We start from the raw sequence: 67,791 nt of genomic DNA, 5'->3' as shown, positions 1-67,791 counted from the left end.
GGAAATCTTTTTGTATCCAAATCCGGCTTTAAACTTCTTCACAACAGTATCTCGGACTTGCCTGGTGTGTTCCTTGTTCTTCATGATGCTCTCTGCGCTTTTAACGGACCTCTGAGACTATCACAGTGCAGGTGCATTTATACGGAGACTTGATTACACACAGGTGAATTGTATTTATCATCAATAGTCATTTAGGTCAACATTGGATCATTCAGAGATCCTCACTGAACTTCTGGAGAGAGTTTGCTGCACTGAAAGTAAAGGGGCTGAATAATTTTGCACGCCCAATTTTTCAGTTTTTGATTTGTTAAAAAAAGTTTGAAATATCCAATAAATGTCGTTCCACTTCATGATTTTTTAATATTGTTTTACTTTTTTCCTCTCTCTGCTTTGTTGGGAAGGGCCCGTAAGTAAGTTTTTTACAAAGCATGTGACAAATAAGATTTGATTTGATAATCAAAGGAAATTGGATGCACCGGAGCTAAATTTGGAGTGTCATAGCATGGGGGTGTGAACACTTGTGTGAATTATATTTAAGTTTTTCATTTTCAATACATTTTCAACAATGTCTAAACATGTTTCGACTTCATCATTATGGGGTATTGTGTGTTGATGGTTGTGCAATTTATTTTATTTCATCCATTTTTAATTCAGGCATGTAACACAACAAAATGTGGAATAAGTCAAGGGGTATGAGTTAGAGGTTGACCGATTATGATTTTTCAACGCCGATACCGATTATTGGAGGCCCAAAAATTTGCTGATACCGATTTAATAATGACATTTACAACAATACTGAATGAATTATATATATATAATATAATACATCAATACATCAATACATCAATAAAATAAATAATGAAATGTGTTCAATTTGGTTTAAATAATGCAAAAACAGTGTTGGAGAAGAAAATAAAAGTGCAATATGTGCCATGTAAGAAAGCTAACGTTTTAAGTTCCTTGCTCAGAACATGAGAACATATGAAAGCTGGTGGTCCCTTTTAACATGAGTCTTCAATATTCCCAGGTAAGAAGTTTTAGGTTGTAGTTATTATATGAATTATAGGACTATTTCTCTCTATACCATTTGTATTTCATAGACCTTTGACTATTGGCTGTTCTTATAGGCACTATCGTATTGCCAGTGTAACAGTATAGCTTCCCGCCCTATCCTCGTTCCTACCTGGGCTCGAACCAGGAACACAACGACAACAGCCACCTTCGAAGCAGCGTTACCCATCGCTCCACAAAAGCTGCGGCCCTTGCAGAGCAAGGGGAACAACCACTCTAGTCTCAGAGCGCGTGACGTTTGAAACGCTATTAGCACGCACCCCGCTAACTAGCTAGCCATTTCACATCTGTTACACGAGCCTAATCTTGGGAGTTGATAGGCTCGAAGTCATAAACATTGCAATGCTTGACGCACAACGAAGAGCTGCTGGCAAAACGCATATGAAGATGATGTTTGAATGAATGCTTACGAGCCTGCTGCTGTCTACCATCGCTCAGTCAGACTGCTCTATCAAATCATAGACTTCGTTATAACATAGTAACACACAGAAGTACGAGCCTTGGGTCATTAATATGGTCGAATCCGGAAACTATCATCTCGAAAACAAGACGTTTATCCTTTCAGTGAAATACGGAACCATAAGTCTAAATATTCCTGTTACATTGCACAACCGTCAATGTTATATCATAATTACGTAAAATTCTGGCAAATTAGGTGGCCCAAACTGTTGCATATACACTGACTCTGCGTGCAATGAACGCAAGAGAAGTGACACAATTTCACCTGGTTAATACTGCCTGCTAACCTGGATTTATTTGAGCAAAATATGCAGGTTTAAAAAGATATACTTCTGTGTATTGATTTTAAGAAAGACATTGATGTTTATGGTTTAGGTACACATTGGAGCAACGAAATGCACCGCATCGATTATATACAACGCAGGACACGCTAGATAAACTAGTAATATCATCAACCATGTGTAGTTAACTAGTGATAATGATTGGTTGTTTTTTATAAGGTAAGTTTAATTCTAGCTAGCAACTTACCTTGGCTTACTGCATTCGCGTAACAGTCAGTCTCCTTGTGGAGTGCAATGAGAGGCAGGTGGTTAGGGCGTTGGACTAGTTAACTGTAAGGTTGCAAGATTGAGTCCCCCGAGCTGACAAGGTGAAAATCTGTCGTTCTGCCCCTGAACGATGCAGTTAACCCACCATTCCTAGGCCGTCATTGAAAATAAGAATGTGTTCCTAACTGACTTGCCCAGTTAAATAAAGATACAATAAAGGTGTAAAAACAAAAAATCTGCCAAACTGGTGTCCAAAAATACCGATTTCCAATTGTTATGAAAACTTGAAATCGGCCCTAATTAATCGGCCATTCCGCTTAATCGGTCAACCTTTAGTATGAATTCTTTCTGAAGGCACTGTAATTCTCTGAGACATGATGACGAGACAAATGCATGAATGGATATTGTACCGTTTAGTATACGTAAGTCTGTAAATGTATACGCCACACACGCAGCAGTCTAGACAGTACTGGGTGCTACAATGGCAAGGTAGATGTGACACAGGTGGTGGTGGAGACAGTGACAAAAGGAGGCCAGTTCCACCAGACACAGCCCCTTTGTTTGACCTTTCCTGGCGCGGCGAGGTGACCTTTCTCGCAGAATGCTCTCTGCCAGCCTGTTGGGATGGGAGCGCCACACAATGGTGTCTGGATTCCTCTTCCCTCTATCTCTTACCCTCTCTCTTTCCCTCTTTCATTCTCCTCTCTCTCGTTCTCCCCCCTCTCTCTCTCGTTCTCCCCCTCTCTCTCTCGTTCTCCCCCTCTCTCTCTCGTTCTCCCCCTCTCTCTCGTTCTCCCCCCTCTCTCTCTCGTTCTCCCCCTCTCTCTCTCGTTCTCCCCCTCTCTCTCTCGTTCTCCCCCTCTCTCTCTCGTTCTCCCCCTCTCTCTCTCGTTCTCCCCCTCTCTCTCTCGTTCTCCCCCTCTCTCTTGTTCTCGCCCCTCTCTCTCGTTTCTCTCCCCCTCTCTCTCGTCCTCTCTCTCATTCTCCCCCCTCTCTTTCTTTCCTTGTTTGTCTGTGAGACACACATGGCTTTTGCCACCTCTCAAACACATCTTTCAATAAGAGGAGAGAAAATCTACGGCCCACAAAACATCATATAATATGCCTAATTGATCAAGGCCGATGAAGAGCTCTCGTTTCTTTTTAACGATGGATGCTATTCACTTTGAGCACTGCCTTTACACCAATGTTCATCAGATAATGCTGTAGAAGTAACAAATCATTACTCTTAATAATACATGGGATTTAAATCGCCTTTTCGGGAAACCTAAGACACTGTACAGCAATGGGGGCCAAAGCATTTCCTCTTAGACGTACATCTGCAACAGTTTAAGGTTCAAAGGAAATGCTAGTATCTCTGATATGCTACACATCCAGGTACGAGGGACTAGGTAGAGAGTGCAGGCGATGGCTAGATGGATTGTTAACTGGACGATGTCTTCCTCTGCTAGCAGCTCAATGTGTTGTGGGTTTCCTAGGCGTCTGTCCCTATCAGTCAGTCATAACTCCATTCGGTACAGATGCTGGGGAGGGATGCTCTGTCTAGTGTCTACAGTGCCGTGTTGCAGCCAAGGTCATTTTATTATTACTCAAATTGGGGGAAAGGAGGAGGGGTGAGACCCCTGCGGATTATTTTTAAATGAAAGGCATTGACTCCCATTACTACACAGAGGGGAAGGCAGTCTCCCCAGACCGGTGGATGTGGGAAGTAAATAACCCCAGAGAGTCAAGCCTGGGCTGGGTAGAGTTTCATCTGCCACTGGGGTTAGTTATTGAGAGAGTGGAGGCTTAACCTGTCTAGGACTGGGGTTCCGCTAGCACCAACAGCCAATGAAATTGCAGGGCGCCAAATACAAATCAACAGAAATCACTTAAATCAAATTTCTCAAACATAGAAGTATTAGGCACCATTTTAAAGATAAAATTCTCATTAATCCAGCCACAGTGTCTGATTTCAAAAATGCTTTACAGCGAAAGCTCCACAAACTATTATGTTAGGTCACCACCAACTCACAGAAAAACTCAACCATTTTCCAGCCAAAGAGAGGAGTCACAAAAAGCACAAATAGAGATAAAATTAATCACTAACCTTTGATGATCTTCATCAGATGACACTCATAGGACTTCATGTTACACACTACATGTATCTTTTGTTCGGTAAAGTTCATATTTATATCCAAAAATCTTATTTTACATTGGCGTGTTATGTTCAGAAGTTCCAAAACATGCAGTGATATTGCAGAGAGCCACATGAATTCACAGAAATACTAATTATAAATGTTGATGAAAATTCAAGCGCTATGCACGGAACTTTAGATACACTTCTCCTTAATGCAACCGCTGTGTCAGATTTAAAAAAACAATCTGAGAACGGCACTCAGAGCCCAAACCAGCCAAAATATCCGCCACGTTGCGCAGTCAACATTAGTCATAAATAGCATTATAAATATTCACTTACCTTTGATGATCTTCATCAGAATGCACTCCCAGGAATCGCAGTTCCACAATGTTTGTTTTGTTCGATACTGTCCATTTATGTCTATTTATGTCCAAATAGCTTCTTTTGTTTACCTAACGCCCTAACAAATCCAAAAGCGGGTTCAGCTCCAGTCGGACGAAAAGTTCAAAAAGTTATATTACAGGTCGAACAAACTTGTCAAACTAAGTATAGAATCAATCTTTAGGATGTTTTTATCATAAATGTTCAATAATGTTCCAACCGGAGATTTCCATTGTCTGTAGAAAAGCAATGGAACAAGAGATACCTCTCACCTCGCGTGACTGAGAACGAAGCTGCTGGCAGACCCCTTAGTCAAACACCTCCCATCCGACCCCCCTTCACAGGAGCAGCCTGAAACAACGTTCTAAAGACGGTTGACATCTAGTGGAAGCCTTAGGAAGTGCAAAATAACCCATATCCCACTGAATTCGATAGGGGCTGAGTTTTAAAAAACTACAAACCTCAGACTTCCCACTTTCTGTTTGGATTTTTTCTCAGGTTTTTGCCTGCCATATTTATTTATTTTATTTTTATTTTACCTTTATTTAACTAGGCAAGTCAGTTAAGAACAAATTCTTATTTTCAATGACGGCCTAGGAACAGTGGGTTAACTGCCTGTTCAGGGGCAGAACGACATATTTGTACCTTGTGAGCTCGGGGGTTTGAACTTGCAACCTTCCAGTTACTAGTCCAACGCTCTAACCACTAGGCTACCCTGCCGCCCCGAGTTCTGTTATACTCACAGGCATCATTCAAACAGTTTTAGAAACTTCATAGTGTTTTCTATCCAATACTAATAATAATATGCATATATTAGCATCTGGGACTGAATAGGAGGCAGTTCACTCTGGGCACGCTTTTCATCCAAAAGTGAAAATGCTGCCCCCTATCCCAAAGACGTTTTAAGGGAACGGCATCAACGAACAAAAGCCTTTGTTTAAAATGAGGATAACAGCAGAGCCTGTTTTATAATGAGGATGGGAGCAGAGCCTGTTTGATAATGAGGATGAGAGAGGAGCCTGTTTTTATAATAATGAGGAGGGGAGCAGAGCCTGTTTTTATAATGAGGATGAGAGAGGAGCCTGTTTTTATAATAATGAGAGAGGAGCCTGTTTTTATAGTGAGGATGAGAGCAGAGCCTGTTTTTATAATGAGGATGAGAGCAGAGCCTGTTTTTATAATGAGGATGAGAGCAGAGCCTGTTTTTATAATGAGGATGAGAGCAGAGCCTGTTTTATAATGAGGATGAGAGCAGAGCCTGTTTTATAATGAGGATGAGAGCAGAGCCTGTTTTATAATGAGGATGAGAGTAGAGTGGCTTACTCACTGACTGTGCATGTGTGCTCATGATTTGCATGGAGGGAATACACACACACACACACACACACACACACACACACACACACACACACACACACACACACACACACACACACACACACACACACACACACACACACACACACACACACACACACACACATTGCGTTGGGAGGGAGGTGATAGTCTTTCTTGCATACTACCTAAAGCCATGAGTGAAAGTGTTATTTCTAAGGGACTGCCAAGACATGTTGCCTTGCCTTGTTGTCTTGGGCTTCAGATGGAGAAAGTGATGTCACTGTGATTCCTGCAGTTTTACCAGGCATGGTGGTTCTTCCAGACAGTAGGATGTATCATATGAGAAAGATGGGGGGGATTGTCACGGTAATTTGTGTGTGTGTGTGTGTGTGTGTGTGTGTGTGTGTGTGTGGGGGGTTTGGTGTTGCTCCTGCTGTTCAGACACTGACCTTGGCATCCGTGGTGTACAGCGATGCCAACGTCGCCTGAGTGAATTCCCATCCCTCGGCAGAAAACAGAGTCCCGTTGTTCTGGTCGGAGCGGAGAGAGGAGGGCGTGTGGTCTGTCTGAGTCTCTGAGCACAGGGACGAACAAGGACACAAACACAGATTCCAACAGACTCCACAGGCTATCGTTGAGTTTTCCCTCCTAACCTGGGTTTAAATAGTATTCAAAATTATTTTGAAATGGCTTTGCTGTGCTTGGTTGAGCTTACCTGTTGCATTGGAACCAATAGAAAAGTCCCAAAAGTGCCCAGCCCACCTACCAGTCACTCCAGGCAGGCTAAAGCAAGCACTCAAAAGTATTTTAAAGATTTCAGAGTAAGTGAACCCAGGTCTACCTCCCTCCACACTGTCATTGGTCCACTGGAGCCAAGAACCCAGAACATTCCACTTGAGTTTATGGAGGAAATAAGAGCAGGTTGAGCAATACCTACCACCTGTGGTGCAGACTGGCACAAATTTTGGAGAAAAGTGGCATATCGTATTTGTTTCTTATCAACTGTAATATCGAATGAAAATTCCACCAAAGAATGAGAGCAAGCTGTAATATTTATCATTAAAAACAAGCTTTTCAACTCTTGGATGGATTTCACTCAGTTCCTTAATGTATGCCATTCCCTTTGAGCCTTTTCATGTGAATTTACTTGTTTTCAAAGTCCTCTATATTAGTCGACTGTGAATCCAGCTGCCACTTAGTCACCAACACTCTTAAACACACTCAATCAAACACAACTTTTCCATATTAAAAACATTCTAGATGTCTTTGTTGATCATTATAAAAACACTGCTTTTGTTTGTATCCTTTCACACAACCGTTCACAAGGAAGTGGTTCTCCAAGTGACACTGTTTACTTTCTGTTTAGCCTTTTGTGGTGCTACTTTTCTCCGGTCAGTTCAGCTGTGGCCATTGAACACATCTATCTGCAATACTCATTTAATATACCATAGTTCATTATTTAAATAAACTTCTCATTTATGTGTCATCCCTTCCCTACACATGTTCATGGTATTGCACGTTGTAAACAGCACAGATTTGCTGTGTTCAATGGGCTCTATGGTATTGAATTACAGCTGTATCATCATCTAAAGCGCACGTGTCTGACTGTTTGCAGAGGCAGTACAGTATACAGGCATTCAAACCAACAACAGCGTTTTGCAGAACTATCCTATCCATTAGGTTAAATGCACACCTACATATTGTAAACAGTCACTGGCACCGGAGGTTGGAACCGGTTCAGGGAACAGAACCGGTAACTGGGAAATAAATACATTTGTCCAGGAACAGAATCAGAACTGGGAATGAAAGTATTCTATACAGTTCCTGAACAGAACCGTTATTTTTAAAGCATGGGAACCGGTTAATAACGTTCTTTTACATTCCAGACATTTTTTTCCAGTCATAAAATGCAGTCATGTTATGCCAATTCTCTGAAGTTCAAAGACATTCAAAGTTCCTTCATAGAAGACGCTCCTCCATAGGTATAATTCTGTGGCCTAATTCAGATAATGCGTGTGATGATAAGCCCTTCAAGCAAAGCCTCCTCCTCCAACCTCTAACGTTTTCTCCCTACACGCAAAGTTTCTGACACATCTCACCCTACACGTCTGTCCACTGCATGTAAACAGCTGGATCTTGCCCGCTGCATAGCAAGCTGCTCTGTCTGCACTGATAGGTGAAGTCATTTCATGTCAAGCTAAATGTAAAAAAATGTATTTCAACAGAAAGGAACGATATAAACCGTTACTTTTTGGGAGGTTCAAACCGGTTCAGAACTTTATTTTCACCAATAGGTATTTTTCACCAATTAGATTTCCAGGGCTGTATGTCTGATTGAGAAGTGTGTGTGTGTGTGTGTGTGTGTGTGTGTGTGTGTGTGTGTGTGTGTGTGTGTGTGTGTGTGTGTGTGTGTGTGTGTGTGTGTGTGTGTGTGTGTGTGTGTGTGTGTGTGTGTGTGTGTGTGTGTGTGTGTGTAATGCACCTTGACATAGATTCTATAAGTGTCTGGAACTCTATTGTAAGGATGCGACACCATTCTTCCACAAGAAATTCCATCATTTGGTGTTTTGTTGATTTGGTTGTGAAAAACACTGTCTCGGGTGCTGCTCCAGAATCTCCCATAAGCATGTTATTGTACAGCCACTGCGTTCCAATTTAGGCACTTATCAGTTAAGCAATTAACATCCCATTAGGGTCATGTATAAAAATGCTGGGCAGGCCATTGTTTTGGCTACCATGGCTATGCCCCCCATAGGATGACAATGCCCCCATCCGCGGGACATGAATGGTCACTGAATGGCTTGATGAGCATGAAAACAATATAAATAATATGCCATGACAAGCCAAACATCTGTTTGTTCAAATGTACACTTCACATTTCCATATCATAAAACATGGCATCATACCTTGGGTTGTTCTGAATAGACTGAGCCTACGTTTGTCTATTGAAGAAAATTCACTGCAGAACATGCACCTGAATGCATTCATGACTCCATTCTATGCACATCACAATGACCATCTGTTTCTCTGAGTTGGCTTGTGAAAGCCTAACACTGTAATATCATATATATTTTAATTTTAGCGAGTCATGTTGGTAATAGAACAAGCTTTCTAATTATGCCCACCTGACCTAGATTGCAATTTATATTGGGCCGTTTTTTGGATTGCGTAAACAGCAGTAGTTGTGTGATGGCGGGGATGCAGGGTTGTGTTCAAACATCTACAAGTGTGCTTGCTCTAGTTGCTTATAGTTGAAGACTGTCGTTTGAGTCATAAATGTGCATTTACATTTCTTCAGAACTGTGAACACTTTGGAGAGGTGTGTGACCACTTGGAGAAACCAGTTAGTCCTCTCACTCAAACTCTCGCACTTCATTTTATGTTGCACCTACACCATATTTTCCAGGAATATTCTTATCATGTTACTGAATGTATCCAGAGTATTTTCAGATTTCGTTGTCAACAAATGCAGAGGAAAGTACAGTAAATGTAAAATGCACATAAAATCAACAGTGTCATGGTTTGGATTCATTCTGGTGAACTTTTCAACTTTGGTCTAATAATTTCCCCATAATCTCCTAAATGTTCCTTTTCAATTGCTACCATATTTACTGTCCCTCATTTACTCAACTGTTTCCATGTATATCGATTGAGGTCGGCAATATCTCCTGCGCTCCATCAGACCGCTCTGACGTGTTCGAGTGGAGCCTCAACCTCCTCTGCTCCAACATGTGTCTCTGAAAATGGCACCCTATTTCCTATGTAGTGTACTACTATGACCAGGGCCCATATGGCTCTGGTCAAAAGTAGTACACTATATAGGGATTAGGGTGCCGTTTGGGACAAATCTCTAGACTGTGGCCCCCGACCGATGGAGCCTTCTGCCTCACCCCAATGTGTTTCCAATGTTCTGGCTCTGAAGACACTGGGGGTCTAGCCAGCCAGACTCAGTGCGCTATGCAGTGTGTGAATAATGGACTACCTAACTCCGCTTCAGACCCAGCCATCCACTTCACTCCAGGTGTCATAACAACTCGCACACCAAGCTATACATACTGGAAGTGGCATCAGTAGTCATGGCGTGAGGAGAGATTCATAATACAGATGAATGATGGCACCTGATGGTTCCTTTTCATGTATAAAGGGCAGCGTTATATCAAGGCGGCGGTACATAATACATCTGTACTCAGCACTCCTCCGTGAAAGCTGTTGTGCAAACTGTTGATGTATGTCATTCGATGTATGTATTATGGTGTATAAGTACGGCAATGGACGAGTTGGACATACAGGACAAGTTCGCGCAATGTACAAAAGCCTTGTATTAGTGTTCTTAGCGTCTCTTCTGTTTTGAAATGTGAATCAGGTCTTGGCTCAGCGTTGGTTACTGAACTAGCTCATGAAGAATGCTTTACCACAGAGGAATCCCCACCGCTCGGCCCTCGACTACTCCAAAGTGAAATATTATTCCCTCCACTGCAGTGGGGAAATAGCAGGGATGATCCCAAGGATGTTAAAGGTCTTACAGGAGGTTTGCTTTGGAACGGTCCCGATATTCACATTTAACATTTAAAAAAAATAGAGCTATTACCAAAAATCTGACTTCAGTCTGAAATATGAGCTGTACATCACACCTACGGGATGGAATCTCATTTTTCAGGTGAATTGGTAGATTTCAGAGTATCTTGGTGCTATTATTTTGGGTCACCTGTCAGTCAGAGAATGCTTTACTACAGAGGAATCCCCACCGCTTGGCCCTCGTCGACTCCAAAATGAAATATTATTCCCTCTTCTGCAGTTGTTTTATTTGTCTTTTGTGGATTTATCAAATTGCTGTCTGAACAGCAATTCAGGCTACCCTGGGGCGGCAGGGTCCCAATCCAGCCCAGCTCCGCAGTCCATCTCCCCAGCCTAGCTCGCTAATCCAGTCCAGCTCCACAGTCCAGCTCCCCAACCCAGCACCCCAGTCCAGTCCAGCTCCCCAGCCGAACGCCCAGTCCATTTCCCCAGTCCAGCTCCCCAGCCCAGTCCATTTCCCCAGCTCCACAGTCCAGCTCCTCAGCCCAGCTCCCCAGCCCAGCTCACTAGTCCAGTCCAGCTCCACAGTCCAGCTCCCCAGCCTAGTTCAGCCCAGCACCCCAGTCCAGTCCAGTCCAGCTCCACAGTCTCAGTCCCCAGTCCAGCTCCAGCCTCCGAGCAGGTCAGATGTTTGCTGTCAGCCCGTTCAGGTGGCTCGTAGTCGTAGCCCCCTGTAAAATGTAGTTACTGTAAACCTACATGGAGGGAGGCTCACAGGTGTTTTGCTGCCGCCTCGACATCCCCCCCCAAGGTGTGTTGGGAAACAGGTCTCCTGTGTGGAGGGAAGGAGGCCCATGTGGCTACGCAGCGCAGGGGGTTATACAGGAGTCACTCAGCACCCTATGGTAACAACACATGGGCTCTGTACCAACACATACAGTAGTCTCTGTACCAACACATGGGCTCTGTACCAACATATGGGCTCTGTACCAACACATGGGCTCTGTACCAACACATGGGCTCTGTACCAACACATGGGCTCTGTACCAACACATGGGCTCTGTACCAACATATGGGCTCTGTACCAACATATGGGCTCTGTACCAACACATGGGCTCTGTATCAACACATGGGCTCTGTACCAACACATGGGCTCTGTACCAACACATGGGCTCTGTATCAACACATGGGCTCTGTATCAACACATGGGCTCTGTATCAACACATGGGCTCTGTACCAACACATGGGCTCTGTATCAACACATACAGTAGGCTCTGTATCAACACATGGGCTCTGTACCAACACATGGGCTCTGTACCAACATATGGGCTCTGTACCAACACATACAGTAAGCTCTGTACCAACACATGGGCTCTGTACCAACACATACAGTAGGCTCTGTACCAATACATGGGCCCTGTACCAACACATACAGTAGGCTCTGTACCAACACATGGGCTCTGTACCAACACATGGGCTCTGTACCAACACATGGGCTCTGTACCAACACATGGGCTCTGTACCAACACATGGGCTCTGTACCAACACATGGGCTCTGTACCAACACATGCAGTAGGCTCTGTACCAACACATGCAGTAGGCTCTGTACCAACACATGCAGTAGGCTCTGTACCAACACATGCAGTAGGCTCTGTACCAACACATGCAGTAGGCTCTGTACCAACACATGGGCTCTGTACCAACACATGGGCTCTGTACCAACACATGGGCTCTGTACTAACACATACAGTAGGCTCTGTACCAACACATGGGCTCTGTACCAACACATGGGCTCTGTACTAACACATACAGTAGGCTCTGTACCAACACATGGGCTCTGTACCAACACATGGGCTCTGTACCAACACATGGGCTCTGTACCAACATATGGGCTCTGTACCAACACATGGGCTCTGTACCAACACATGGGCTCTGTACCAACACATGGGCTCTGTACCAACACATGGGCTCTGTACCAACACATGGGCTCTGTACTAACACATACAGTAGGCTCTGTACCAACACATGGGCTCTGTACCAACACATGGGCTCTGTACCAACACATGGGCTCTGTACCAACATATGGGCTCTGTACCAACACATGGGCTCTGTACCAACACATGGGCTCTGTACCAACACATGGGCTCTGTACCAACACATGGGCTCTGTACTAACACATACAGTAGGCTCTGTACCAACACATGGGCTCTGTACCAACACATGGGCTCTGTACCAACACATGGGCTCTGTACCAACACATGGGCTCTGTACCAACACATGGGCTCTGTACCAACACATGGGCTCTGTACCAACACATGGGCTCTGTACCAACACATGGGCTCTGTACTAACACATACAGTAGGCTCTGTACCAACACATGGGCTCTGTACCAACACATGGGCTCTGTATCAACACATGGGCTCTGTATCAACACATGGGCTCTGTACCAACACATGGGCTCTGTATCAACACATACAGTAGGCTCTGTATCAACACATGGGCTCTGTACCAACACATGGGCTCTGTACCAACATATGGGCTCTGTACCAACACATACAGTGGGATCTGTACCAACACATGGGCTCTGTACCAACACATGGGCTCTGTACCAACATATGGGCTCTGTACCAACACATGGGCTCTGTACCAACATATGGGCTCTGTACTAACACATGGGCTCTGTACCAACACATGGGCTCTGTACTAACATATGGGCTCTGTACCAACACATGGGCTCTGTACTAACATATGGGCTCTGTATCAACACATGGGCTCTGTACTAACATATGGGCTCTGTACCAACACATGGGCTCTGTACTAACATATGGGCTCTGTATCAACACATGGGCTCTGTACCAACACATGGGCTCTGTACTAACATATGGGCTCTGTACCAACACATGGGCTCTGTACTAACATATGGGCTCTGTACCAACACATGGGCTCTGTACCAACACATGGGCTCTGTACTAACATATGGGCTCTGTACCAACACATACAGTAGGCTCTGTACCAACACATGGGCTCTGTACCAACATATGGGCTCTGTACCAACACATACAGTAGGCTCTGTACCAACACATGCAGTAGGCTCTGTACCAACACATGGGCTCTGTACTAACACATGGGCTCTGTACCAACACATGGGCTCTGTACCAACACATGGGCTCTGTACTAACATATGGGCTCTGTACCAACACATGGGCTCTGTACCAACACATGGGCTCTGTACCAACACATGGGCTCTGTACCAACACATGGGCTCTGTACCAACACATGGGCTCTGTACCAACACATGGGCTCTGTACCAACACATGGGCTCTGTACTAACATATGGGCTCTGTACCAACACATACAGTAGGCTCTGTACCAACACATGGGCTCTGTACCAACATATGGGCTCTGTACCAACACATACAGTAGGCTCTGTACCAACACATACAGTAGGCTCTGTACCAACACATGCAGTAGGCTCTGTACCAACACATGGGCTCTGTACTAACATATGGGCTCTGTACCAACACATGGGCTCTGTACTAACACATGGGCTCTGTACCAACATATGGGCTCTGTACCAACACATACAGTAGGCTCTGTACCAACACATACAGTAGGCTCTGTACCAACACATGCAGTAGGCTCTGTACCAACACATGGGCTCTGTACTAACATATGGGCTCTGTACCAACACATGGGCTCTGTACTAACATATGGGCTCTGTACCAACACATGGGCTCTGTACTAACACATGGGCTCTGTACTAACATATGGGCTCTGTACCAACACATGGGCTCTGTACTAACATATGGGCTCTGTACCAACACATGGGCTCTGTACCAACACATGGGCTCTGTACTAACATATGGGCTCTGTACCAACACATGGGCTCTGTACTAACATATGGGCTCTGTACCAACACATGGGCTCTGTACCAACACATGGGCTCTGTACTAACATATGGACTCTGTACCAACACATGGGCTCTGTACCAACACATGGGCTCTGTACTAACATATGGGCTCTGTACTAACATATGGGCTCTGTACCAACACATGGGCTCTGTACCAACACATGGGCTCTGTACTAACATATGGGCTCTGTACCAACACATGGGCTCTGTACTAACATATGGGCTCTGTACCAACACATGGGCTCTGTACCAACACATGGGCTCTGTACTAACATATGGGCTCTGTACCAACACATGGGCTCTGTACCAACACATGGGCTCTGTACTAACATATGGGCTCTGTACCAACACATGGGCTCTGTACTAACATATGGGCTCTGTACCAACACATGGGCTCTGTACTATCATATGGGCTCTGTATCAACACATGGGCTCTGTACCAACACATGGGCTCTGTACTAACATATGGGCTCTGTACCAACACATGGGCTCTGTACTAACATATGGGCTCTGTACCAACACATGGGCTCTGTACTAACATATGGGCTCTGTACTAACATATGGGCTCTGTATCAACACATGGGCTCTGTACCAACACATGGGCTCTGTACTAACATATGGGCTCTGTACTAACACATACAGTAGGCTCTGTACCAACATATGGGCTCTGTACCAACACATACAGTAGGCTCTGTACCAACATATGGGCTCTGTACTAACACATACAGTAGGCTCTGTACCAACATATGGGCTCTGTACCAACACATGGGCTCTGTACCAACACATGGGCTCTGTACCAACACATGGGCTCTGTACTAACACATACAGTAGGCTCTGTACCAACACATGGGCTCTGTACCAACACATACAGTAGGCTCTGTACCAACACATGGGCTCTGTACCAACACATACAGTAGGCTCTGTACCAACACATGGGCTCTGTACCAACACATACAGTAGGCTCTGTACCAACACATGCAGTAGGCTCTGTACCAACATATGGGCTCTGTACCAACACATGGGCTCTGTACCAACACATGGGCTCTGTACCAACACATAAAGGGCTCTGTACCAACACAAAAGTAGGCTCTGTACCAACACATACAGTAGGCTCTGTACCAACACGTAGGCTCTGTCTGAAAGTGTAAAAGCTGTCCAATCCTTGAGTCCTCCTGTCCTTGATACCTTCCGTCCTTGATCCCTCATTTCCTCACCTCCCTCCCAAGGATGCATTAGAGGAGAGCTCAGCTTGAATTTCTTATGAAACAGGAACTGGCTCAGGTGATAACTTCCTGTTTCAAAACGTTTTCTCTACTGGACATGACCCGGGTGTCTTCCAGATTCCGGTTTGGATTGGAGAAGTTGTGATCGTTCATCATCATGGGAGGACCAGTCGTGTTTCGGACGAGTTGAGTTTCTCCTTCCTCAAGTGAGCTCTGACCCTTTCATCATTATGTTTAAAGTGGTGAGTCGGGCAGATGAGCACCCTGCAACGGTCTTTGGCACACATGGCCCTGCCTCAGGTTAACACCGTCTTACTCTGTAGGTTTCCTCTCCCGGCCTCCCGGCGTTTTTAATCAGCCTTTAAAGGTCAGGAGAGATCCCCTCAATCAGACTTGATCTCCTCAGCCCTGAAACTCATCCTATTGATCCCAGCTTTGAGCAGATTGATCTTGTGCTGTACAACATAAAGGTCCCACCACCGCGGTCTATAGAGCCAGAGCTTCAACCCTTTATCTGCTGCACACACTGAATGACCCTCGCACATCTTTAGCGTATTGGCCTCGTGACCCAGAACTGTCTTGTGTTAGCGAGCTCAGCCTGCATGTTAGTCGGGCTAAACGAGGGTACCAGCAACTTGCCCCTCCTGACCCTATTGAGATGTCCAGCAGAGATGAACGAGCAATGGACATTTTTCTGCTGTGTCAGTCTGTTTTACCAGACAATGGATTGCTGTAGTGTATTAGCCAGGCTATACACAGTTTTCTGAGCAAAAGGTGGACATAAAAGACTGTAAAACACCAGCAAATCAGCTGCAAGTGATTTTAATTTTGGAAATCTGTTCCAAAGTATTACCACGCATAATAGAAAGATCAACCTCTCTCATCATCACCCAGTGCCTGGGTCACAAGGCTAACAAGACAGAGATATAGGGAGGCAGGTAGCCTAACGGTTAAGAGCATTGGGCCAGTAACTGATAAGGTCGCTGGTTCGAATCCCCGAGCTGACCAGGTGAAAAATCGGTCATTTGCCCTTGAGCAAGGCACTTAACCGTAATTGCTCCTGTAAATCGTGTCTGCTAAATAATTTTGGATTTAGATTTTTTTTAAATCAGAGATTGACTGACCAGGTGAAATCTATGATCCCTTATTGAGATCACTTGTTAAATCCACTTCAATCAGTGTAGATGAAGGGGAGGACACTGGTTAAATAAGTATTATTTCAGCATTGATGTAATTGAGACATGTGTGTGTGTGTGTGTGTGTGTGTGTGTGTGTGTGTGTGTGTGTGTGTGTGTGTGTGTGTGTGTGTGTGTGTGTGTGTGTGTGTGTGTGTGTGTGTGTGTGTGTGTGTGTGTGTGTGTGTGCGTGTGTGTGTGTGTGTGCGCCCATTGAGGGTGAATGGTCAAGACAATATAATTAAGGGGGGGGGGGTAGTAAAAACAGTTCCAACCAATGTTGGTGCTCCTGTATGTTTGGTATTTGTATAAAATTTAATCAAGATTTGAAATGTTTGTTTTAGTGAAATATTATATCTGTTTTAGGCATCTTGCGGTCAATTTGCAGTTTACAAATTGTTTGTAATTATTTTCCGGACCCCTGACCACCCCAAAAATTTGCCAACGGCTAAATCTAGTTGATGATCCCTGATCTAACCTCTCCTTCTAAATCTAGTTGATGATCCCTGATCTAACCTCTCCTTCTAAATCTAGTTGATGATCCCTGATCTAACCTCTCCTTCTAAATCTAGTTGATGATCCCTGATCTAACCTCTCCTTCTAAATCTAGTTGATGATCCCTGATCTAACCTCTCCTTCTAAATCTAGTTGATGATCCCTGATCTAACCTCTCCTTCTAAATCTAGTTGATGATCCCTGATCTAACCTCTCTCAATCTCTCCTACTTCATAGACTTGTTGCTTTCTCTTTATGTTGAATTAATCATCATTCTTCCCCGTCACACACACACACACACACACACACACACACACACACACACACACACACACACACACACACACACACACACACACACACACACACACACACACACACACACACACACACACACACACACACACACACACATAATAACAATAGACAAATGCTACAGCACCTTCCAAGCCTGTTCCTGCTGTCTTTCTCTCTCTCTCTCTTTCTTTCTTTCTCTTTCTCTCTCTTTTGGAGGAGGGAGGATTGTGTAAGCGAGCGATGAAGTCCCAGACAGGGAAATCTTAATCAGCATTCTTGGCATGCTACGGGAGCTTTGGCTCAAAGGATGTTTTGTTTCATTATTGATTTATTCTCCTTTCTGCTCTGAAACAAAAGGACAAGAGCAGCAGAGATTTTTGCAGCCTGTTAGTGCAGTTTCTAATCTCTCCTGTTCCTGTGGGTTTGGCCATCAGTACGGTATGGTGTCCTATGGTATCTTCTGTATTCTCTGAATGGGTTTGAACATGATCTCTCCCCCTTCCTCAGTTGTCCCCACTTACTGACACTGACAGACACACAGATGCACACAGCCAAACTTTAAACACAGATGGACAGAATCTGTTGGAAATGTTCACTTTTAAGTCTCTGTTTACTCAAATTGTTTAGTTTGATTTATTTGATTGATTTATTTTCCTATTCTTCAAGTGATGGGTCATGTTCATTATGACACACCATAGCAAAAGATTTAGCAATGGAAAATGACAACTAGCATTTCATAACTCTTTTGACTCAGTCTGAGCATTTTCTTCCGTTTCATGCCTACTTAACCCTGCTATAGTATCCATAATCCCAACCAGTAGTATTTTGAATGTGAAAATGACTCCTCTGGCTTTGCTGCCCCTTTGCCAGGTATTTATTCTCTGTGTACTGACCTGACTCTCAGGGGCTTTGCCAGGTATTTATTCTCTGTGTACTGACCTGACTCTCAGGGGCTTTGCCAGGTATTTATTCTCTGTGTACTGACCTGACTCTCGGGGCTTTGCCAGGTATTTATTCTCTGTGTACTGACCTGACTCTCAGGGGCTTTGCCAGGTATTTATTCTCTGTGTACTGACCTGACTCTCAGGGGCTTTGCCAGGTATTTATTCTCTGTGTACTGACCTGACTCTCAGGGGCTTTGCCAGGTATTTATTCTCTGTGTACTGACCTGACTCTCGGGGCTTTGCCAGGTATTTATTCTCTGTGTACTGACCTGACTCTCAGGGGCTTTGCCAGGTATTTATTCTCTGTGTACTGACCTGACTCTCAGGGTGTACTTTGCCTTTGCCAGGTATTTATTCTCTGTGTACTGACCTGACTCTCAGGGGCTTTGCCAGGTATTTATTCTCTGTGTACTGACCTGACTCTCGGGGGCTTTGCCAGGTATTTATTCTCTGTGTACTGACCTGACTCTCAGGGGCTCTCCAGACACCGCTCTGCTCTCTCAGATCATTATGATCGAGAGAGGGCAACAAGTAATATTCTGTCACCACGCTATCTGATGGCCTGGAAACCAGCATGGCCTTACATCACCCTGGTGGTAAACCTTCAATGAGACTGTCTGATGGTCTATAGACCAGCATGGCCTTACATCACCCTGGTAGTAAATCTTCAATGAGACTGTCTGATGGTCTATAAACCAGCATGGCCTTACATCACCCTGGTAGTAAATCTTCAATGAGACTGTCTGATGGCCAGGAGACCAGCATGGCCTTACATCACCCTGGTAGTAAATCTTCAATGAGACTGTCTGATGGTCTATAGACCATTAATCACAGTACTCCATTCTGCTTGTTTGTTTTATCTGTCGGCCCCGTTGCCTAGTCAACGCCATTTTACCTGCTGTTTGTTGTGCTAGCTGATTAGCCTCGCCTACTGTTTTAGCTATCTTTCCCAATTCAACACCTGTGATTACTGTATGCCTCGCTGTATGTCTCTCTCAAATGTCAATATGCCTTGTATACTGTTGTTCAGGTTAGTTATCATTGTTTTAGTTCACAATGGAGCCCCTAGTTCCACTCTTCATACCCCTGTTACCTCCTTTGTCCCACCTCCCACACATGCGGTGACCTCACCCATTACAACCAGCACGTCCAGAGATACAACCTCTCTCATCATCACCCAGTGCCTGGGCTTACCTCCGCTGTACCCGCACCCCACCATACCCCTGTCTGCGCATTATGCCCTGAATATATTCTACCATGCCCAGAAACCTGCTCCTCTTATTCTCTGCCCCCAACGCTCTAGGCGACCAGTTTTGATAGCCTTTAGCCGCACCCTCATACTACTCCTTCTCTGCTCCGCGGGTGATGTGGAGGTAAACCCAGGCCCTGCATGTCCCCAGGCACCCTCATTTGTTGACTTCTGTGATCGAAAAAGCCTTGGTTTCATGCATGTCAACATCAGAAGCCTCCTCCCTAAGTTTGTTTTACTCACTGCTTTAGCACACTCTGCTAACCCTGATGTCCTTGCTGTGACTGAATCCTGGCTCAGGAAGGCCACCAAAAATTCAGAGATTCCATACCCAACTATAACATCTTCCGTCAAGATAGAACTGCCAAAGGGGGAGGAGTTGCAGTCTACTGCAGAGATAGCCTGCAAAGTAATGTCATACTGTCCAGGTCCATACCCAAACAGTTCGAACTACTAATTTTGAAAATTACTCTCTCCAGAAATGTCTCTCACTGTTGCCGCCTGCTACCGACCCCCCTCAGCTCCCAGCTGTGCCCTGGACACCATTTGTGAATTGATCGCCCCCCATCTAGCTTCAGAGTTTGTTTTGTTAGGTGACCTAAACTGGGATATGCTTAACACCCCGGCAGTCCTACAATCTAAGCTAGATGCCCTCAATCTCACTCAAATCATCAAGGAACCCACCAGGTACAACCCTAACTCTGTAAACAAGGGCACCCTCATAGACGTGATCCTGACCAACTGGCCCTCCAAATACACCTCCGCTGTCTTCAACCAGGATCTCAGCGATCACTGCCTCATTGCCTGTATCCGCCACGGAGCCGCAGTCAAATGACCACCCCTCATCACTGTCAAACGCTCCCTAAAACACTTCTGTGAGCAGGCCTTTCTAATCGACCTGGCCCGGGTATCCTGGAAGGACATTGACCTCATCCCGTCAGTTGAGGATGCCTGGTCATTCTTTAAAAGTAACTTCCTCACCATTTTAGATAAGCATGCTCCGTTCAAAAAAATGCAGAACCAAGAACAGATACAGCCCTTGGTTCACTCCAGACCTGACTGCCCTCGACCAGCACAAAAACATCCTGTGGCGGACTGCAATAGCATCGAATAGTCCCCGCGATATGCAACTGTTCAGGGAAGTCGGGAACCAATACACACAGTCAGTCAGGAAAGCTAAGGCCAGCTTCTTCAGGCAGAAGTTTGCATCCTGTAGCTCCAACTCCAAAAAGTTCTGGGACACTGTGAAGTCCATGGAGAACAAGAGCACCTCCTCCCAGCTGCCCACTGCACTGAGGCTAGGTAACACTGTCTCCACCGATAAATCCATGATTATCGAAAACTTCAATAAGCATTTCTCAACGGCTGGCCATGCCTTCCGCCTGGCTACTCCAACCTCGGCCAACAGCTCTGCCCCCCCCCGCAGCTCCTCGCCCAAGCCTCTCGAGGTTCTCCTTTACCCAAATCCAGATAGCAGATGTTCTGAAAGAGCTGCAAAACCTGGACCCGTAAAAATCAGCTGGGCTTGACAATCTGGACCCTCTATTTCTGAAACTATCCGCCGCCATTGTCGCAACCCCTATTACCAGCCTGTTCAACCTCTCTTTCATATCGTCTGAGATCCCCAAGGATTGGAAAGCTGCCGCAGTCATCCCCCTCTTCAAAGGGGGAGACACCCTGGACCCAAACTGTTACAGACCTATATCCATCCTGCCCTGCCTATCTAAGGTCTTCGAAAGCCAAGTCAACAAACAGGTCACTGACCATCTCGAATCCCACCGTACCTTCTCCGCTGTGCAATCTGGTTTCTGAGCCGGTCACGGGTGCACCTCAGCCACACTCAAGGTACTAAACGATATCATAACCGCCATCGATAAAAGACAGTACTGTGCAGCCGTCTTCATCGACCTTGCCAAGGCTTTCGACTCTGTCAATCACCATATTCTTATTGGCAGACTCAGTAGCCTCGGTTTTTCGGATGACTGCCTTGCCTGGTTCACCAATTACTTTGCAGACAGAGTTCAGTGTGTCAAATCGGAGGGCATGCTGTCCGGTCCTCTGGCAGTCTCTATGGGGGTGCCACAGGGTTCAATTCTCGGGCCGACTCTTTTCTCTGTATATATCAATGATGTTGCTCTTGCTGCGGGCGATTCCCTGATCCACCTCTACGCAGACGACACCATTCTATATACTTTCGGCCCGTCATTGGACACTGTGCTATTTAACCTCCAAACGAGCTTCAATGCCATACAGCACTCCTTCCGTGGCCTCCAACTGCTCTTAAACGCTAGTAAAACCAAATGCATGCTTTTCAACCGATCGCTGCCTGCACCCGCATGCCCGACTAGCATCAGCACCCTGGATGGTTCCGACCTTGAATATGTGGACATCTATAAGTACCTAGATGTCTGGCTGGACTGCAAACTCTCCTTCCAGACTCATATCAAACATCTCCAATCGAAAATCAAATCAAGAGTCTGCTTTCTATTCAGCAACAAAGCCTCCTTCACTCACGCCGCCAAGCTTACCCTAGTAAAACTGACTATCCTACCGATCCTCGACTTCGGCGATGTCATTTACAAAATGGCTTCCAACACTCTACTCAGCAAACTGGATGCAGTCTATCACAGTGCCATCCGTTTTGTCACTAAAGCACCTTATACCACCCACCACTGCGACTTGTATGCTCTAGTCGGCTGGCCCTCGCTACATATACTGGCTCCAGGTCATCTACAAGTCCATGCTAGGTAAAGCTCTGCCTTATCTCAGTTCACTGGTCATGATGGCAACACCCATCCGTAGCACGCGCTCCAGCAGGTGTATCTCACTGATCATCCCTAAAGCAAACACCTCATTTGGCCGCCTTTCATTCTAGTACTCTGCTGCCTGTGACTGGAACGAACTGCAAAAATCGCTGAAGTTGGAGACTTTTATCTCCCTCACCAACTTCAAACATCAGCTATCTGAGCAGCTAACCGATCGCTGCAGCTGTACATAGTCTATTGGTAAATAGCCCACCCATTTTCACCTACCTCATTCCCATACTGTTTTTATACTGTTTTTATTTATTTACTTTTCTGCTCTTTTGCACACCTGTACATGACCATCTGATCATTTATCACTCCAGTGTTAATCTGCAAAATTGTAATTATTCGCCTACCTCCTCATGCCTTTTGCACACATTGTATATAGACTGCCCCTTTTTTTTCTATTGTGTTATTGACTTTTTAATTGTTTACTCAATGTGTAACTCTGTTGTCTGTTCACACTGCTATGCTTTATCTTGGCCAGGTCACAGTTGCAAATGAGAACTTGTTCTCAACTAGCCTACCTGGTTAAATAAAGGTGAAATAAAAAATTAAAAAATAAATAAATAAAAAGACCAGCATGGCCTTACATCACCCTGGAGGTAAACCTTCAATGAGACTGTCTGATGGTCTATAGACCAGCATGGCCTTGCATCACCCTGGAGGTAAACCTTCAATGAGACTGTCTGATGGTCTATAGACCAGCATGGCCTTACATCACCCTGGAGGTAAACCTTCAATGAGACTGTCTGATGGTCTATAGACCAGCATGGCCTTACATCACCCTGGAGGTAAACCTTCAATGAGACTGTCTGATGGTCTATAGACCAGCATGGCCTTACATCACCCTGGAGGTAAACCTTCAATGAGACTGTCTGATGGTCTATAGACCAGCATGCCCTTACATCACCCTGGTAGTAAATCTTCAATGAGACTGTTTGATGTCTTACAGACCCCTTATGGCCATAGAAATATAATCACTAGAACAGAAAAGCACCTCATTCTATTTCCATGGTTATGGCCTGGCTGGCCATGCCTTATCCCCCCCAGTAGTAAACCACCCCAAAGACGGACCGTTATGGCTTTAGGTCTACCAGCCCATATATGAGTGGTCCTATGTGGCTCCCATATATCACTGGACTGGTCTCAGGCATCCCCCTACAAAGTAGTAAAACTATACACAAACGGTCTGCAATGCTGGCTTGACCATCACCTATCAATCCGTGTCAGTGTTGGCAGAACTGAGAGATTGTGGCAGTGTTTTTGTCTTTTTCAGATTTTTGACATATCTGGACACTGTGCTTGTTTTCAGAAGTGTGTACTGTGTGCTTAAGCTCAACTGGGAGTTGAAATCACGAGGGTAATCTTTCTCCCATTTGATTCAGAATTGATTGCAATATTTTGGACTTGTTTTTGTTTTGTTTTCCTGCAGACTTTCAACATGGGACCTGCATAGTTCTTAAGACAATCTTTGTACTTTGGTCTAGTTTGTGGTCTCCACTTGGCTCTTGTTATATGTAATGCAAGCATTGGCAGATATTGGTGTAATTACAGAGGAATGAACAGTATTTAGACAAAAACAGTTATGGTATACTATGCTGTACACCCACACATCAAGAACAAATGAGTTAACGTTACAGTTATTTACTCACTGTGACATAATGGCACCGAAGGAGATGGCTGCCGTTGTACGATCCGGTAACCAATTGTGTATGTTTTTTTGCGTTATTTGTCACTTATTATTGAAACATTTTTACTTATCTATTTTTTAGTTAACACTTATTTAATTTTTTCTTAATTTCTTAAAGCATTGTTTGTTAAGGGCTTGTAAGTAAGCATTTCCCTGTAAGGTCTGCACCTGTTGTATTCGGTGCATATGGCAAATAAAATTTGATTTGATTTATGTTTTCAATAAGTGTCCAATCCTCTGAGCTCTCTCTGTTTCTCTCTCTTTCTCTGTTAGATAAAGAAGTATTTTGAGCTGGAGCCTCTGGCCCGAGGGAAGAGCTGGATTCTAGAAGGCAGCTCAGTGGACAACATGGATGCCGTGAAACAGAGCTTCACTCAGCTCATCGAGCTGCTGGAGGACAAGGACCAAGACACAGGCAGGATATGAGCTGGGACCTAAACTATTGGGAACTACAAATCCCACAGGACCTGCTGAGCCACAAGAACTACAGACCACACAGGTCCCACAGGACCTGCTGAGCCACAGGGAACTACAAATCCCACTTGGGTCGACAGTTAGACCCCACAGGAGCCACATCCGAGCTACAAAGCCCATGGGAGGGCATACTACACAGGCAGTCCATACCACACAGGCAGTCCATACCACACAGACAGTCCATACCACACAGGCAGTCCATACCACACAGGCAGTCCATACCACACAGGCAGTCCATACCACACAGGCAGTCCATACCACACAGGCAGTCCATACCACACAGGCAGTCCATACCACACAGGCAGTCCATACCACACAGGCAGTCCATACCACACAGGCAGTCCATACCACACAGGCAGTCCATACCACACAGGCAGTCCATACCACACAGGCAGTCCATACCACACAGGCAGTCCATACCACACAGGCAGGCCATACCACACAGGCAGGCCATACCACACAGGCAGGCCATACCACACAGGCAGGCCATACCACACAGGCAGGCCATACCACACAGGCAGGCCATACCACACAGGCAGGCCATACCACACAGGCAGTTCATACCACACAGGCAGGCCATACCACACAGGCAGGCCATACCACACAGGCAGTTCATACCACACAGGCAGGCCATACCACACAGGCAGGCCATACCACACAGGCAGGCCATACCACACAGGCAGGCCATACCACACAGGCAGTTCATACCACACAGGCAGGCCATACCACACAGGCAGGCCATACCACACAGGCAGGCCATACCACACAGGCAGGCCATACCACACAGGCAGGCCATACCACAATGGAGCAACCTGATCACAGAGGAACCATAGAACATGGAGTCATTCCCCTCCGCAGAGAATCTATGGGCCGCCAGGGTTGTAATGGTTAGGGAAGTAAAAGACTACCAGCTCTCAAACTGTAGAGACCTGGTGGATTGACTCCCTGAAAGGTAGTGCTGAGTGATTAACTGAAATGTCGGTTTATTTTTGTTTTTTAAAATAACGAATCGGTCAACGTCAGTTCAATTATTTAAATACCTTTTACTTCGTTTTTTTCTGTGCGCTCAATGTGCCATTTCTCTAGAGAGATTTCTCTCTGGGTTAGGTTGTTCAACTCATCATTACGTACATAAAACGTGTTAATTAATACAATGACCAGAATCCATTGTGCCTACAGCTGCCTGTTCTCATTGGTTCTTGCTGGACAAGCTCTGTGGGTGGAGATGAGATGATGACTTGGTATAAAATAATACGTCACCAAATATATATTGTTTTATATACAGTTATACAGTTGAAGTCAGAAGTTTACATACACTTTAGCCAAATACATTTAAACTCAGTTTTTCACAATTCCTGACATTTAATCCTAGTAAAAATTCCCTGTCTTAGGTCAGTTAGGATCACCACTTTATTTTAAGAAGGTGAAATGTCAGAATAATAGGAGAGAATGATTTATTTAAGCTTTTATTTCGTTCATCACATTCCTAGTGGGCCAGAAGTTTACATACATACACTCAATTAGTATTTGGTACCATTGCCTATAGATTGTTTGTTTAACTTGGGTCAAATGTTTCAGGTAGCCTTCCACAAGCTTCCCACAGTCAGTTGGGGGAATTTTGGCCCATTCTTCCTGGCAGAGCTGGTGTAACTGAGTCAGGTTTGTAGGCCTCCTTGCTCGCACATGCTTTTTCAGTTCTGCCCACAAATTTCCATTAGAATTGAGGTCAGGGCTTTGTGATGGCCACTCCAATACCTTGACTTTGTTGTCCTTAAGCCATTTTGCCACAACTTTGGAAGTATGCTTGGGGTCATTGTCCATTTGGAAGACCCATTTGCGACCAAGCTTTAACTTTCTGACTGATGTCTTGAGATGTTGCTTCAATATATCCTCATCATTTTCTCTCCTTCATGATGCCATCTATTTTGTGAAGTGCACCAGACCCTCCTGCAGCAAAGCACCCCACAACATGATGCTTCCACCCCCGTGCTTCACAGTTGGGATGGTGTTCTTCGGCTATCAAGCCTCCCCCTTATTATTCTCCCCCCTTATTTTCTCCAAAAATAACGATGGTCATTATGGCCAAACAGTTCTATTTTGTTTCATCAGACCAGAGGACATTTCTCCAAAAAGCACGATATTTGTCCTCATGTGCAGTTGCAAACCATAATCTGGCTTTTTTATGGCTGTTTTGGAGCAGTGGCTTCTTCCTTGCTGAGCGGCCTTTCAGGTTATGTCAATATAGGACTCGTTTTACTATGGATATTGATACTTTATACCTGTTTCCTCCAGCACCTTCACAAGGTCCTTTGCTGTTGTTCTGGGATTGATTTGCACTTTTCGCACCAAAGTACGTTAATCTCTAGGAGACAGAACGCGTCTCCTTCCTGGTGCTATGACGGCTGCGTAGTCCCATGGTGTTTATACTTGCGTACTATTATTTAAAGAGATGAACTTGGTACCTTCAGGGGTTTGGAAATTGCTCCCAAGGATGAACCAGACTTGTGGAGGTCTTAAATTATTTATTTTGATTTTCCCATGATGTCAAGCAAAGGGGCACTGAGTTTGAAAGTAGGCTTTGAAATACATCCACAGGTACACCTCCAATTGACTCAAATGATGACACTTAGCCTATCAGAAGCTTCTAAAGCCATGACATCCTTTTCTGGAATTTTCCAAGCTGTTTAATGGCACAGTAAACATCGTGTATGTAAACTTCTGACCCACTGGAATTGTGATACAGGGAATTATAAGTTAATTAATCTGTCTGTAAACAATCGTTGGAAGAATTACTTGTGTCATGCACAAAGTAGATGTCCTAACTGACTTGCCAAAACTTTAGTTTGTTAACAAGATATTTGTGGAGTGGTTGAAAAATGAGTTTACATGACTCCAACCTAAGTGTATGTAAACTTACAACTTCAACTATATTATATATATATATATATATATATATATATATATATCTACAGATGGACGCCAGATAGTGTTACATGGTTTATTAATAAGTAATGGGCAGTCACTACCATCATTAGGGTTTTAATAATTAAATAATATATATACACAACCAAAATATAAAACTTGAACCATAACTGTAATGGCAGTCACTACCATCAATTGTTTAATTCTGTGTTGTTACAGCCTTGAACACACAATATTTTTTTATTTAAAAAATTAATTTAAAAAATGTAACTGAAATTGAAGACCGTGATTATTTTTTTTTTTAAACGAACCGAAACTGAACAGACCTCAAAAGGCACTAATCTCTCAGCACTACTGAAAAGGCTCTTATCATGTTGGAAATGTAATGCCTTGCCTTCACTCAAAATAAATATCTGTATTTAAGACATACAGAGCATCAGTTTGCCACTAATGCTTTATTATCAATCTCATGATTCACTTCTGATTGTTCTTGTCCTTTTGATGAGTGATAGTTGTACATTGCTACTAGACTGTATGTAGTTTAGAATAACTGGAATATGTATTGGGTCATGCTCAATGGTTTAGTCCCACAACACTTACTTGTCTGTGACAAATGTTTTAACTTCAAGGCCTTGAGATGTGTTTTAAAGCCAAACCTTTAAAAGTGTCTTCACAAACATCTTAAACCAAGTTGCAGTATTTTTTTGAAATATATATTTTTTGCTTAGCTCCACACCATTGATTCACAGCTGGACTCTCTCAATACACAGTAAGAAGAGATTGAGACTAAATGTTAATAGTTGAATTGAAAGCTTTCTCTCTGTTGATTCACTGAAATGCATATTGTGGAGAATAAACTTTAGATGTTAATTGAGTATTTTAGTAATTTGATAGTATTACCTTTTTACTGGGGCCAAAACTCCTGTCCCTCTGTGTGTAAGAAACAGTATAGTGTGAAATTGAATGCAGTTTGCACGATACTGAAGTCAATGAAGTCTGTCAGGAGGATTTACACATGATAGTACAGGGCCTTCACAGTGGACTGTGTGTACAGTATGTGTCTGTTTCATGTACAGTGATGACGTGTTCCTTTTTTAATGTTGTTATTGTCACCTTTGAATGTAAGAACACACACACTCACACAGGTCAAAGGTTACAGGTTGGTTATACAGACTCGCTACTCAGAGAGATGATAGAAACATTTCAAAGCTGTTCATGTACATTTCTTTGCTTCTTACCAATGTAACTTTTATTGGCTGCATCTACTGGTGGGGAATGAGTTCAGTTGTCAGTCAGAACACCTCGTGTTGTCTAGAAGTGCCTCAAAATGCTGTCAATCATTATTTTTATTATTATTATCAGTGTTGTAAATCATCTGCGACTGTTGTCCTCTTCTGATGACATGAAGTAATTTCTTACACCCCCTAAGGGTTAAACTTACCCTTTGGGGTGCCCCACCTAGTTGTCGTGGTTACCAGACTGTCCATGTGGCCACAGGTATATCTCAAGAGTTTTCTGAGCTCTAGATCTTTAGGATATCTTGGATACATTTAGTCTTTTTAGAGAGAAGTATACCAATACCAGAACATATTGTTGTATTTATATTAATGTATCTACCACATTTGTGTGTGTGTGTGTGTATATATATATATCCTCATAGCCAAACTCTTCAAGCTGCCTTTTTTTTCTAATTCATTTATACCTATATCAAGATCAATTTGTACATTTGTTACAGATGGTCTTGTTATAATCTGGAAGGGCAGGAACGTGTCTGTGTTTATACTGGAAGAAGAAATCGACATTTAGCAGTTTGCTTTAGTGGCTTCGAGTCTATTCTGAAGTTCTACTGTGTATCTACATAATTTATGCATAATTCCACTTGGCAACATGGACAATAAAGGCTAAATAAGGACATGGGTGTTCACTCCATCAATTCTTTCATTGTGTCAGGTTGCTAGGATACCTTAAATGACCTCAAGTATCAAGAAACAGAACCATATAAAGAGATATGACCCTGTCAAGAATGATCCAATGCCTTGACAGTATTTCAGACCTTCTTTTGAAATACATACTGGCTACAATTTCCCACATAAAAAACTAAAGATCTTAAGAAAGATCTTCAAGTTGACTAGAATATTTTTTGTGAATTATACTCAACAGAAATATAAAAGCAACATGCAACAATTTCCACAAGTTTACTGAGTTACAGTTCATAAAGGAAATGAGTCAATTAAAATAATTAGGCCCTAATCTATGAATTTGATATGAATGGGTAGGGACACAGCCATGGGTGGCCTGGGAGGGCATAGGCCAACCCACTGTGGAACTAGGCCCAGCCAATCAGAATGTGTTTTCCCCCACAAAAGGGCTTTATTACAGACATAAATACTCCTCAGTTTCATTAGCTGTCCATGTGGCTGGTCTCAGACGATCTCCCAGGTTAAGAAGCTGTATGTGGAGGTCCTGGGCGTGGACACACATGGTCTGTGGTTGTGAGGCCTGTTCGACGTACTGCCATATTGTCTAAAACAATGTTGGAGGAGGCTTATGGTAGAGAAATTAACATCTCTAAACATCTTAATTAACAGCTCTGGTGGACATTCCTGCAGTCGGCATGCCAATTGCATGCTCCTTCAAAACTTGAGACATCTGTGGCATTGTGTTGTGTGACAAAACTGCACAGTTTAGAGTGGCCTTTTAGTGTCCCCAGCACAAGTTGCACCTGTGTAATGATCATGCTATTCATTCAGCTTCTTTATATGCCACACCTGTCAGGTGGATGGATTATCTTGGCAAAGGAGAAATGCTCACTAACAGGGATGTAAACTAATTTGTGTACAACATTTTAGATAAATAAGCTTTTTGTGCAACTTTAGCGTTAGTCATCTTCAGAATCCTCTGGAGTTATTAATGGGATGTTTTACATATTATTTACTTGATGAGGTTAAGTTTGACATTATGAAAAAAAAATGGTTTCATTATTCTCTTGTTTGTTTCCCTGGACAAGTCAATCCTCTTGTGATTGGGACAGAGGAAACCCTCTCCCTGCAGCCTGCTACTGTGTGTGTGTGTGTGTGTGTTTCAAGTACAGTGATGAGTCATACAGGGCTTTACCTCAAACAAACATCTCTTAATTGTCTTGGCATTTAGACCAGAGAGCATAGAAACAGAGATTTCAACGACATATTGTAACAGGGGCTTCCTGACTGAAAACAAACCCTTGTGACATCATGTCTGGCACATACAGAGCCTACTAAATGCAATATTCAATTCTATGGTCTGGCATGTCTAAAAGGTGACACACATGTAGGAGTTCACACCCATTGATTGGCCACCATTAGATGGAGATCTATATGGTATGTGCGTCAGACCAAGTACATTGATCATGGTCGAAATGGCACATGGCCTTAATGTTGCATGGATTTAATCAATAATTATATACAATATATATGATATAGTACTGAATAGGATTGAAATGTGCCCAAGATATGCTGTCTGGAGCCACACTGAAGGACATAGAACCTTTCCTGTTTGCACTAAAAGTCTTTTTGCTTTCGAGGGCTTGAAAACTTTTCTCTCACCGCTGAGAAATGCTAATTAACTTCAAATGAAACAATGGTACTTGTTTTAACATCCTTATAGTTATTGCAGTTGTGTGCGTCTGGGAAGAGAAATTATATTTAAAAAGAAGTTAAGTCCATTTCCAATTGCTCTGACTATCTCTGTCCCAGACAAACATTAGTATGCAGACAGACTTGGGATTAATCTGAAAATTTAGACCATGTCTGAACAACTTCACAAAGCCGTCTGCAAGACAGAAACTTTAAATCTGTTCTCGCTTTTATCCAGCGCAGTTCTGGCTAGACAGCATTACGCTAATCTTCTTTAAAACGTCTCCTCTTGCCATTTCCATTTCACCTGGACATTAGCACACTGTTTCCCAGGAAGTTTCTAGAAAGAAATATGGAATGATGTTACAGTAAGCTGGGAGTCTTGTTCATAACTTCCTGAAATTTGAGTTCCTATTCAACATCACTTACTTTTCATCTCCTTTCATTCACAAAGTGCCTCAGAGTATAGGATCAGTGCTGATCTGGGATCAGCTTTTATGACATTTTTTATCATAGTTATATGGACACGGGGGACCTGATTGCCTGATCCTAAATCACCATTCGCACTCTGAGGCGCTTCGTGAATATGGGCCATTGTGTGCATTTTGGCCAGACAGACCCTTTCCCATTAGCCTATTATATCTGACAGGGACTGAGAGAGGAGTCCTCCGGAAATGTGAAAAGGAGATTAAAATGAGCTGAAAATACATACCCGTCTCTGACTTCCCGATGACTCTACGTTTCAGACTTCTGCCGCGGACTACCGCTAGTTCGCCGACCGTACTTTTCTTCCTAATTGATGAATGCTTTATTGAAGCATGTTGATTTTTGGTTTCAAAGTTAATTTTGTATTTGAGTGAGTAATATAATTTAATTGAATGAGAACTAAGTGGAAGTTAGTTTTCCGCTTCTTTTGATGGAACCTTACAGTGGTTCCATTGGAATGCTGGAGAATGCCTAGTGGAATGCCTAGTGGAATGCCTAGTGGAATGCCTAGTGGAATGCTGGAGAATGCCTAGTGGAATGCCTAGTGGAATGCTGGAGAATTCCTAGTGGAATGCCTAGTGGAATGCTGGAGAATGCCTAGTGGAATGCCTAGTGGAATGCTGGAGAATGCCTAGTGGAATGCCTAGTGGAATGCTGGAGAATGCCTAGTGGAATGCCTAGTGGAATGCTGGAGAATGCCTAGTGGAATGCCTAGTGGAATGCTGGAGAATGCCTAGTGGAATGCTGGAGAATGCCTAGTGGAATGCCTAGTGGAATGCTGGAGAATGCCTAGTGGAATGCCTAGTGGAATGCTGGATAATGCCTAGTGGAATGCCTAGTGGAATGCTGGAGAATGCCTAGTGGAATGCCTAGTGGAATGCTGGAGAATGCCTAGTGGAATGCCTAGTGGAATGCTGGAGAATGCCTAGTGGAATGCCTAGTGGAATGCTGGAGAATGCCTAGTGGAATGCCTAGTGGAATGCTGGAGAATGCCTAGTGGAATGCCTAGTGGAATGCTGGAGAATGCCTAGTGGAATGCCTAGTGGAATGCTGGAGAATGCCTAGTGGAATGCCTAGTGGAATGCTGAAGAATGCCTAGTGGAATGCTGGAGAATGCCTAGTGAAATGCTGGAGAATGCCTAGTAGAATGCCTAGTTGAATGCTGGAGAATGCCTAGTGGAATGCTGGAGAATGCCTAGTGGAATGCTGGAGAATGCCTAGTGGAGTGCTGGAGAATGCCTAGTGGAATGCTGGAGAATGCCTAGTGGAATGCTAGAGAATGCCTAGTAGAATGCTGGGGAATGCTGGAGAATGCCTAGTGGAATGCTGGAGAATGCCTAGTGGAATGCCTATTGGAATGCCTAGTGGAATGCTGGAGAATGCCTAGTGGAGTGCTGGAGAATGCCTAGTGGAATGCTGGAGAATGCCTAGTGGACTGCCTAGTGGAATGCTGGAGAATGCCTAGTGGAATGCTGGAGAATGCCTAGTGGAATGCCTAGTGGAATGCCTAGTTGAATGCTGGAGAATGCCTAGTGGAATTCTGGAGAATGCCTAGTGGAGTGCTGGAGAATGCCTAGTAGAATGCTGGGGAATGCTGGAGAATGCCTAGTGGAATGCTGGAGAATGCCTAGTGGAATGCCTAATGGAATGCTGTAGAATGCCTAGTGGAATGCTAGAGAATGCCTAGTGGAATGTTGGAGAATGCCTAGTGGAATGCTGGAGAATGCCTAGAAGTCTATTGGCATTTCAAATGTTCCGTGCACCCATTATAAGGCACCCATTCAGAAATATTTTATAACCAAACACAAAGACTTGATGTAGAAAGGATGCCTCATACTTACGGTAACAATAATGAGCAAATGTTTAATTTCCAGTCTAATACAGTGCCTTCAAAAAGTGTTCACACCCCTTAATTTTTTCCACATGTTGTTGTGTTACTAGCTGAATTTAAAATGGATTAAATTTAGATTTTGTGTCACTGATCTACACACAATACCCCATTTGGAATTTTGTTTGTAGAACATTTTCAAAAAATTTAAATAAATCAAAAGCTGTCTTGAATCAATAAGTATTCAACACCTTTGTTATGGCAAGCCTAAAGTTCAAGAGTAAAAAAACGTGCTTAACAAATCATGGATTCATTCTGTGTTCAATAATAGTGGTTAACACTATATTTGAATGACTACCCCGTCATTGTAACCTATACATACAATTATATGTAAGGTCCGTCAATAGAGAAGTGAATTTCAAGCACAGATTCAACAACAACGACCAGGGAGGTTTTTCAATGTCTCGCAAAGAAGGGCCCCAATTGGTAGATGTGTTTAAATAAAATCTCTTTGAGCATGGTGAAGTTATGAATTAGGCTTTGGAGGGTATGACAATACACTCAGTCACTACTAAGAGATAGGCGTCTTTCCTAACCCAGTTGCCGGAGAGGAAGGAAACTGCTCAGCGATTTCACCATGAGGCCAATGGTGATTTTAAAACAGAGTTGAATGGTTGTGATATGAGAAAACTGAGGATGGAACAACAACATTTTAGTTACTCCATAATACTAACCTAAATGATAGAGTGAAAAGAAGGAAACCTGCACAGAATAAAACATATTCCTAAACATGCATACTGTTTGCAACAAGGCACTTAAGTAAAACTGCAGAAAATGTGGCAAAGATATTAACTTTTTTCCTGAATACAAGTGTTATGTTTGGGGCAAGTCCAACACAACCCATCACTGAGTACCACTACATATTTTCAAGCATGGTGGTGGCCGCATCATGTTATGGGTATGCTTGTCAAAGGCAAGGAATGGGCAGGTTTTAGGATCAAAAGTAACAAAATACAGCTAAGCACAGGCAAAATCTTACACGAAAACCTGGTTCAGTCTTCTTTCCAACAGGCACTGGGAGACAAATTCTCCTTTCAGCAGGACAATAACCTAAAACGGCCAAATCTACACTGGAGTTACCAAGACAACATGGAATATTCCTGAGTGGCCTAGTTATAGTTTTGACTGAAATTAGTTTGAAAATCTATGGCAAGACATGAAATGGCTTTCTAGCAATGATCATCAACCAACTTAACAGAGCTTGAATAATTTTTCAAAGAATAATGGGCTATAGTGCCTTGCGAAAGTATTCGCCCCCCTTGAACTTTGCAACCTTTTGCCACATTTCAGGCTTCAAACATAAATATATAAAACTGTGTTTTTTTGTGAAGAATCAACAACAAGTGGGGCACAATCATGAAGTGGAACGACATTTATTGGATATTTCAAACTTTTTTAACAAATCAAAAACTGAAAAATTGGGCATGCAAAATTATTCAGCCCCTTTACTTTCAGTGCAGCAAACTCTCTCCAGAAGTTCAGTGAGGATCTCTGAATGATCCAATGTTGACCTAAATGACTAATGATGATAAATACAATCCAGCTGTGTGTAATCAAGTCTCCGTATAAATGCACCTGCACTGTGAAAGTCTCAGAGGTCCGTTAAAAGCACAGAGAGCATCATGAAGAACAAGGAACACACCAGGTAGGTCCGAGATACTGTTGTGAAGAAGTTTAAAGCCGGATTTGGATACAAAAAGATTTCCCAAGCTTAAACATCCCAAGGAGCACTGTGCAAGCGATAATATTGAAATGTAAGGAGTATCAGACCACTGCAAATCTACCAAGACCTGGCCGCCCCTCTAAACTTTCAGCTCATACAAGGCGAAGACTGATCAGAGATGCAGCCAAGAGGCCCATGATCACTCTGGATGAACTGCAGAGATCTACAGCTGAGGTGGGAGACTCTGTCCATAGGACAACAATCAGTCGTATATTGCACAAATCTGGCCTTTATGGAAGAGTGGCAAGAAGAAAGCCATTTCTTAAAGATATCCATAAAAAGTGTTGTTTAAAGTTTGCCACAAGCCACCTGGGAGACACACCAAACATGTGGAAGAAGGTGCTCTGGTCAGATGAAACCAAAATGGAACTTTTTGGCAACAATGCAAAACGTTATGTTTGGCGTAAAAGCAACACAACTCATCACCCTGAACACACCATCCCCACTGTCAAACATGGTGGTGGCAGCATCATGGTTTGGGCCTGCGTTTCTTCAGCAGGGACAGGGAAGATGGTTAAAATTGATGGGAAGATGGATGGAGCCAAATACAGGACCATTCTGGAAGAAAACCTGATGGAGTCTGCAAAAGACCTGAGACTGGGACGGAGATTTGTCTTCCAACAAGACAATGATCCAAAACATAAAGCAAAATCTACAATGGAATGGTTCAAAAATAAACATATCCAGGTGTTAGAATGGCCAAGTCAAAGTCCAGACCTGAATCCAATCGAGAATCTGTGGAAAGAACTGAAAACTGCTGTTCACAAATGCTCTCCATCCAACCTCACTGAGCTCGAGCTGTTTTGCAAGGAGGAATGGGAAGAAATGTCAGTCTTTCGATGTGCAAAACTGATAGAGACATACCCCAAGCGACTTACAACTGTTATCGCAGCAAAATGTGGCGCTACAAAGTATTAACTTAAGGGGGTTGAATAATTTTGCACGCCCAATTTTTCAGTTTTTGATTTGTTAAAAAAGTTTGAAATATCCAATAAATGTCGTTCCACTTCATGATTGTGTCCCACTTGTTGTTGATTCTTCACAAAAAATACAGTTTTATATCTTTATGTTTGAAGCCTAAAATGTGGCAAAAGGTTGCAAAGTTCAAGGGGGCCGAATACTTTCGCAAGGCACTGTAAATGTGGAAAAAGTCAAGGGGTGCGAATACATTCTGAAAGCACTCACACGGGACTATATTCACTCTAGACTTCTACAAGTTCAAGACATGATTTGGTCTCTACACTGAACAAAAATAAAAACAAAGACAATGTGGTATAACACATAGCCTGATCTATGCATCTGGTCAGGGCCAGATAGCTACAGTACGCCATGAACTTTTATGAGATATGAACTGTTATGAGATATAGAATAGAGGACACACTGCGTTCCTCTGTGACTACATCCTAATCTGTAAACAACCCAAATCGATGTCTCGGATCTACTCGTTCAAAGAGGTGGCTGCTTCAATGATCTGATGACAGACTCCTATCTGGATCAGAACAACAAAACATTTCTATAGATCCCCCAACCCGAGTCTGTTCTTTTTTTCAGAGTGAGTGGTACTGTACTGTTTAAATTTCAATAGATCCCTAATGTTAGTTCATTCTATTTTCAGAGTGAATGAGTGGTACGAACACCCTGTGATGTGCTCCCAGCTACCAGACAGCCCCTGCCCTGCAGGGAGTGGGAACCTACTGTGACAGACTAGTCCCGTTCCACAGACATCGACTCATTCTCATACGTTTCTATTGAACTCCTAAGAGGAACCCAGCAGGGGTCCATTGCGTGCCCGGTCTGGTCTGTCTGTCAGGACTCCAGGGGTCAGGCTGTCTGTCTGGGCTACAGGGGTCTGTCTGTCTGTCTGTCTGTCAGGGCTCCATAGGTCTGTCTGTCAGGGGTACAGGGGTCTGTCTGTCTGGGCTGCAGGGGTCTGTCTGCCTATCAGGGATACAGGGGTCTGTCTGTCTGTCATGAGTACAGGGGTCTGTCTGTCTCTGTCTGTCTGTCTGCCTGTCTGCCTGTCAGGGCTACAGGGTTCTGAAGGTCTGTCTTCTGTATGTCTGTCTATGAACAGGAAGAAGGAAAGGGTTCATGTACTGTATGTAACACACTGTGAAGCAACCGTGTCATCCGGTCCATCTAACTAGACTCTAGTCCAAAAAGGACTTTACTTTCTGGGCGATGGTATCGCGTTGGCAGAGCTTTGAGCACCCTGTCAAGCACTGTCTAACACCTTTCATATCAAGTTATGTGGTCAGCAACACATCCTTTTTGTGAGTAATTGGTTCTTCTCTCTCTCTCTGTCTCTCTCGCAATGTCCCTTTCAATGTCCCATTATCCTATTGAAAACAGGAATGACATTTAGTCCATTATTCAAGATTAATTGTATATACAATCCAAACAGAAGTTATTATTTAAAATATGTTTACGATAATTTCTATGACATCATAATCTATGACCGTAACTTTAGTAATGAGTCACTTGTTCTCAGTGAAACCTTCCAGGTTTTGCCTTTCATGCCATGCCAAGGTCAAGAGAGAGAGAGAGAGAGAGAGAGAGAGAGAGAGAGAGAGAGAGAGAGAGAGAGAGAGAGAGAGAGAGAGAGAGAGAGAGAGAGAGAGAGAGAGAGAGAGAGAGAGAGAGAGAGAGAGAGAGAGAGAGAGAGAGAGAGAATATACCCCACCTCTGATGCCACCATGGGAAATTCTCTCACTCAGCTCAGCCACGGCTCAGACTGTCACATCAGCAGTTCTGTAATGTTGTTATATTAGCAGTGTGTACTTCCAGTCCCAGTCAGAATTTTCCAAAACAGACGGACAAGGACCAGTCACGGCACACACAGTACGATTAGGATCTTCTTTACTACTGCTGAAATGTAATTACATGAGATAGTCTCAGGTTCTGATCTGAGGCAGAGAGAGAGAGACGGAAAGGAGAGAGAGCTGCTGGGCTGGTTCCTGTCTGCTGGACCCTGATGCCACTAGTACCCTCAATCACACACACACAGCTCAGCAGACAGCCCAAACACAACTAGCACAGAAACTGAGTCAGCTTTTCTCACGTCTGGGGAAACAATGCCAAACAGTCCAAGCTGAGGTTCTGTCGATCAGCCACACGTTTTATCTTCTGTGGCCGAGCTGTGCTCTACCGGTTTAAATGTCTGTGATTGAGGGACACAGTCCTGTCCTGCACATAAAGATAAATAAATATATACACCATCTATATGGTCCTGCAGCACAAAGTGAAACAATCACAGCCAGACAGTCAGTCAGTCATTTTCTATACTTGGTGGAGGAGGATGGCTGAGGAGCAGTACTGAGAGAAATGACTGACTGTCTGTCTGTGATTGTATCACTTTAATTGGAGCATATTGTAAATGTGATGATGATGTAAAATACTGGACTGGATTCGGTACACAGGAGAGGGAAAGTAGGCTATGGTATATATAGTATTCTCCAGGACATTTGTTGTGTGTCTCGTGTGTAGAAATGATAGACAGAAGACACACAAATTTGAGGAAAAAAAGCATATTTTTATTATTTACTCTCCTGCCCTGTATAAATATCATCATAATATCATAGCTATTATGTACATTTAACATTCACATAAAAAATACAAAACTATATATTTATGACTGAATCTCTATTCAACATAACAAAATAGACCAAGGGGGTTATTCATCTAAATGTATCACAGCTGTAAATGCAACAGCTGTTGACTTTTAACACATTTCTGTTTAGGACAAAACAGCAAATATATTCACAAGCAGCTGCAGATTTCCTTGAATATTCCTCGATAGAGTGAGGAAAAACAACATGGTTAAGTGTGATATATTGTATGTAATGAACATTATGTGGTACACTGCGTTTACATTTACAGAGGGAGTGATATCAATTACGTGATTGACCGCACTGGAATAGATTGGCACATAAAAGTCTACAAGAGTATAAATTGGCACATTATGAAATATGAAAACCAACATTGTCAAGGTAAAACATGAAAAACCTAATTATTCCAACTTAGACATTGTATAAAACATAATACAGTTGAAGTCAGAAGTTTACATACACCTTAGCCAAATACATTTACTCTCAGTTTTTCACAATTCCTGACATTTAATCCTAGTAAAGATTCCCTGTCTTAGATCAGTTAGGATCACCACTTTTTTAAAGAATGTGAAATGTCAGAATAATAGTAGAGAGAATGATTTATTTAAGCTTTTATTTCTTTCATCACATTCCCAGTGGGTCAGAAATGTACATACACTCAATTAGTATTTTGTGTTATTGCCTTTAAATTGTTTAACTTGGGTCAAACGTTTCAGGCAGCCTTCCACATGCTTCCCACAATAAGTTGGGTGAATTTTGGCCCATTCCTCCTGACAGAGCTAGTGTAACGGAGTCAGGTTTGTAGGCCTCCTTGCTCGCACAAGCTTTTTCAGTTCTGCCCACAAATTTTCTATAGGATTGAGGTCAGGGCTTTGTGAGATCCACTATAATACCTGGACTTTGTTGTCCTTTGTCATTGTCCATTTGGAAGACCCAATTGCAACCAAGCATTAACTTCCTGACTGATGTCTGGAGATGTTGCTTCAATATATACACATCATTTTCCCTCCTTCATGAAGCCATCTATTTTGTGAAGTGCACCAGTCCCACCTGCAGCAAAGCACCCTCACAACATGATGCTTCCACCCCCATGCTTCACAGTTGGGATGGTGTTCTTCGGCTTGCAAGCATTCCCCTTTTTCCTCCAAACATAACAATGGTCATTATAGCCAAACAGTTCTATTTTTGTTTCATCAGACCAGAGGACATTTCTCCAAAAAGAACGATCTTTGTCCCCATGTGCAGTTGCAAACCGTAGTCTGGCTTTTTTATGGCGGTTTTGGAGCAGTGGCTTCTTCCTTGCTGAGCGGCCATTCAGGTTATGTCAATATAGGACTCGTTTTACTATGGATGTAGATCTTTTGTACCTGTTTCCTCCAGCACCTACACAAGGTCTTTTGAAGTTGATCTGGGATTGATTATCACTTTTCACACCAAAGTATGTTAATCTCTAGGAGACAGAACGCGTCTCCTTCCTGAGCGGCTGCATGGTCCCATGGTGTTTATACTTGCATACTATTATTTATAGAGATGAACTTGGTACCTTCAGGGGTTTGGAAATTGCTCCCAAGGGTGAACCAGACTTGTGGAGGTCTACAATTATTTTCCTGAGGTCTTGAACGATTTAATTTGATTTTCCCATGATGTCATGCCAAGAGGCACTGAGTTTGAAGGAAGGCCTTGAAATACAGCCACAGGTACACCTCCAATTGACTCAAATGGCGTCAATTAGCCTATCAGAAGCTTCTAAAGCCATGACATAATTTTCTGGAATTTTCCAAGCTGTTTAAAGACACAGTAAACTTAGTGTATGTAAACTTCTGACCCACTGGAATTGTGATACAGTGAATTATAAGTGAAATAATCCTTTTGTAAACAATTGTTGGATAAATGACTTGTGTCATACACAAAGTAGATGTCCTAACCGACTTGCCAAAACTATAGTTTGTTATCAAGAAATTTGTGGAGAAGGTTGAATAACAAGTTTTAATGACTCCAACCTAAGTGTATGTAAACTTCCGACATCAACTGTACATTGTTTTAGTGGCATCCATCCTGCTCCCCTTAATAAACAAAGCTAGTCATTTTCTGAAGGGAGAGAGACCATAGTGACTCGTTAAAAGTATCGCTATGCACTGTAGTGGGACTAGGACGGGTAACTCTGGTTCAACAAAAGACTAGACAAAGCCATTTAGGTCAGCTTTGGGTCAACAAAACCTTTCTCTCACTAGGGTATATACATTGGTGAGCAACAAGTTCTCCATAAAATAAACTGGAACACACTAAACACGCTAGCCAACATTTCACAATGTTGCAAGAAGGGGTAAATCCAAATCTTGCCCACAATAAGCAGATGTGTACAGCTCAGAGAATGCATTGCAGGAGTTTACAGAACAGGAACATCAATGTGGGTAGTATTGCACCTCAAATAAATAATACATTTTCTCTTTGGATAAAATGCAAGAGACATTAGGTATACAGTAAGACAGACGGACACTGTTAATGTATAAATAATAAACAAAATATATAAATACATACAAGTAAACAACACCTACAAGATTTCAAATATACGATTGCTTAGTTCAGCCAGGGTTTCTCAAACTCGGTCCTGGGCACCCAAAGGGCTGCATGTTTTGGTTTTTGCCCTAACAATACACAGTCAATTCAAACGAACAAAGCTTGATGATTAGTTGATTATTTGAATCAGCTGTGTAGTACTAGCGCAAAAACCTAAACATGCACCCCTTGGGGTCCCGAGGACAGAGTTCGGGAGACCTTGGCTTATTTCTCTTCCATGGAAAATAAATAAGCATACACTTTATATACAATATGAACAGTATTCTGTGGCTGAACTGAAACAATATTCAGCTATTATAAGGTTTATCATCACCGTTGTATTCCAGGACATATTGATGAAGAAAATCCTAGTATTCCTGCTCTTCTTTCTCTTCTTCTTCCTTCCCCTCTTCCTCAAGCTTCCCTGTCTGATAACGAATATATGGAAGAACAAATTGTCTACTAGCAGTTGCATCATTGACCCTAACAACAGCACAGAATCTCACTGCAACATGAAGCATCATTGACCCTAACAACAGCACAGAATCTCACTGCAACATTAAGCATCATTGACCCTAAGAACAGCACAGAATCTCACTGCAACATTAAGCATCATTGAACCTAACAACAGCACAGAATCTCACTGCAACATTAAGCATCATTGACCCTAACAACAGCACAGAATCTCACTGCAACATTAAGCATCATTGACCCTAACAACAGCACAGAATCTCACTGCAACATTAAGCATCATTGACCCTAAGAACAGCACAGAATCTCACTGCAACATTAAGCATCATTGACCCAAACAACAGCACAGAATCTCACTGCAACATTAAGAAGCATCATTGACCCTAACAACAGCACAGAATCTCACTGCAACATTAAGCATCATTGACCTTAACAACAGCACAGAATCTCACAGCAAAATTAAGCATAATTTGTTATTTATTTTATTTCATCTTACTAGGAAAGTCAGTTAGGAACAAATTCTTATTTTCAATGACTGCCTACGAACAGTGGGTTAACTGCCTTGTTCAGGGGCAGAACGACAGATTTTTACCTTGCCAGCTCGGGGATTCGATCTTGCAACCTTTCAGTTACTAGTCCAACGCTCTAACCACTACTAACGCTCTAACTAACTACTAGTCCAATGCTCTAACCACCGCCCCATTGACCCTAACAACAGCACAGAATCCAACTGCAACATGAATCAAATTTTCCTTGACTTGATTCACTGACAGTCTGCTTCTCTTCTTCCATGGACCAGAGTACGGGACATAAAGAAAAGTGATTGTGGTTATGAGAGAGGCTGGAGGCTGAGAGGGGGGCTGGGCTGGGCAGTGGGGTGATGGTTTAAACCTGGTTTAAACCTGAAAACAGAGAGAACAGAACAGGGCTCATATACGCATCCTTATAACACAATACAACTTCATTTGATGCACAAGACAGGGGTCCGGGACCCATTTCTACAAAGGACCACCCTGTTGGAGTGTATTTGCCCTCAGAAAAGATTTATCTCCAAAACAAACAGCCACAGGCAGATGTAGAAAACCCCATCCAAAAAAGTATCCCATCCAAAACCCAGTCCTCATAATCCACATGCTGAAATAATTTAATTACAGCAACATTACTGTTTACAGGAGAAAAACGAGGCATTGTTGTAATTAGAGGGAGGATAAGCTGAGAGACACATGATCTATGTTATGAGTGAACCAAACATCATGGGAACAACAGAATGGCAGTAAACTATGAAGTGGTCAGTCATAAGGGTTGCCTCTACATTGAGAGAGAGAGAGAGAGAGAGAGAGAGAGAGAGAGAGAGAGAGAGAGAGAGAGAGAGAGAGAGAGAGAGAGAGAGAGAGAGAGAGAGAGAGAGAGAGAGAGAGAGAGAGAGAGAGAGAGAGAGAGAGAGAGAGAGAGAGAGAGAGAGAGAGAGAGAGAGAGAGAGAGAGAGAGAGAGAGAGAGAGAGAGAGAGAGAGAGAGAGAGAGAGAGAGAGAGAGAGAGAGAGAGAGAGAGAGAGAGATTTTGCTGGTGGGCAAGACTACCTCATCATACTCTTACCAGTAAGTTGTTTTTGTGTAAGTGGCTTTGACACAGAGGCCACTAAGTTAGGGATAAAAAGGCGACTTTCTGTACATTACATTGGAAGTCTACATTACCTTGAAAATAATGGACATTTTTTGTTATCTGTTGATATTTTTCATACTTTTTCATCTTTTCTTTGATTAGATTGATATATATGGATGCGACCCAGTCCCTTGTTCTTTACGTTCTTATCCCTTGCTTGCTAGCTAGCCAACTAACTACGGCTAACAGTCACAACCTCTGCAGTCAGAATAACAGAAAAGTAGCTGCATTTGCGTTTGTTTTAAGCTGTTTCCAATTGATATTAATTTGGATACATCCAAATGAATGACGGTGCCTGATTTAGCCTGGCATAGCTATAAAAGTTTGCCTTCTCGTCAGGACACTCAAGATAGTTCATTACGAGGAGATTGCACTGCATATCAAACACTAGGCTAGAAGCTAGCTAAATAGTTTGTTGCTAGCAAACCTGCCAATATGATGACCTAATTCAAAAATATCAATTGCTGAAAACAGCTGGTCAAACTAGAAACATGTGGGAGTATTTTTTAATATTTGTATTTATAATTTTTATTATTACCCTTTTTTTCTCCCCAATTTCATAATTTCCAATTGGTAGATACAGTCTTGTCCCACAGCTGCAACTCCTGTATGGACTCGAAAGAGGCGAAGGTAGAGAGCCATGCATCCTCCGAAACATGACCCCGCCAAGCCGCACTGCTTCTTGACACACTGCTCGCTTAACCCGGAAGACAGCCACACCAATGTGTTGGAGAAAACACAGCACAGCTGGCAACCGAAGCCAGCGTGCGTGCGCCCGGCCGCCACAAGGAGTCGCTATAGCGCAATGGGTCATGACTGTAACAGTAAGGACCTCAGAAATTCATGTTCATCACTCACCACACTAGGTCATTAGATGCTCCCCCCAAAAAAAGTATTTGCAAAAACAAATCAAAGCTGGTAGTTTTCCCTGTGTTTACAATGTATCCAATTTCACTTTGTGTGGTTCTTGGTTTACCTTTCTATAACTTTGTAGCAAATACGGTCTGCTTGTGTAGGTGCTGTCACGTTCTGACCTTTATTTCCTTTGTTTTGTATTTATTTAGTATGGTCAGGGCGTGAGTTGGGGTGGGCAGTCTATGTTTGTTTTTCTATGATTTGGGGATTTGTATGTTTCGGCCTAGTATGGTTCTCAATTAGAGGCAGGTGTCATTAGTTGTCTCTGATTGAGAATCATACTTAGGTAGCCTGGGTTGCACTGTTTGTTTGTGGGTGATTGTCTATGTTGATTGCTTGTGTCAGCACAGTTCTCATTAGCTTCACGGTCGTTTATTGTTTTTGTATAGTGTGTTTCAGTGTTCAGTGTTTTCTTTATTAAAATTCATGATGAACACATACCACGCCGCATTTTGGTCCTCTGATCCTTCTCGCCTCTCCTTTTCAGATGAAGAGGAGGACGTCCGTGACAGGTGCTTATTGCATTATGATTGCAAAGTGTCCCGATATCTTTTCCAGCTGTCCCATTATCTGGTTTTAATGCCCATTCTAGAATGCCCTTCTAGCCAATCAGAAATTAGTATTCAACAATGATCTGGTATAAGGGGACTAATATAAGGTGACTTTAATCACATTGGAAAAATTGGATGAGGGATGTGTTGTAGTTGAACCCTCATTATCTTTCCTCCGGAGTTTATCCTAACTTCCACTTAAATGAAATGTTCACTTAGTCATGCATCGATGTCAATGGGAGACTAAGTGAAAATCCGGCTTAAGTGAAAGTTAGGATTTAGGATTATTATTTATGACTTTGGGTGAAGTGACTGAGGAAAAGCCTGTTTTGAAGTTTAAGACACTTTCTCATAAGTTCTCAGTGGGTGTGCGTCGCTGTGGTGCACAATGTAGGGAATAGGGTGTCATGTCACACATCAACCGTAGACTTACAGTTGCAGGAACCTGAGTGTTTGACCTCCAGGTGACGCTGCTGAGCGCATGCGGCCTGCCTCATGGAACACTCGCTGGGGTAGGTGTTGTTGTCGCTGGAGCACACACTCTCACCCGGGCGACTCTCCGGACATGGCTCGTCACACACAGAGCAGCGTCCGCGGCCACTCGCTTCATCCCACAGACACCTTTTCGCTCCCCGACACACGATGTCGCCACATGACCGGGCGTCTAGAGAGGAGACACACACAGAAAGCATCAGCCAATATTATCAGACTCCCACACAGACCCAGGCCAGCACAGATCTATTTCTGATTCACACAGACACCATGATTCTGGTGATGGAGATAGACGTAGTGTCCTGTCTGTGTGTATGAGAACAGACAGAACAGACATGTTTTTGATGTTTATTAGGCCTACTACTCTGGTATGTTCTGACAAAGGTCTTGGCGCATCAAAACACTGAAATCTTCATTGATCTAAGTGTGATGTATCAACTTTACAAACGGCACCCCATATTGATGCTTCAGTACTTACCAAGGCATTTCCCTTCGTACGCCACGCCGATGGACCTTCCCAGGATGCACGTGGCTCTCCTCAGATGACAGGCGCTGGCATAAACAACGCCATCGTTGCCACACAGGTACTGGTCAGGGGATTTCACCTCTGGACACTGGTGATTACAGGCCACACAGTAGGCATTGTTTGTCTGGTCCACGACACACGACGCAGAGCCAGGGCAGCGAACTCCGTGACACGTCTCTGTGAATGGAAAGACACACACACACATGTAGAGGCATGACTCACATGTGACACTATTCATGTCATGTGAAACATTCAAATGACACACAATTGAAACATTTCACTACACAACTCTCAGGTTACACCAGGTAAATATTCCACCACCTGTGATGTTTATTTCTCCTTGCTGCTACTCTATCTATACGCTTTCTTACTGCCTAAGTTTGACTTAGCTTATCTGTGATATCAGATGGCAGACTCCACCTCACACTTCTGGTCTTTTTTGGACCTGCAGACAGGGCCGGCTCCAGGCATAAGTGACATAACAGGTCTATTGAGAGTAAAAATAGTGAAATACACGAGGAGCAATTTCGAAATTTGGTTGTGCATCAGTAGTTTTTCTCATGTTATGTCAGTCACTCAATTTGCTGACAATTAGCCATGTCAATGTTTTGATTGGTAGTTAGTCTAGCATGCTATCTAAACTTGTAGCAATCTTGGCTGAGTACCGACTGTGCCCAGGGGCCCTGACTTTCAGGGGGGCCCCTATTGATTTTTTTTGTCATTCTCACTCAGATATCATATTAACATGGCATAAGTCATGGCAGAATGTGTAAAGTTATAGGAATTTAGCTTTAAAGGCCCCCAATAGAGGGCAATGCCATCACTATTTCGACATAATTTCTGATCAATAGCAGAAATTCTCATTTAGGTTCCACCTCCGAAGAATGATGCATGCTGATAATACATATTCACGAATTGAGGGTGGGAACATGGAGTGGAGAATTGAGGGTGGGAACATGGAGTGGAGAATTGAGGGTGGGAACATGGAGTGGAGAATTGAGGGTGGGAACATGGAGTGGAGAATTGAGGGTGGGAACATGGAGTGGAGAATTGAGGGTGGGAACATGGAGTGGAGAATTGAGGGTGGGAACATGGAGTGGAGAATTGAGGGTGGGAACATGGAGTGGAGAATTGAGGGTGGGAACATGGAGTGGAGAATTGAGGGTGGGAACATGGAGTGGAGAATTGAGGGTGGGAACATGGAGTGGAGAATTGAGGGTTTCAACATGGAGTGGAGAATTGAGGGTTTCAACATGGAGTGGAGAATTGAGGGTGGGAACATGGAGTGGAGAATTGAGGGTGGGAACATGGAGTGGAGAATTGAGGGTGGGAACATGGAGTGGAGAATTGAGGGTTTCAACATGGAGTGGAGAATTGAGGGTTTCAACATGGAGTGGAGAATTGAGGGTTTCAACATGGAGTGTAGAATTGAGGGTTTCAACATGGAGTGTAGAATTGAGGGTGGGAACATGGAGTGGAGAATTGAGGGTTTCAACATGGAGTGGAGAATTGAGGGTTTCAACATGGAGTGGAGAATTGAGGGTTTCAACATGGAGTGGAGAATTGAGGGTTTCAACATGGAGTGTAGAATTGAGGGTTTCAACATGGAGTGTAGAATTGAGGGTGGGAACATGGAGTGGAGAATTGAGGGTTTCAACATGGAGTGTAGAATTGAGGGTGGGAACATGGAGTGGAGAATTGAGGGTTTCAACATGGAGTGTAGAATTGAGGGTGGGAACATGGAGTGGAGAATTGAGGGTTTCAACATGGAGTGTAGAATTGAGGGTGGGAACATGGAGTGGAGAATTGAGGGTTTCAACATGGAGTGGAGAATTGAGGGTTTCAACATGGAGTGGAGAATTGAGGGTGGGAACATGGAGTGGAGAATTGGGGGTGGGAACATGGAGTGGAGAATTGAGGGTGGGAACATGGAGTGGAGAATTGAGGGTGGGAACATGGAGTGGAGAATTGAGGGTTTCAACATGGAGTGGAGAATTGAGGGTTTCAACATGGAGTGGAGAATTGAGGGTTTCAACATGGAGTGGAGAATTGAGGGTGGGAACATGGAGTGGAGAATTGAGGGTTTCAACATGGAGTGGAGAATTGAGGGTTTCAACATGGAGTGGAGAATTGAGGGTGGGAACATGGAGTGGAGAATTGAGGGTGGGAACATGGAGTGGAGAATTGAGGGTGGGAACATGGAGTGGAGAATTGAGGGTGGGAACATGGAGTGGAGAATTGAGGGTGGGAACATGGAGTGGAGAATTGAGGGTGGGAACATGGAGTGGAGAATTGAGGGTGGGAACATGGAGTGGAGAATTGAGGGTGGGAACATGGAGTGGAGAATTGAGGGTGGGAACATGGAGTGGAGAATTGAGGGTGGGAACATGGAGTGGAGAATTGAGGGTGGGAACATGGAGTGGAGAATTGAGGGTGGGAACATGGAGTGGAGAATTGAGGGTGGGAACATGGAGTGGAGAATTGAGGGTGGGAACATGGAGTGGAGAATTGAGGGTGGGAACATGGAGTGGAGAATTGAGGGTTTCAACATGGAGTGGAGAATTGAGGGTGGGAACATGGAGTGGAGAATTGAGGGTGGGAACATGGAGTGGAGAATTGAGGGTTTCAACATGGAGTGGAGAATTGAGGGTTTCAACATGGAGTGGAGAATTGAGGGTGGGAACATGGAGTGGAGAATTGAGGGTTTCAACATGGAGTGGAGAATTGAGGGTTTCAACATGGAGTGTAGAAATAATATCAAGCATGGCACTGGCATCCATCAGTGTAGCTAGCTAGCATGCTAACCTTATATAGCTAGCTAGCATGCTAACCTGATATAGCTAGCTAATGTTACTAATTGCCTCATTCAGCGCGACACATCTCCTTCACATAGAGTTGATCATGCTGTTGATTGTGGCCTGTGGAATGTTGTTCCCCTCCTCTTCAATGGCTGTGAAAAGTTGCTGGATATTGGCGGGAACTGGAGCACGTTGTCGTACACGTCGAGCCAGATTATCCCAAACATGCTCAATGGGTGACATGTCTGGTGGGTATGCAGGCAACAGAAGAAATGGGACATTTTCAGCTTCTAGGAATTGTGTACAGATCCTTGCAACATGGGGCTGTGCATTATCATGCTGAAACATGAGGTCATGGTGGCAGATGAATGGCACGACAACGGGCCTCAGGATAACATACAATTGTGTTCATTGTCCGTAGCTTATGCCTGCCTATAGCATAACCCCTGCCACCATGGGGCACTCTGTTCACAATGTTGACATTAGCAAACCGCTCGCCCACACAGTCTGCCATCTGTCCTGTACAATTGAAACTGGGATTCATCCGTGAAGAGCACACTTCTCCAGCGTGCCAGTGGCCATCGAAGGTGAGCATTTGCCCACTGAAGTCGGTTATGACGCTGAACTGCAGTAAATCCAAGACCCTGGTGAAGATGACAAGCAAGCAGATGAGCTTCCCTGAGATGGTTTCTGACAGGTTCTTCAGAAATTCTTTGGTTGTGCAAACCCAGTTTCATCAGCTGTCTGGGTGGCTGGCGATCCCGCAGGTGAAGAAGCCAGATGTGGAGGTCCAGGGCTGGCTTGTTTACAAGTGGCCTGCGGTTGTGAGGCGGTTGGATGTACTGCCAAATTCACTAAAACAACATTGGAGGTGGCTTATGGTAGAGAAATGAACATTCAATTCTCTGGAAACCGCTTTGGTGGACATTCTGCTGTCAGTATGCCAAATGCACGCTTGCTCAGAACTTGAGACATCTATGGCATCTGTGTAATGGTCATGCTGTTTAATCAGCTTCTTGATATGCCACACCTGTCAGGTGGATGGATTATCTTGGCAAAGGAGAAATGCTCACTAACAGGGATGTAAAAATGTATTTTTGAGAAATAAGCTTTTCATGCATATGGAACATTTTGGGGATTTTTTATTTCAGCTCATGAAACATTGGACCAACACTTTACATGTTGCATTTATATTTTTGTTCAGTATAGATAAACAAGTTTGTGGAATCTGTACCAATCAAAGCAGTGGAATGTGGTCAAAACCATTCATCTTGGGGGGAGTGGGGTTCCAAAATGCAACATATCACACGTAATTTTACAATTTATAAAATGGTCATATATATTTTTTTAATACATACTAACTAAAAAATAAGTCAAACTTGACAAATTATCCAATGGGTTATGATAATTTGCTGGTAAAAAAGTGGAGTTGCAAAAATACAAGTCTGCACACCCTATTTTAATTTGCTCCATGGCTCAGGCAGCCAAATGTAGACTACAGCGAAAAGCTGTTTGGCTCAGCCAAACATGGTCTATTGTATTGCTCAGCTTAATTGCAACTCGTGAAGAGGAAGAACTTTGCAGGTGTTTCTGATTAGCCATGCTGGTGGGTGGTAACATTCAAACAAAACCCAGCCCTGAAAAGAAATGTAGACAGGAAAGTATTAGCACGTCCTATCACAGAGGAAACGCACAGCATTGGTACTGAAAACATCCAAAGTTACTACTTCAACCCAAAATATATCATACTTTGACTTAATTTATTACTTATTGATTGAAATCATTGTGCAACATCATGGGCATCGTCTTTCAGCTGAAAAAAAAGTGCATTTCCGCACTTCTGGGCCTTTAAAACTGCTAAAATGTTCTCTCCACCGAATGGCAAAATGGGTTGAATTGCAGGAAATTAGCTGTAAAACTGCAAACTTCTTCTCTCTGCCCCATGGCAAAATTAGTAGAGTTGCATAAATTTTGTTATAACATTTTTTAAAAAATCTCTCCGCCCCAAGGCAAAATGTGTAGAATTGTAGGAAATTAACTTTAAAACTAAAATGTTTCTCTCCGTCGTACAGAGAGGGGCCAATAAAATCCCGCTTAGGGCCCCCAAGCGGCTAGTGCCGGCCCTGCCTGCAGAACTAGAGCTGCCTAAACCCATCTGCCTCTGTGCCCATGCACCAAAACATGTTCTATGAATCAGGTCGATAGGGGAGTCTTCCCTGAGCTGTGTGTACTGTCTTCCCGTGTCTCAGTCTGTTACTGTAATGCCTATTCTACAGCCTCCAGGCCATGGTACTATACTCCTAAAAATAAAGGTGCTATCTATAACCAAAAGGGATCCTTTGGTTGTCCCATAGCATAACCCTTTGAAGAACCTCTTTTGGTTCCAGGTAGAAGCCTCTGTGGAAAGGGTTCTACAAGGAACCTAAAAGAGTTATACCTAAAACCAAAAATGTAAGTGCTACCTAAAAAGAGTTCGACCAAAAACCAAAATGTAATGTCTAGTCTACTGCCACCAGACCATGGTACTGTAATGTCGAGTCTACTGTCTCCAGACCATGGAACTGTAATGTCTAGTCTACTGTCTCCAGACCATGGTACTGTAATGTCTAGTCTACTGCCCCCAGACCATGGTACTGTAATGTCTAGTCTACTGTATCCAGACCATGGTACTGTAAAGTCTAGTCTACTGCCTCCAGACCATGGTACTGTAATGTCTAGTCTACTGCCTCCAGACCATGGTACTGTAATGTCTAGTCTACTGCCTCCAGACCATGGTACTGTAATGTCTAGTCTACTGCCTCCAGACCATGGTACTGTAATGTCTAGTCTACTGCCTCCAGACCATGGTACTGTAATGTCTAGTCTACTTCCTCCAGACCATGATACTGTAATGTCTAGTCTACTGCCTCCAGACCATGGTACTGTAATGTCTAGTCTACTGCCTCCAGACCATGGTACTGTAATGTCTAGTCTACTGTCTCCAGACCATGGTACTGTAATGTCTAGTCTACTGCCTCCAGACCATGGTACTGTAATGTCTAGTCTACTGTCTCCAGACCATGGTACTGTAATGTCTAGTCTACTGCCACCAGACCATGGTACTGTAATGTCTAGTCTACTGCCACCAGACCATGGTACTGTAATGTCTAGTCTACTGCCTCCAGACCATGGTACTGTAATGTCTAGTCTACTGCCTCCAGACCATGGTACTGTAATGTCTAGTCTACTGTCTCCAGACCATGGTACTGTAATGTCTAGTCTACTGCCTCCAGACCATGGTACTGTAATGTCTAGTCTACTGTCTCCAGACCATGGTACTGTAATGTTTAGTCTACTGCCTCCAGACCATGGTACTGTAATGTCTAGTCTACTGTCTCCAGACCATGGTACTGTAATGTCTAGTCTACTGCCTCCAGACCATGGTACTGTAATGTCTAGTCTACTGCCTCCAGACCATGGTACTGTAATGTCTAGTCTACTGTCTCCAGACCATATACAGGCAGTACAGTTAGCCCCCTTATGCCATACATGGGCAAACAATCGCTTAACCCAAGTCTGGAATAGTCTCACAAGTCAGATAATTATTTCAGAAATATCACTTATATGTGATAGACTGGAAATGAAACCAAGTCTGGCAATGGTACTGTAATGTCTAGTCTACTGCCTCCAGACAATGGTACTCACTGACCCTTATACACATACTTTATAAATGAATTGGTCGGGTTGCAAAATTCATGAAACGTTCCCAAAAGTCATGAAACGTTCCCAAAATTCATGAAACGTTCCCAAAATTCTTAGAATCAGGATAGAATAAACAGGGATGGAATCCTCCAACCGGGATATCTGGAAAACTTGGGAATTTTGGGGAAAGTTTCATGAGTTTTGCTACCTTAATCCCGAGGGGGACTTACTGCGGCAGCGTCCGTGGTACTGGACCTCCAGGTCAGGATGGTTCCTGCAGCGGGCCCTGAGCATTGTACACTCATCCTTGTAGGATTTTCCATCCGACCCACAGATGGACCCCCTCCTTGTGATGTTGGAGCAGTCTGGAGCACACACACACCTGGGCTTGTTCCTCTTGTTCATCTTGCATCTCTTCCCAGGACCACAGTCAACGCTATCGCATGTTTCTGGGATGGATGGATGGATGGATGGATGGATGGATGGATGGAGGGATGGATGGATGGATGGATGGATGGATGGAGGGAGGGATGGATGGATGGATGGGTGGTTGGTTGGTTGGGTGGATGCATGGATGGATGCGTGGGTGGGTGGGTGGGTGGGTGGGTGGGTGGGTGGGTGGGTGGGTGGGTGGGTGGGCGGGTGGGTGGGTGGATGGGTGGTTGGTTGGTTGGTTGGTTGGGTGGTTGGTTGGTTGGGTGGGTGGGTGGGTGGGTGGGTGGGTGGGTGGGTGGGTGGGTGGGTGGGTGGGTGGATGGTTGGTTGGGTGGATGCATAGATGGATGGATGGATGGATGGATGGATGGATGGATGGATGGATGGATGGATGGATGGATGGATGGATGGATGGATGGATGGATGGGTGGGTGTGTGTGTGGATGGGTGGGTGGTTGGGTGGATGGATTAATTTAGGAACAAATCAAGTCATCATACATAAAGAATATGATATATGGCCAAATTCTTAAGATATTTCAAACGCATTCGCGTCTCAAAAAGTCACAAAACACATTTCTGCAAATATGACAGTAGACCTGTATTTTCCACACAGGCCTGCCATCATTCATTTTGAATTGGACTGTTTGTTTACAGGCAGTTGCAACAGCAAGACCTTTATGAAAACCCATTATTGCAGGATACTATATGGAGTCATTATAGTTAACATATGACATGCCATACACATGATAACATGTTGGAAGTTCCACCAGAATAAGTTCCATCAGAATAATGTTGCACCACTTGAAGTCATGATATTGATCATCACTCACCTTTACAAGGTATGCAATTAGGCGCGCCTCCATTGAAGATCATCCATCGGAACAGCGTGCTGTTGGGCACATCTTCCTCGGTCCATGCGGTGCCCAGACGACCACTCCGGCAGCAGTCCTCTCGGGTCATCCCGGACATGTAGAGCACCTGGCACCGGCCGTTCTTTCCCTGCTGCAACCAGCAGTTACCCGCTGGAGAGAGACGGTCCGTGTCCAATTAAAGTCTCGTATGCGCACGCGTATAACGGTAGAGTATTGCCTTATTTGAGCATGCTACATCTTTAACAACGCCAACTTTTCCCCATAGCACCCTATATCCATTTCTACTTTTTTTGTTTAGAGAAAAGTTCTACAATACAGGTTATGCCAAATGTGTTCTGATTGCGTAAAGACCAATAAATCCCAATGCAGCGTGATTTCACCGGAGGACTCCAGGGAGGAGCTGCGTGTACTCACTCCTCCTTGGGACCCACCAGTCCATCTGTCTCAGGCTATCAGCTCAGCTTGTAGGAGAATGACCCACTTGTAAAGGTATAGGAAGTCACATTGACTAGTCTCCGTACCTATTATGCAATAAAGCTTGTACCTGTCCGTCTACCAATTGGTCATAGATTTCTTTCAGACTAGGCCTACCCATGCGTCATTTTATGATTGATCGCATGTTTTGATTAACTACGTTAGATCCAACATATTTTGCTTTAGACACAATCCCAATCATTCAAGACCAATCTGAGTACACAACCCACACAATAACCCATATTTTCTCATGAGGTATTTGGAAGATACATGTACTGTTCTCGCTTGGCTGATGCTTCAATGTCGCCTACAATTTGACCATAAAAAGTTATACCATCCTTACTCAATAGTATAACTGGTCACATAATCAATCACAGCATACTCACCCTGGACTTTGTAGTCCTCCATAAAGTGAGTGAACCACATAAAAAGTGCAATCACGCCTTGACGGAGCTGTGGTGTTTGTAGCATCCTAAACATGGGAACGGATGGGAGAGTGGCGCGAACGACTGCAGTCCTGACGCGCAGCGGATAAGTTGTGTCTGTGCGCACGCGATGCAAAGCTCAGTGAGTGACTGTCAAACTGTCTGACTCCGTCTCTCTTTTAAAATCTTTAAGGGTCTCTAGCTACATATCTGAAGTGGGCGGTCTTCAAATTGGGGGGGTGGGGGATATTTGTGCTGTTGTGTAGTTCTCCCTTCATCAGGTCCTGAACAGTAACTAGACTCTATAGAGTTTCTCAATAGTGAGTGTGCATTAAAGGATTTTAAAGAATGGTTTCGGGGCAGGAGTACTGACGACATTGGTGCGTAAAGAGATTGTCAAGAACACAATGTTGATCAGACAGTTGTACCTGTGTCATCAATTGTACACCTACTGAAACGACATTAGTTTGCTGTTGTTTGCTCATTTTAGTAGCGTAAAATGTCAGCTGTTTTGAGATGTCATTACAAGTTCGTATGATGCAGTATATTCGTTATCAGAGTTATTCGCAAGAAATACAAATACAATAGGGTTAAATATATGTGCATTTCTTTCTCCAAGTGGGCTAGTACACCCACTGGCCCACGCCGGTTTTGGTTATGCGTTAATCTTTCTAAGTTCTCCATTGCTGTGGATAGATAGCCTATAAGAAATGATAATAATAGCCACAGGAATACAACCATTCCAATAATAGATTGGTGAGTAGTTTGGCCCTCGCTCTCTGGGGTCAAACATATAAATATAGGCTGTCCAATCCCGTCTACAAAGAGGCTTTTAAAGATAAACATATACATTAGCCAACGCTTAGCTGTTGAGCTGCCTTAGTGTGAATAGCTTCCCCCATATGTCGCAACGCCTTAACAGGGGGCATCTCGCATGTGCCACCTCTGGACAGGTAGACTACATTTACGTCCTCAACCATAACGGCTCTGCTTTCAAATGGTGATATCGTGCGCCCTCCGTTGGTAGACATCTAGAACTGCACCTCACCTGGTCCAGTTTCTTTGTGCTGGTGCCAATGTGTGCCAATGTGTGCCAATGTGTGCCAAGAGAGCAATGATTTTGTGATAGTTGAAATGATCAAATCGAATGACATAACCTCTAATAATCTGTTAAATGGTTAAATTGACATTTCTAACGTTTTGCAACCGATACATATTAGTCATAGTTTATATAGGCTAAACCTCAAATAGCAACACAACATAGACAGAATAAGAAGTGAGCATATCAACTATGCATGATAGCATGATAGAGGGGAAAATGTGGTTTCAAATGTTCTTTATGGCATAATTTTGATTTGTTTGGGTCTAGCCTATATGCATTAGGGGGACATCTAGTGGTCTGTCCGCAAGAATAATATTGATTTGTTTGGGTCTAGCCTATATGCATTAGGGGGACATCTAGTGGTCTGTCCGCAAATAATAATATTGATTTGTTTGGGTCTAGCCTATATGCATTAGGGGGACATCTAGTGGTCTGTCCGCAATAATAATATTGATTTGTTTGGGTCTAGCCTATATGCATTAGGGGGACATCTAGTGGTCTGTCCGCAAGAATAATATTGATTTGTTTGGGTCTAGCCTATATGCATTAGGGGGACATCTAGTGGTCTGTCCGCAAGAATAATATTGATTTGTTTGGGTCTAGCCTATATGCATTAGGGGGACATCTAGTGGTCTGTCCGCAAGAATAATATTGATTTGTTTGGGTCTAGCCTATATGCATTAGGGGGACATCTAGTGGTCTGTCCGCAAGAATAATATTGATTTGTTTGGGTCTAGCCTATATGCATTAGGGGGACATCTAGTGGTCTGTCCGCAAGAATAATATTGATTTGTTTGGGTCTAGCCTATATGCATTAGGGGGACATCTAGTGGTCTGTCCGCAATAATAATATTGATTTGTTTGGGTCTAGCCTATATGCATTAGGGGGACATCTAGTGGTCTGTCCGCAATAATAATATTGGCGTGGATGTGTACGCCTCCTATTTCCTGCATACCAGTCAGCTGACTGCGACGATGAGCGACTGGGGAGGTAAATACACATGGTCCAGGGTCTGGCAGTAGTAACATAGTAGCCTACATTCATTTGATCAATGTTGCGGATACAACTTCATTCATGACTACCGAAGTAAGAGCAATAGGCTGTTTAAGAGTGTTGACCTGTTACTGTCATGTTGGAGAGTTCTGCAAATACTGGTTTGAAATAGCCTGGCAAATGAACACTTTTAAACAGCCTATTGCACTCATTTGAAACCACTATTTGCAGAACTCTCCAACATGACAGTGACAGCTCAAGGTTTATCTGAATTGTTTACGTCTCTCTGTCATGAGTGGAACTACAATTGATTAGTGTCTTACTGTCTTTACGTTTATAATAGACGTCCGTGTCGTATTTCGCCAAAAATGCTGAGTTGACGGGACACAAATCAGAGACGATCAGGGTCCCTTCAGAACTGATGACCCTTGAGCTGTGGGGGAACCTTGCAAACAGACACCCCAGGTAAATAAGAGACCATACAAGTTGAATTCGAACAGCTATTTGTCATTTAACTCATGATGTAATGTATCGTCTTTATTCTCCAGACTGTTTGCCGTGCACCATTCATTTGCTTTGGCTGTGCGTCAGGAGCATGTGGCCCTTGGGGACTAGCGCATGAGCCTGAGGGACAGTGGCGAAGTTGCTGTCATTCCACCTCTAAGTGGGGGATAAATAGGCCTCTTAATTCAGGTGAGACATGTTGCTGTCAACAATAGCCTACCAGAACTCAAACACACAATAGTTAATTACACTATCTCAGAATATCGAGGTGAATTGTGATCTCAATTTCATCTAGTGTATAGTTTATTTTTCCAGCAGAAATCTTTCTATCTCTACTAATTTCAGTTTTACTTATATGATCCCCTGACTGCTTATTTTAGCTTCCTCATCCCTCATTCCTAATACAGAGATGTCTGAGGAAGGAGGAAGGGGGCTGAGCGACCTGATCAAGGTGACCCATGACAAGCTCTCTGTGGATGCAGTGTCAGACTCCTCACCAGCCCCTCCTGTGGTGCAATTTCCATCTTCATAGTTGAGTAGGGACTTTACACATATCTCATCTCCATATACAGTATCAGTCAAAAGTTTGGACACACCTACTCATTCAAGGGTTTTTCACTATTTTTACTATTTTCTACATTGTAGAATAGTAGTGAAGACATCAAAACTATAAAAGAACACATATGGAATCATGTAGTAACCAAAGAAAGTGTTCTCACGAGGACCGCTCTCAAGAGGACTGCCACAGGAAAGGAAGACCCAGAGTTACCTCTGCTGCAGAGGATACGTTCGTTAGAGTTACCAGCCTCAGAAATTCCAGCCCAAATAAATGCTTCACAGAGTTCAAGTAACAGACACATCTCAACATCAACTATTCAGAGAAGACCGTGTGAATCAGGCCTTCATGGTTGAATTGTTGCAAAGAAACCACTACTAAAGAACACCAAAAAGAAGAAGAGACTTGCTTGGGCCAAGAAACACAAGGAATGGATATTAGACCGGTGGATATATATCCTTTGGTCTGATGAGTCCAAATTTCAGATTTTTGGTTCCAACCACCATGCCTTTGTGAGACGCAGAGTAGGTGAATGGTTGATCTTCGCATGCTTGGTTCCCACCGTGAAGCATGGAGGAGGAGGTGTGATGGTGTGGGGGTGCTTTGCTCTTGACACTGTCAGTGATTTATTTACAGTTCAAAGCACACTTAACCAGCATGGCTACAGTATTCAGTATAAGCCATCCCTTCTGGTTTGCGCTTAGTGGGGCTGTCATTTGTTTTTCAACAGGACAATGACCCAAAACACACCTCCAGGCAGTGTAAGGGCTATTTCACCAAGAAGGGGAGTGATATAATGCTGCATCAGATGACCTGACCTCCACAATCACCTGACCTCAACCCAATTGAGATGGTTTGGAATGAGTTGGACCGCAGAGTGAAGGAAAAGCAGCCAAAAAGTGCTCAGCATATGTGGGAACTCCTTAAAGACAGTTGAAAAAGCATTCCTCATAAAGCAGGTTGAGATAATGCCAAGAGTGTGCAAAGCTGTCAACAAGACAAGGTGAATACTTTGAAGAATCTGAAATATAAAATATATGTTGATTTGTTTAACACGTTTTTGGTTCCTACATGATTACATATGTGTTATTTCATAGTTTTGATGTCTTCACTATTATTCTACAATGTAGAAAATAGTCAAAATAAAGAAAAACCCTTGAATGAGTTGGCCCATATGTGTTTTTTCATAGTGTGAATGTCTTCATTAAATATATTTAAAACCAAAAAATGTAGACTTTTACTGAAGTATCAAAATGACATTTGATTGCTAAAATATGCTTAAGTATCAAAAGTATAAATCATTTCACACTCCTTATATTAAGCAAACCAGACGGCACCATAACTTTGAATTTTTTTTGAGGATAGCCAGGGGCACACTCTAACACTCAGACATAATTTACAAACAAAGCATTTGTGTTTAGTGAGTCCATCAGATCAGAGGCAGTAGGGATGACCTGTCATGTTTTGTCATATATTGTCTTGTCCTTGTGCTTTCCCTTCTGTTCGTTTCCCCCTGCTGGTCTTATTAGGTTCGTTCCCTTTTTCTATCCCTCTCTCTCCCCCTCCCTCTCTCTCTTCTCTCTATCGTTCCGTTCCTGCTCCCAGCTGTTCCTCATTCTCCTAACTCACTCATTTAGTCTTTTCACACCTGTCCCCTATTTTGTCCTCTGATTAGAGTCCCTATTTCTCCCCTTGTTTTCCACTTCTGTCCTTGTCGGATCCTTGTATGATGTTAGCTGTGCTGTGTCCTTGTCTCGCCCTGTCGTGTCTTGTCTCCTTCAGATGCTGCGTGTGAGCAGGTGTCTTAGTCTGCTACGGTCGGTGCCTTCCCGAAGCAACCTGCAGTCAATGGTCGAGTCTCCAGTCTGTCCTCGTTATTACGAGTGGATTTAAGTTTTTTCCTGTTTTGTTTTCGTCTTGAGTTTTCCAGGATTATTACTTTTGCCATTTACTGGAATAAAGACTCTGTTTTCGCTAAGTCGCTTTTGGGTCCTCATTCACCTGCATAACATGACCATGGATGTTCTCATGAGAAGTGCCATTTTCCTGTCCTGCTAAGCATTTGAAATATAACTAGTACTTTTGGGTGTCAGGGAAAATGTATGGAGTAAAAAGTACATTATTTTCTTGAGAAATGTAGTGAAGTAAAAGTTGTCAAAAATATAAATAGTAAAGTCCAGATACCCCAAAAAACTACTTCAGTAGTACTTTAAAGTATTTTTACTTAAGGACTTTACACCACTGATCAGAGCGCACCCATTTACACTGAAGGCTTGTGTTAGGCTTTAGCTCAGCAGGCTAATACAGACAGTCTCGTGGCACACAATAGACCCTGGTTGGAAGTTTGAACACAGTCGCTCACACATGTTCAGTCAAGGCCAGGATGTCCGTGATGGTGATTAATTCATTATTTCAGGGATGACAAGGAACAATTTTGAGGGGAAGAAGGTGGTGCAGTTGGAGTATGAAGCCTATGTCCCTATGGCCCAATCAGAATTCAGGAAGATCTACACAGACATGAGGGCAAGATGGCCCACTGTCAGGCACATCTGTGTCCGTCATCGACTGGAGTGAGCTTCACAAAACTCTCAGTGTCGCATTCCTGGTAAACTAACGAACAAACAAACTAACAAACAAACAAACAAACAAACAAACAAACAAACAAACAAACAAACAAACAAACAAACAAACAAACAAACAAACAAACAAACTAACTAACTAACTAACTAACTAACTAACTAACTAACTAACTAACTAACTAACTAACTAACTAACTAACTAACTAACTAACTAACTAACTAACTAACCAACCAACTAACTAACTAACTAACTAACTAACTAACTAACTAACTAACTAACTAACTAACTAACTAACTAACTAACTAACTAACTAACTAACTAACTAACTAACTAACTAACTAACTAACTAACTAACTAAGCAATTACAGTGTTGTAACTCTGAGACAGTAACTCTGTTACTATGTGAGACTATGGGAAGGGAACTGTAACTTTATGAGAGACTGCTTCAAGACTAAGTTAATTCTTCTGTTTTCCAAACTGGTGCCTGTGAATGAGGCCGGTGTGATCATCGGCATCTCATCTCCTCCCCAAGGGAACGCTCTGGAGGCAGTGCAGTTCTGTATAGACACCCTGAAAGCCACCGTGTCCATATGGAAGAAGGTAAAAACACCCTGAAAGCCACCGTGTCCATATGGAAGAAGGTAAAAACACCCTGAAAGCCACTGTGTCCATACGGAAGAAGGTAAAAACACCCTGAAAGCCACCGTGTCCATATGGAAGAAGGTAAAAACACCCTGAAAGCCACCGTGTCCATATGGAAGAAGGTAAAAACACCCTGAAAGCCACCGTGTCCATATCGAAGAAGGCAAAAACACCCTGAAAGCCACCGTGTCCATATGGAAGAAGGTAAAAACACCCTGAAAGCCACCGTGTCCATATGGAAGAAGGTAAAAACACCCTGAAAGCCACCGTTTCCATATGGAAGAAGGTAAAACACCCTGAAAGCCACCGTGTCCATATGGAAGAAGGTAAAAACACCCTGAAAGCCACCGTGTCCATATGGAAGAAGGTAAAAACACCCTGAAAGCCACCGTGTCCATATGGAAGAAGGTAAAAACACCCTGAAAGCCACCGTTTCCATATGGAAGAAGGCAAAAACACCCTGAAAGCCACCGTGTCCATATGGAAGAAGGTAAAAACACCCTGAAAGCCACCGTGTCCATATGGAAGAAGGTAAAAACACCCTGAAAGCCACCGTGTCCATATGGAAGAAGGTAAAAACACCCTGAAAGCTACCGTGCCCATTTAGAAGAAGCTAAAAACACCCTGAAAGCCACCGTTTCCATATGGAAGAAGGTAAAAACACCCTGAAAAAACACCGTTTTGTAATGATCTGAGTGTAGTGGGTGAGGAGTCAGACGCAGGAAGCAGAGAGTTCAGGTGAGTGCTATCTTAATGTACAGAGACACGTCGAACATAAGCCAACCCTCACGAAAACACAGGGCGTAAAGAACAAACAAATGCCCCAAACAGGGGGACTTAAACTGTCCAGGGAAAACCCACAAAATGGGAAAACACAAAACCCATAGACGTGTACACCAAACAGACGGTCACAATAATTAATCCCGCACAAGGAACCAGGCGGGCCGGCTGACTAATAAAGCCTACTACTAACTACCTAACTCAAAACAGGTGCATTCAATAAACACATAAGGAGGGGGAGGAAATAATCAGTGGCACCTAGTAGGTCGGCGACGACGAGCGCCGAGCGCCACCCGAACAGGAAGGGGAGTGTCCTTCAGTCGGAGTCGTGACAGTACCCCCCCCCCCTTGAAGCGCGGCTCCCGCAGCGCGCCGACACCAGCCTCGAGGTCGACCTGGAGGACGAGGCGCAGGGCGAACCGGATGGAGGCGATGGAAATCCCTCAACATTGACGGATCCAAAATGTCCCTGGTGGGTACCCAGCACCTCTCCTCTGGACCGTACCCCTCCCAGTCCACGAGGTACTGCAGGCCCCTCACCCGGCGTCTCGAGTCCAGAATGGCCCGTATCGTATACGCCAGGCACCCCTCGATGTCCAGAGGGGGAGGAGGGACCTCCAGCACCTCACCGTCCTGTAGGGGACCAGCTACCACCGGCCTGAGGAGAGACACATGAAACTAGGGGTTAATACGATAATAGGAAGGGAGTTGTAATCGATAACACACCTCGTTTATTCTCCTCAGGACTTTGAACGGCCCTACACACTGCGGCCCAAGCTTCTGGCAGGGCACGCGGATGGGCAGGTTTTGGGTCGAGAGCCAGACCCTGTCCCCTGGTACAAACACGGGGGCCTCACTGCGGTTGCGGTCAGCACTCATTTTCTGCCATCCACTAGCCTGTTGAAGGGATTCCTGGACGGCCCTCCAGGTCTCTTTGGAGCGCTGCACCCATTCCTCCACCGCAGGAGCCTTGGTCCAGCTCGGATGCCATGGTGCCAGGACCGGCTGGTACCCCAACACACACTGAAAGGGGGACACATTAGTAGAGGAGTGGCGTAGTGAGTTCTGGGCCATTTCAGCCCAGGGGATGTATCTCGCCCACTCCCCTGGCCGGTCCTGGCAGTACGACCGCAGAAACCTACCCACCTCCTGGTTTACTCTCTCCACCAGCCCATTACTTCCGGGGTGATAACCGGAGGTCAGGCTGACCGAGACCCCCAGACGCTCCATGAACGCCCTCCATACTCGGGACGTGAACTGGGGGCCCCGATCAGAAACGATGTCCTCCGGCACCCCGTAGTGCCGGAAGACGTGGGTGAATAATGCCTCCGCAGTCTGTAGGGCTGTTGGGATACCGGGCAACGGGAGGAGACGGCAGGACTTAGAGAACCGATCCACAATCACCAGAACCGTCGTGTTGCCCTGATACGGGGGAAGGTCGGCCAGGAAATCTACGGATAGATGTGACCATGGCCGTAGTGGAACCTTCCCTCTGTGAAGGTGCCTAGGAGCCTTACTCTGGGCGCATACCGAACAGGAGGGGACATAAACCTTAACGTCCCTAGCCAAGGTAGGCCACCAATACCTCCCCCGAAGGCTTCCCACGGTCCTCCTCTCCCCAGGATGACCGAGGAGGGTAGGACGTGACCCCACCGAATCAGTTGGTCCCGAACACCAAGCGGCACGTACCTCCACCCCGCCGGACACTGAGGAGGCGCGGGTTCAGCCAGTAACGCCCGCTCGATGTCCGAGTCCACCTCCCACAACACCGGTGCCATCAGCTTTGAGGCCGGAAGGATGGGAGTAGGTTCGGTGGACCTATCCTCCGTGTCGTAAATGCGGGACAGTGCGTCCGCCTTCACGTTCTGGGAGCCCGGTCTATAAGATAAAGTGAACCGGAATCGAGTGAAAAACATGGCCCACCGTGCCTGACGCGGGTTCAGTCTCCTAGCTGCCCAAATATACTCCAGATTTTGGTGGTCGGTCCAGATGAGAAAGGGGTGCTTAGCCCCCTCAAGCCAGTGTCTCCACACCTTCAGAGCCCTGACCACCGCTAACAACTCCCGGTCCCCCACATCATAGTTACGCTCCGCTGGGCTGAGCTTACTCGAGAAGAAAGCGCAGGGGCGGAGTTTTGGTGGCGTACCGGAGCGCTGTGATAGCACGGCACCCACCCCAGCCTCGGACGCGTCCACCTCCACTATGAATGCTAGAGAGTGGTCCGGATGCGCCAACACGGGAGCATCCGTGAACAGCGCCTTCAACTTGTTGAAAGCTCTGTCCGCCTCTGCTGACCACCGCAACCGCACCGGGCCCCCCTTCAGCAGTGAGGTAATGGGAGCCGCTACCTGGCCAAAACCCCGGATAAAACTCCAGTAGTAGTTGGCAAAACCCAAAAACCACTGAACCTCTTTTACCATGGTCGGAGTCGGCCAATTACGCACGGCCTTACTGCGGTCACCCTCCATCTCCACCCCCGAGGTGGAAATGCGATAACCCAGAAAGGAGACGGCTCGTTTGGAGAACACACACTTCTCAGCCTTGACGTATAGGTCATGCTCATATAAACAACCACTCCCTGCCCGTGCAAGTCCCTGAGAATATCGTCTACAAAGGATTGAAAAATGGCTGGAGCATTTTTTAACCCATACGGCATGACGCAGTACTCATAGTGGCCCGATGTGGTACTAAATGCGGTTTTCCACTCGTCTCCCTTCCGAATAAGCACCAGGCTATACGCACTCCTGAGATCCAATTTTGTGAAGAACTGCGCTCCCTGAAAGGATTCCACTGCCGTAGCAATGAGAGGTAGTGGGTAGCTGAACCCCACTGTGATGGCATTTAGACCTCTATAATCAATACACGGACGCAATCCTCCCTCCTTTTTCTTCACAAAAAAGAAACTCGAGGAGACGGGTGAAATGGAGGACTGAATGTACCCCTGTCCCAAAGACTCCATGATATATGTCTCCATAGCCAACGTCTCCTCTTGGGACAATGGGTACACATGACTCTTGGGAAGCGCAGCGTTACCCTGGAGATCTATCGCACAATCCCTTCCCGGTCGATGTGGTGGTAATTTAGTCGCCTTCTTTTTACTAAAAGCGATTGCCAAATCGGCATACTCGGGGGAATGCACACTGTGGGACCCTGGTCTGGAATTTCCACCGAGGTCGCACCGACGGAAACTCCCAGACACCTTCCAGAACACTCCTCTGACCACCCCTGGAGAACCCCCTTTCTCCACAAAATTTTAGCATTGTGCCGGGCCAGCCAGAGAATCCCTAACACCACTGGAAACGCAGGCGAATCAATATTATAGAGACTGATACGCTCCCTATGATTCCCCTGCTTTAACATGTCCAGTGAAATCGTGGTCTCCCTGACAACCCCTGACCCTAATGGCCAGCTATCTAGGGAGTTTGCCCACTCCAGAGCACGACCCGTGAGGCAGGAGATGAGGACATTCACCCTCTCTGCTCCCGAGGGAGTGGGTCTGACGGTGGCCAGGTACAGTTCCAGCTGGAGTAAGAACCCCTGGCACCCTGCTGCTGCTCCATCATAGACCCTCGGGAGCGTAAGACGGAGGGTGCTGGAGTCGGGAGATGGGGAATCCTGAGGAGGGGGGGCCGAAGGTGGAGAGAGGAGACCGCTTCTCTCCCATCGGTCCATTCTCTCCCTCACCAGATCCACCGCCGTTCCGATCCGTTGGAGAACGGTGGTGTGATGTAGAACCCTCTCTTCCATCGATGGGAGGGGAGTGGCTGTTGCTCCTGCTGACTCCATTCCTCAGAGGTGCGGGACTCTGTAACGATCTGAGTGTAGTGGGTGAGGAGTCAGGCGCAGGAAGCAGAGAGTTCAGGTGAGTGCTATTTGAGAAACGGCGAACATAAGCCAACCCTCACGAACACACAGGATGTAAAGAATAAACAAATGCCCCAAACAGGGGGACTTAAACTGTCCAGGGAAAACCCACAAAATGGGAAAACACAAAACCCATAGACGTGTACACCAAACAGACGGTCACAATAATTAATCCCGCACAAGGAACCAGGCGGGCCGGCTGACTAATAAAGCCTACTACTAACTACCGAACTCAAAACAGGTGCATTCAATAAACACATAAGGAGGGGGAGGAAATAATCAGTGGCAGCTAGTAGGCCGGCGACGACGAGCGCCGAGCGCCACCCGAACGGGAAGGGGAGTGTCCTTCGGTCGGAGTCGTGACACGTTTCCACATGGAAGAAGGTAAAAACACCCTGAAAGCCATCGTTTCCACATGGAAGAAGGTAAAAACACCCTGAAAGCCACCGTTCCCATTTAGAAGAAGGTAAAAACACCCTGAAAGCCACCGTTTCCATATGGAAGAAGGTAAAAACACCTGATCATGTAGTTACAGATAGATAAGCAAGTAACGTTGTTTATAATCTACTATGTAATAATAATATAATATAATAATATATAACATTTACCAGATCTTTTATCCAAATGCGACTTAGTCATATGTGCATACATTATGGGTGGTCCTGGCAATCAAAGCCACTTTCCTGGCGTAGCAAGCACCATGATCTTCCAATTGAGTTACAAACACCATGATTTACCAACTGAGTTACAAACACCATGAACTACCAACTGAGTTACAAGCACCATGATTTACCAACTGAGTTACAAGCACCATGATCTACCAACTGAGTTACAAACACCATGATCTACCAACTGAGTTACAAACACCATGAACTACCAACTGAGTTACAAGCACCATGATCTACCAACTGAGTTACAAGCACCATGATCTACCAACTGAGTTACAAACACCATGATCTACCAACTGAGTTACAAACACCATGATCTACCAACTGAGTTACAAGCACCATGATCTACCAACTGAGTTACAAGCACCATGATCTACCAACTGAGTTACAAACACCATGATCTACCAACTGAGTTACAAACACCATGATCTACCAACTGAGTTACAAGCACCATGATCTACCAACTGAGTTACAAGCACCATGATCTACCAACTGAGTTACAAACACCATGATCTACCAACTGAGTTACAAACACCATGTTCTACCAACTGAGTTACAAACACCATGCTCTACCAACTGAGTTACAAACACCATGATCTACCAACTGAGTTACAAACACCATGATCTACCAACTGAGTTACAAGCACCATGATCTACCAACTGAGTTACAAGCACCATGATCTACCAACTGAGTTACAAACACCATGATCTACCAACTGAGTTACAAACACCATGCTCTACCAACTGAGTTACAAACACCATGATCTACCAACTGAGTTATAAACACCATGATCTACCAACTGAGTTACAAACACCACGATCTACCAACTGAGTTACAAACACCATGATCTACCAACTGAGTTACAAACACCATGCTCTACCAACTGAGTTACAAACACCATGATCTACCAACTGAGTTACAAACACCACGATCTACCAACTGAGTTACAAACACCATGATCTACCAACTGAGTTACAAACACCATGATCTACCAACTGAGTTACAAACACCACGATCTACCAACTGAGTTACAAACACCATGATCTACCAACTGAGTTACAAACACCATGATCTACCAACTGAGTTACAAGCACCATGATCTACCAACTGAGTTACAAACACCATGCTCTACCAACTGAGTTAAAAACACCATGCTCTACCAACTGAGTTACAAGCACCATGATCTACCAATTGAGTTACAAACACCATGATCTACCAACTGAGTTACAAACACCATGATCTACCAACTGAGTTACAAGCACCATGATCTACCAACTGAGTTACAAACACCATGCTCTACCAACTGAGTT

The 67,791-nt window shown here is 44.1% G+C and overlaps 2 protein-coding genes across 3 annotated transcripts in view; one reads left to right on the top strand and one right to left on the bottom strand.

Annotated features, from left to right (window-relative positions):
* The window catches only part of LOC124017548 (ADP-ribosylation factor-like protein 15), a 103,039-nt gene extending 77,920 nt beyond the window's left edge, over positions 1-25,119 (top strand). Inside the window, exon 5 of the mRNA XM_046332764.1 lies at positions 24,495-25,119. Within this exon, the coding sequence (XP_046188720.1) occupies positions 24,495-24,647 (153 nt within the window). The 3' untranslated portion in view covers positions 24,648-25,119. The remainder of the gene's footprint in view (positions 1-24,494) is intronic.
* A 15,725-nt stretch (positions 25,120-40,844) lies between these two features.
* On the bottom strand, positions 40,845-54,955 carry LOC124017551 (follistatin-A-like). Of its 2 annotated transcripts, none has more exons than XM_046332766.1 (6): positions 54,752-54,955; positions 53,850-54,041; positions 52,815-53,033; positions 46,058-46,282; positions 45,521-45,751; positions 40,845-42,862 (listed from the first exon to the last, which is right to left on the bottom strand). In XM_046332766.1, the coding sequence occupies exons 1-6, from the start codon at positions 54,843-54,845 to the stop codon at positions 42,846-42,848; spliced, it is 978 nt and encodes a 325-aa protein (XP_046188722.1). In that variant the 5' UTR covers positions 54,846-54,955; the 3' UTR covers positions 40,845-42,845. The 2 variants fall into 2 exon arrangements, with proteins under 2 accessions (XP_046188722.1, XP_046188723.1); XM_046332767.1 differs by having other exon boundaries at positions 52,815-52,949.
* Between the last annotated feature and the right edge of the window lie 12,836 nt (positions 54,956-67,791).

The sequence above is a fragment of the Oncorhynchus gorbuscha genome, unplaced genomic scaffold, assembly GCF_021184085.1.
Source record: "Oncorhynchus gorbuscha isolate QuinsamMale2020 ecotype Even-year unplaced genomic scaffold, OgorEven_v1.0 Un_scaffold_27:::fragment_6:::debris, whole genome shotgun sequence".
NCBI classification, from domain to species: domain Eukaryota; kingdom Metazoa; phylum Chordata; class Actinopteri; order Salmoniformes; family Salmonidae; genus Oncorhynchus; species Oncorhynchus gorbuscha.
The sequence above is the reverse complement of the archived record's forward strand: the minus strand, read 5'-3'. Positions and strand labels throughout refer to the sequence as shown.

What these genes read in the sequence shown, in the direction of transcription:
- LOC124017551 (XM_046332766.1), bottom strand. Translation starts at nt 54,845, where the DNA reads ATGTTTAGGATGCTACAAACACCACAGCTCCGTCAAGGCGTGATTGCA. An exon ending in GGAGGACTACAAAGTCCAGG is followed by an intron (nt 54,042 to 54,751) that starts GTGAGTATGCTG and finishes GTCTCTCTCCAG; the next exon opens with CGGGTAACTGCTGGTTGCAG. An exon ending in GTACCACGGACGCTGCCGCA is followed by an intron (nt 46,283 to 52,814) that starts GTAAGTCCCCCT and finishes TTCCATTCACAG; the next exon opens with AGACGTGTCACGGAGTTCGC.